This window comes from Psammomys obesus, unplaced genomic scaffold, assembly GCF_907164565.1.
Source record: "Psammomys obesus unplaced genomic scaffold, mPsaObe1.curated_primary_1811, whole genome shotgun sequence".
NCBI classification, from domain to species: domain Eukaryota; kingdom Metazoa; phylum Chordata; class Mammalia; order Rodentia; family Muridae; genus Psammomys; species Psammomys obesus.
The window spans coordinates 657,037-728,358 of NW_026585690.1; the positions used below are offsets into that span (position 1 = coordinate 657,037).

General features: G+C 45.3%; 3 protein-coding genes across 3 annotated transcripts in view; 1 reads left to right on the forward strand and 2 right to left on the reverse strand.

Annotated features, from left to right (window-relative positions):
* The window catches only part of Ccdc158 (coiled-coil domain containing 158), a 54,504-nt gene extending 41,877 nt beyond the window's left edge, over window positions 1–12,627 (forward strand). Inside the window, exons 21-25 of the mRNA XM_055595911.1 lie at window positions 853–912; window positions 2,516–2,583; window positions 6,745–6,903; window positions 8,529–8,636; window positions 10,135–12,627. Coding sequence (XP_055451886.1) covers window positions 853–912; window positions 2,516–2,583; window positions 6,745–6,903; window positions 8,529–8,636; window positions 10,135–10,211 — 472 coding nt within the window. The 3' untranslated portion in view covers window positions 10,212–12,627. The remainder of the gene's footprint in view (window positions 1–852; window positions 913–2,515; window positions 2,584–6,744; window positions 6,904–8,528; window positions 8,637–10,134) is intronic.
* Window positions 12,237–15,777, reverse strand: Stbd1 (starch binding domain 1). The gene is made up of 2 exons (XM_055595920.1): window positions 15,496–15,777; window positions 12,237–13,936 (listed from the first exon to the last, which is right to left on the reverse strand). The coding sequence occupies exons 1-2, from the start codon at window positions 15,713–15,715 to the stop codon at window positions 13,164–13,166; spliced, it is 993 nt and encodes a 330-aa protein (XP_055451895.1). The 5' UTR covers window positions 15,716–15,777; the 3' UTR covers window positions 12,237–13,163.
* Window positions 15,778–27,128: 11,351 nt separating this feature from the next.
* Window positions 27,129–60,672, reverse strand: Fam47e (family with sequence similarity 47 member E). The gene is made up of 8 exons (XM_055595565.1): window positions 60,650–60,672; window positions 49,213–49,346; window positions 47,526–47,670; window positions 38,695–38,796; window positions 37,170–37,250; window positions 31,226–31,381; window positions 29,181–29,258; window positions 27,129–27,814 (listed from the first exon to the last, which is right to left on the reverse strand). Exons 1-8 carry the CDS (start codon window positions 60,650–60,652, stop codon window positions 27,716–27,718), a joined length of 798 nt encoding a protein of 265 aa, XP_055451540.1. The 5' UTR covers window positions 60,653–60,672; the 3' UTR covers window positions 27,129–27,715.
* Between the last annotated feature and the right edge of the window lie 10,650 nt (window positions 60,673–71,322).

Genomic DNA, 71,322 nt, shown 5'->3' on the forward strand with positions numbered 1-71,322 from the left:
CAGGATTTCATGTATAGCCAGGAATGGGTGCTCTTGAATGGACTGCAGATGCTTCTGCCTCCAGTGCTAGGATTACAGGCCCCGGCCATGCCCCCAGCTTATGTGGTGATGGGATCAAACCCAGAGCTTTGTATGTAACAGGCAAGCACTGTACTAAGCTGTATGTCGTCCCCAACTGATTACTCTGGTTCCCAGGGGTTCACTTTTCCTTTTAAGGTATTTGTTCTTGTATATATTATTTATGGTGTGTGTGCACGCTCTCTCTCCTGTGTGCGCGCGCACTGCAGGACAATTTGCAGCATCTGTCCTCTCCATGTGGGCTCCAGGGACCAAATTCAGGTTGTCAGGGTTGGCAGCAGCGCCTTTTCTTGATGAGCTTCTCACAGCTGTCTTCCTTTTGACTTCATATTTTCTCCCAGAAGAGGAAGAGCTTCAGCTTCCCGCTTTTGAGTCTGTATCTCCCTAAAATTAGTGCTCACATGAAAACGTGTTTTATCATAAAGCTAACATTTGGTGATCGTTCTATCAGTATAAAAATAAACTGACCTTAGGTGGTAGCTTGTTCTGGCACACAGCCCTGGGTTCAATTCCCGGCACCCTCCTCCTCTAAACTATTTCCCTCATAGATTTTTATTATATTAATAAGAAAATAACTATCTTTTTTATGTTGTTTGGTTTTTGTTTTTCAAGACAGGACCTCACTATGTAACCTGGAACTCACTATGTAGGCCGAGCTGGCCTGAACACATAGAGGTCTGCTTGCCTCTGCCTTCTAAAGGATTAAAGGCTTGGGCCACTGTGCCCAGCTTTATAACACATCTCTTTAATTTCTCCTGTCCTTCCTACCAACAGAAGCTCCAACTCCTTAAGGGATTCCACTGAAGGCAGCAAATCCAGTGAGACTCTTAGCAGGTGAGAAATGATTTCACTGTCCCTAAGTTATAAAATAGCCCTTTGGTTCTGTTTGCTGATTTAAAAGACTATGAACTCTATAATGTACAATCTGCTTTCCTAGATCTTGGAATATATAACACTGAGCAGACAGATTTCAGTCCTGACCCTCCAGTTATATAAAGTTATAATAATGTATGTTTATAGAATACTTAATCCTTTAATATTTTTGTTTTCGTGACCCATAAAAATATAAACCACCTCTAAATCTTTCTTAAGAGTACGAAAACATTTTTGTGAGACTCCTGACAGTGGGAGTGGGGGAGTGTCTCTGACTCTTTCACCTGCTCTTGAGACCCTTTTTCTCCTACTGGGCTGCCTCCCCCAGTCCTGATACAAGGCTTTGTGTCTCGTCTTATTATAACTTGTTATGCCATGCTCAGTTGATATCCCTGGGAGACCTGCTCTTTTCTGAAAGGAAATGGAGGAGGAGTGTATCTAGGGGAGAGGGGAGGTGGAGACCGAGAGGAGTGGAAGAAGGGGAAACTGTGGTCAGGATGTATTGTATGAGAAGAATTTAAAAAATAATATGAAAATGATTATGTACTTGCAACTATTTGAGTTTTAGTTATCGTACTGGCTATTTTTATGTAACTTGACCCAAGCTAGAGTCATCAGAGAAGATGGAGCCTCAACTGAGAAAATGCCTCTACAATATCTTGCTGTAGGCAAGCCTGTGGGGCATTTCTTAATTAGCGATTATTGGAGGAGGGCCCAGCCCCTTGTGGGTGGTACCATCCCTGGACAGGTGGTCCTGGGTTCTAATGAGAAAGCAGGCTGAGCAAGCCATGAGAAGCAAGCCAGTAAGCAGAACCCCTCCATGGCCTCTGTATCAGCTCCTAATTCCAGGTCCCTGCCTTGTTTGAATTCCTGTCCTGACTTCCTTTGTTGATGAACTGTAATACAGAAGCATAAACTGAATAACTTTCCTCCCCAAGTTGATTTGGTCATAGCATTTTATCACAGCAATAGTACCCTAACTGAGACAGTTAAGAATGGGTTTATTTGCCAGGCACAGTGGCACATGCCTTTAATTCCAGCATGCAGGGAGGCAGAGGCAGGCAGATCTCTGTGAGTTTGAGGCCAGCCAGGTATACGTAGTAAGTCTAGGACAGCCAAAAATAGATAGATAGATAGATAGATAGATAGATAGATAGATAGATAGATAGATAGGTAAATAAATAAATAGGTAGATGGGTAGATAAATAAATAAGTCGGTAGATGGGTAGATGGATAAATAAATGAAAAGAATGGGCTTACTCATTGCTGTTTTCTCAGCACTTGTGCACAATGCCTACCAAGACACATTCAGTAAATACTTTTCAGTGAATGAATCAAGGCAGTATCATAAATACTTTCTGTCTCTGCTTCTTGATCACAATACAGTAAACTGAATCTTTCTGAATCTTTTAATCTAAACAGAAGTGATGTGTTGATTTTCACCTCTCTTGGCTATATAGCACTACACTGTACCTATGAATAATAATTGTATTATAATTCTCCCAGGTGTTTCCCAGTCCAGTCAGATAGTAAAGATTAACCTGCACCCTCCTTCCGTTCCCAGGGAGCCAGTCACACTGCACTCAGGAGACCTGGAAGATCCGTCTAGCTGCTTCACCTTCACATCTACAGGTGAGCTTTCAGGGCGGTCTGCAAAGGTGCCTCCCTTCCAGGAGGATAACGCCCCCTCACACCACAGCAGGGTGCAAGCCCCCACTAACTCTGCTTTCACATCCTACAACCCCTGTGCAGTCATTCCATTGTACCCACCTTGATCTGTTAGTGAACCTGCAAGGCTGTCACCCTTGTCGGGGCTTTGGTACCCACAGTGCCACCAACACTGCCACCTCTTTGCAGTTGTGCTCAAATGGCACTTTCCCAGCAACCCTTAATTCTCACCACTGATTAAGCAATCACAGCCTTCGCACATGCCCAGTCTCCATTACCTTTTCCACTTTATATTACCCTTATCCTCTAGCACATGTTAACTTGCTGATCCGCGTTGTTACTGTATGCCACAGACTGGGAAATAAAGCTCTGCAGTCTTTGGTTCCTGGTATACCCCGGGTATTTAGAGCCTTCCTGACACAAAGCAGGTGCTAAATGGATGCTTGTTGAGTGGAATAAAAAGGTAGAATTGTGGCCTTCTGTTTCATTTCTAGTGAATTACAAAGTGATTTCTAGTGAATTACAAAGTGATTTCCATAAAAACAGCCTCTGAAAGGAAGAGACAAATAGACTGAAAGCACAGACTGCATTTAAAAGTCACATAACTCAGACTCAGAATGGTAAAGAAAAATAAAATGTTACAGAGAATGACTTAAATTATAGTCAAAGAACAAATTACAGAAGGCAAATTTAACTAGGAAGAAAAATTATAGAGAGTATGTTAAATTTAGAAGCAAAGGGAAGACATAAGTTAACATACTTTAACTTACAGAAGAGAAAATAATTGGGAAAGAATAAAAGTAACAGTTATTCAATAAAAACATGGCCAGTACTAATGTAAATAGGGAAAATTAAAGTATAATGTAAGAAGAGCTTAATTTATAGAAGGGTTAATATCAAAACGGTATATGCTCTTATGTGTGTGAATGCAGGTGCATCTGTGTGTGAATGTGTATGGACCTGAGGTCAGCCTTGAGTATTTCCCAGTATGCCATCCATCTTGCTTTATGAGACAGAGCTTTTTACTGCCTGGAACTCACAACTCCCAGGCAGGCTAGCCAGGGATCCCTAGGCATCTCCTTTCTCTGTATCACCAGTGCTGAAATCTCAAGCATATGCTACCATTTTTTTATGGGTCCCAGCCATCAAACTCAGCTATTCTTCTTTGCATAACAAAGATTTTATCAACTGAGCTATTTTTCCAGCCTGTTGCCACTATTATATTCATGATTAGTCAGTACGTGAGAGTAATACTCTTGCTTTACTGAATTATTCTAAGTGAGAACATTTGCCTGTTCTCACATATTCTGAATGTCATAGAACACTTTAACCTCATTCAGTATTCTTCCAAGTTCATGCAATTGCTGTTATGCAGATTAATTATAAATATAAGCACAGTTGTTATGTCTTATTTAGCTTTCTATTTCTGTGATAAACTGTGGTTACTGACAGCAACTTGGAGAAGAAAGGATTTATTTGGCTCACAGTTCTGCAGTACAGTCCATCATCAAAGGAAGGGCAGAAACCTGAGGCAGGAACGTGGAGGCAGGAACTGCAGACCATGGAGGAGTACTGCTTACTGGCTTTATCCTCATGGCTTGCTCAGCATGCCTTCTTATATAACCCAGGACTACCTGCCCAAGGGTGACATCATCCACAGAGAGCTGGACTCTCCCACATCAATCATCAATCAGGAAAACATACCACAAGCTTGCCCACAGCTCAGTCTGATGACGGCATTTTCTCAACTGTGGCTTCTTCCTCTCAGATAAGTCCAGCTTGTGTCAGGCTCACAAAAACCAAACAAGATAGGGCTTTGTTCATTTCTTTATTTTTGTTTTTTGAGACAGGTATTCTCTATATAGCCCTGGCTGTCCAAGAGCTAACCATGTAGACCAGGCTGGCCTTGAACTCACAGAGATCCACTTGCTTCTGCCTCCCAAGTACTCAGATCAAAGGTATGCGCCACCATGCCTGGCTTAGGACAGTTTATTTGTATTTTTCTATTCAATTAATATCCACTTTGATATGCTGATGTCTTGGCACTTCAGTTTCTAACTAGTATAATTTTACTTAATGTTTTTAATATATGTTTGAGGATGATAAATTTTCTCAGTTTCTGAAATTGTATATTTTACTCTTATTTTGAGGGACTATTGAGTATAGAACTCTAGGTCAGAATTTTTTTCACCACACTTTTTTAAATTTATTTTATAATTTATTACAATTTATTCACTTTGCATCCCAGCTGTAGCCCCTCCCTTGTCTCCTCCCAAACCCATCCCCACTCCCTATTCTCCTCCCATTCCCCCCCAGTCCAGTGATAGGGGAAGTCCTCCCCTTCCCTCTGACCCTAGCCTATCAGGTCTCATCAGGACTGGCTGCATTGTCTTCTTTTATGGCCTGGTAAGGCTGCTTCTCCATCAGGGGGAGGTGATCAAGGAGCAGGCCAATCAGTTCATGTCAGAGACAGTCCCTGTTCCCATTCCTAGGGAACCCACTTGGACACGAGCTGCCATGGGCTACATCTGTGCAAGGGTTCTAGGTTATCTCCATGCATGGTCCTTGGTTGGAGTATCAGTCTCATAAAAGACCCCTGGGCCCAGATTTCTTTGTTCTATTGCTCTCCTTGTGGCACTCCTGTCCCCTCAAGGTCTTTCTATCTCCCCCTTCTTTCATTAGATTCCCTGCACTCTCTATTTAGTTCTGTGTCCCATTTTTTAACTGGATTACTTGATTTGTTACTGTTAACTTTTTGAGTTCATTATATATTCTGGATATTAGCCCTCTCTCAGATACAGGGTTGATGAAGATCCTTTCCCATTCTGTAGGCTGTCATGAGGTATCCGAGAAGCAGAAAGACACACATGGTATATACTCACTTATAAGTGAGTATTAGACACATAATATATGATAATCATACTAAAATCTGTGCACCTAAAGAAGCTAAGCAAGAAGGAGGTCCCTGGGTAAGATGCTCAATCCTTATTCAGATAGGCAAATGGGATAGACATAGGAAGAGGGAGAAAACAGGGAACAGGACAGGAGCCTATCACAGAGGGACTCTTGAAGATTTAACCCAGCAGGGTATTAAAGCAGATGCTGAGACTCATAGCCAAACTTTGGGCAGAGTTCAGGGAATTTTATGTCTTTCTCTGGGTAGAACATACCTGCTATTTGAAATCAAGGTGTTTGAATCTATGAAAGTATCTGCCTGACAGCTCAGTTGTCTGGTTTCCCTGTGTACCAATAATCTATTATTTAGACTTTTCTCTTGATTTTTTACCATGTCATCTTTTCTTCTTATATACCCAGTTGGTTTTTATTACATGACACCCCATGAGAAATTTCACAACTGAGTTGAGACTCAGATTGAGATTACCTTCTATACAAAATTTATTTTTTTGTTGTTTTTGATTTTGTAGACAGCTGAGGACATTGACGGTCCCAGATCAGTTTGATCAAATTACCAGTGGATCTGACTTGAAGCAAGACCTCTGGATTCTTATTTCTAAGCCAGGGTTCACCAGAAGAACAAAATCATATGATGTTTCTGTAACTATAGAATAACTTACATGGTCAGAGGCTGGGGGTCCAAGAAGGCCATCTGCAGCTAGTATTAGGGGAGAACAGTTGCTTAGCCTAAGAATCTTGAAGCTTCAGCAAGAGGGGCAACAAGTCTACCCAGTGGGAGGCGGAGGCCCAGGGACTGGCTGGAGTGTCACCTGTTGGGTTCACACTCAAGGGTGATGATGCTGGGCCCTCATGGTCCCAGCTGATGGCAGTACCAAGCCCATCCTGGAGACACGAAGCTAGCACCCATGGGCAAGCTTCTCTACCACTTTTTGTTTTAGGCTGGACTGAGCCCATAGACAGTGCTACCCACATATAAGGTGCGTCTTTCCGCCATCCAGGCAGACGTCTCTCCATCTAGTGAAGTTAACTAAGATTAAGTCATCACATAAGGTAGAATTCTTTTTAGGCCATAACTGTCCAAAGTTCTGCTTTCCTCCCATTTCTCTCATTGCTGGCATTTACCTGTGAGAGGTCTGACATATGTATATATGAGCAGTACATCGTTTTTAACTAATCTGCCTTTTTACGTTTGTCCTTAAACAACTTTAGCAAGTCCATCTGTGAAGATGTCAGCTTCTCGCTCGTTCAACTCTTCTCCTAAGAAGTCTCCAGCTCACTCCCTCCTGACTAGTTCTGCTGAGGAGTCAGTAGGCTCCACATCACAGTATCGGTCTACCAAAGCTCTTCATTCGACCGACCCTGCAAAAGGTAAGAGTGATCTGATATTGCTGCTGGGACTGATTGGTGTTTACACCCAGGGACTGCGGGATTCTGCACACTCCTCGTGGATGCAGCCTGCATTTGCTGCTATAAGTAATGTGCTGCTTAAATTACACACCCGTTGTGTACACACACTCATACCGTAGTATAATAAGAGCATAGATACTATATGTAAACTCATTTCTACTCATGTCTGGCGTGAACAGTGAGCCTTTCCTCTGTTTTGTTTTGCTTTTTTTTTTTTTTTAATACTTTGTGTCTAAGTGCTGAGACTTTCCACTCTTGCTTAGTTAAAACATGGCTTTCCTTCAGCTAACACATTTTAAAGTGTAGGTGTCTGTTATACAAGCTTATTAAAAATCTCATCAAAAATCTTAAGCTTAGTTTTTATTTTTTAAAAATAATTAAAAAACAATTTGATTTATAGCAAGTGCTTTAGAATATGTGTTACATATGTGTTGAATTTGGACTTGAAATGTTTTTCATTTTACACAGCAGTGACCAAAATCAGCCCAGCACTTTGTGGGGTCATCCCCATTGATAAGGCATAAGCCACACCAGGAATGGTGTCACTGTCAAAACATCTTAGTCTTTTGATATTCTATACCATATGTATTTCTAGATCCTAAAAAAGTACAAAAATCAGAACCTAGTCACATTTGAGTACATTTTATTGTTTACTGTTTTGTGCATTGTACCTTCTAGCTTTTGTGTCTAAGCTCTTTGTGACATCTGATCATTCAGGAAACATGGAAAGGATAGTGACAGCCTGTCCCTGGCTGCATAGTGATTCCATGTCCCTGGCTGCATAGTGATACCCATCTCAAAGAAAGCATGAAAACCATAGGCAAGTGTAAAGAATCAGCTAACGGACCTGTCAAGAGTGATGCTAGAGGAGGCAGTGCTGCAACCCAGTGATATGACACCGTGTTATATATTATATCTGTTCAGATATTCCGAAGATAGTGTCTCTCATCCTCTTGAATTGAAAACTTTCAGATAGTTTTAATACTATAATTACGACAAAAAGGGTATTTGGAGATAAAAAAAAATTATGTCAACAAAAGGGTTTTCAAAGTTATTTATCTAGTCGGGGGGGGGGGCTGAGATCAAAATCCAGCTCTTCCATTTGCTAACCAAGTATTTTCAGAAACTGGCAGAACTTAGTGCTCTCGTCCTGCTGGGTCCTGGTCAGGTCCTGCTGCCACATCGTAGGACCACTGTGCTGTGTCAACATCCACACAGCCCTTTCCCGCCATATAGACTGTCCATACCCAGGTGACGGTCCACTGAAAAGTGTGCAGGTGTCCGAGTTAGAGCCTGCTCGCCCAGCCCCCAGTGAGGAGCTGCTCGCTTGCTGTACAGCTGACCCACACAGTGTGTCACTGACTTCTCATGAGTCGGGGTTAATACTTTGCAGTTGAATAGTATTACGTCTTACTGACTTGAAACAAACCCAAAGAAGCTGGTGTTGCTGCATTTCAGTGGGAAGCTTTTTCATTTCAAAGGAGTTTTGAAGTTACTATAAGAAAAGCTTTCTAACGTGATTTGAAAAGTTATAAAAGAAATAGTGAATAGACTTTTAATATCACATCTAAGCAATTTTCTAATAGATTCACAGTCTCCGTCACTAGAAACAACAGGAAAAACATGCCGAAAACTGCAGAACAGACTGGAAAGTTTGCAAACCCTGGTAGAAGATTTGCAGCTGAAGAACCAAGGTACAGCACAGGGGTCGCCTCAGCAAGGGGTTCAGCTCAGTGGCAGGACACTTGCCGAGTTAACAAAAGCCCTGGGTCCAGGCTGTAGCACTGGGAGAAAGCTCACAAAAGATACATACACACATACACACAGGCACCCACACATAAGAAATAGATTTTTTTGTTGTTGTTTTGTTTTTTTGAGACAGGATTTCTATCTGTAGCCTGGCTGTCCTGGACTGGCTTTGTAGACCAGCCTGTCTCTGCCTCCCTGAGTACTGGGATTACATGCGTGCGCCATAGCACCTGGCTAATAAATATGCCTCTAACAACAAACGCTTATACAATAAATGTGAGCGTGTTAGTAAGAGCTTCTGCCAGCATTCATTAAGCCACTTGCACCCTGGGCCTGCTCTCAGTGCTGCCCTGGCCTTCATGCGGCCTTCACAGCAGCATGGGCGTGGGGTGCTGTTACTGGTGTCACAAGAAAATGAGAACACGAGACAACACAGTAAGTCCTGTGTCACGCAGTGAACAGGAGAGCTGGGACCTGACCCTGCAATTTCGACGCTAAAGTGCACAGCCTTCCAACACACCAAAGTTCTATCACGTCACTGCTGGAGAAAGCTCAAGTAAAATTGTATAAACCCAGCTCTCCCTAAGCACTGAGAAATGGTTTCTTTTTAGCTTATCGAGTCATTTTTCAAAAATTAGTTTGAGAATTTCATACAATTTATTTTGGTCACACTCACCCCTTCTCTACCAGCTCCACCCACTTCCCTAAACACCTAACTTTGTGTCTTTTTTTTTTTTAACCTATAAAATATAGTTGGTACTTACTGCCCATGCTGTGAGGGTTTTTGTTTGTTTGTTTGTTTGTTTGAAGAATGTAGGGGTTTTTTTTATGTTTTTGTTTTGCTCCACTTAAAACCACACTTTGATTTTTATTTCTGAGTTCATCCTCCTTATGTCATATGGGTGGAAGACTTGTGGCATCTGTTTAATAAGACAGTGCCTTGGGCTAGATGTGATGTCTAGTAGGGTAGTGCTTGAAGTTCTGAGCAGATATTTTTGGAGGTTTTTGGCAGAACTTATCAAAATGTAAAGCACAGGCTGTAGACGCAGCTTGGTGTTAGGACATAGCGTAGCATGTGTAGGACTGTGCGTCAAGTCCCCAGCAAGAGCAAAATCATTCACGGATTTCCATTCGTGTGCATGCACACAGGAGCACAGGGAAGTTCTCCCTAACTACTTTCAGTAGTGACTTCTGACCCCGGAGATGAAAGGAAAGGAAGCTTTCCTCTATTGCCCTCTCAAATTATGCTCCTTTATCTTGTCCTGCTTATTAGAGGCTGTTATGTTTGTTTGTAGAGGCCTTTACAAAAGTGTGCTGTGTTGAAGGTTTGTGCATCTCTGGGCTCCTTCTGTATGCTAACAGTCCCTCCTGGAAGATGAGTGTGAAGGGATTTAAAACCTGAGTTGACTTTACAATCTAACTTTGCTTAATTGATTTTTTCAGCAATGTCTTCAATGATCAGAAATCAAGAAAAGAGGATCCAGAAAGTGAAAGACCAAGAAAAAATGCTACTAAAATGATGCATTGCTTGCCTGCTCTCTATAGAGGGCTGACGCCTGATTAATGGTGGTGTTACATATAATTAGTGCCCTGTGGACTTTTTTCCTTTTATGTGAAATTTAATAAAAGATACCCTGTAAACTCTATTTTGAAATAAAGTTCTTGAATGCTGTCACGGTAAAACACTCTCAAACACTCTCAGCAGCTAGATTTGAGAGTATTCATAAATTATAACGTATTAACTTATGCTAACTTTATCATGTTGGTATAATTGTTTTAAATTACTTTACTAGTTCTAAGATAGTAGAGTCATTTTTTTTTTCCATTTAAAGAAATTCTGAGTTCTGAGGGGAAAAAAACGTGTTCGGATGGTGTTAAGGGATACAGCGCCAAGAACAGAAGGACAAACTCCAGCATGCTGGACAAACAGCAGCCTTTTTTTTGGTGACCTTGAACTCATTGTTCTGTCAATATCAGTAATCAATAAGACTTTGGTGCCCCCAATCAGAACTTTTAGAAATCTCTCCTCTTGCATAAAACTAAAGAAAGAAAATACTTTGTTACTCTTTAACAAATGAGTAGATAACTTCTACATTGAATTAACAGAGTTTACCTTAATGTTAATAAACCAGGAGTATTTGTATACAAGCCAAATATAATGAAACAAGGGCGACAGACCTGTGTTTCACTTGTACCCAAACAAAGTGGCACACAGTTGTCATGGAGACAGCTGCCAAGCCAGAGGCCCCGTGTCCCCAACTGTAGGGTGATCACCTGGCCAGTTATCACAAGTGGAATGGAATGTGAGCAGGGATCTGTGTTCCTTCAGGTCAAAGTGTTAATGCTGCACTTGGTTTCTCAAGTCATTTCCCTCCCACAAGTTGGGTGCAGAAAACGGGGAGGATCCTTAGGGTGGTGGCACCACAGGGCAGAAGGGGCTCGTCTTGGGAGACTCTCAAGGGAGGGCAGCTGCTAGCTGGAAGAGCTGCTGACTGGGACAAGGTGTTGGTACCTTGTTAGGTGGGTGATCTGCTACAGCAGCCAGTCCCTAGGAGGGTGTGCATGCCCTCAGGGGAACATTGTAATGCTCTCAAGTGACAAAGGTATCATTCCTAGCACACCCAGCGTCAAATGATTAAAATAGATGTATCTGTAACTATAAATAATAGATGTATATATATGTATATATACAGTTTCTTAAATCAGTTGGCTTTAATGAAAGATTAACTTTTATTTCATCAGGTAACTAGAAATAGAATTCTAGAGGCTTATTTGAATTGCTTTACTTCATAGGGATGCTTGAGCATTGTGAAGTAATGGCCAGGACCTTCTGCAGACCGCATTATGAGATACATAAGCAGAATGTATGAATTCATCTCAAAAGTGCTGTGAGCCCAAAGCTTCCAAACAGCATGCTAAGCAGTTTCCAATGCTGCCTCCCACTGAATCTAGGATTTTGTCAGCAGAGGCCATCTTATTAGCCAGGATTAAATACTGTTTTGCCAATAGTTACTGTAGTGTTGTACTAAGACTGCTTTCACACAAAAACTCATTTGATCCAAATGCTTGGAAGGTGGAAGTAGAAAAATCAGGGGCTGAAGATCATCCTTAGCTACATAGCAAGTTCCAGGCCAGTCTGGGCTATCCATCTCAAAACAGCAAAGCTGGGGTGTAACTCAGTTGTGGAGTGCTTGCCTGGCACTGCACAAAACTGGGTATGGTGGCACACACCTATAATCCTAGCACTTGAGAAGTGGATGCAGTTTCAAGGCATACTTGGCTACATAATGAATATTGGGGTAAGCCTGGGGTACAAAAAAACTCTGCCTCAAAAATTCCTTTCTAAGCAAAGTTTTTAAAAACATTTAAGACTTTCAAAAAAAAAAAAAAATTTTTTTAAACTTTCCCCAAGAGAGGGAAAACAGATTCTCCATGTCTGCTGTAACTTTTGATGTTTGCTTTTCTCTCTATATGTAAAATATTATACAGTTATTTACTATCTAGGTTATAGTGCTAAAATTGAAACAAATAATTTAGGCATTTAATAAAGATACTAAAATTCAGGATTTATTATTCAATTATAACTTAATGCTTAATAATTATTTCTCAGAGCAAAGATTCTTCTGTATCATGGTCCTATATAGATTTTCACTCACTGGTATGAAAGGAGAGTGAAGAGGTAACAGATGGAAAAAAACTTCCTTAGGGCAGCCCATTTGTTGAGATCTGGTGGGAGTGGGGTGGGACAGCGGAGATGGTCCGGCCAGGCCACTGTGGGTAGAGGACAGATGCACCCTTTGCTGGAGCCAGACATGGCCCTGTAACCCCCAGCCCTCATAGAAGCATACCCTTCAAGCCACCTCAGCATCTCACAGCCTCTCATGCTCTCCTTCCTGGATGACCAACTCTGATTAGGCTTTCAACCACTAAGACAAAGACATACCAGCCAGCTTCCCACCTATCCTCAGCATTAAAATGGGACAAAAACTAACAGGGAGTCTTGAGTTTCACTCAGATCCTTACTGGTCACAGTCCTTACAGTGTTAATTTTAAATGTAAACAGTGCTGCTTTAGCTGGATTTAACGAGGCTTATTGGAATCTTCCTATTCTAAGAGCTCCTAAGGGCTCTCCCTCATACTTGTGCAGTTGATTAGTTTCTCCTTGCCCATAGGCCAGACCTCAGGCTTTTAGCCAAATCAACTACCCAGGCCCTGAGCAGTCCCGCTCAAGTAATGGTGTGTCTGCACAAACCAGTCAATGCAACAAGGGAAAAGTTCCAGCTCACAGGAAGCATTGCTTGCATGCATATATCTTCCTACCTTTTGGACAGAAGCCACACTAGCAAATCTGAAAGAACTCTGATGGCTACATTTGGAATCACACCGCCCTTACTTTAAACCATGCGGTGTGCTCTACAGCCTCAGCCTCTTCCTCACCCTGCTGCAGCCTCGGGGATGCTTTGCAAACTGAGTCAGGGAATCCCCCACCACCCATGAACCACTTTATCCTCATGGCCAGTCTGTAGGCGTCTATTGCTGCATTCTTCCCATCGTGTAATTTCCTTGTTCTCTACCAACACAAACTTCCACTCCACCACTGTGCCTGCAGGCAGGAAGACAGAATGAGACCAAAGCCCGTCCTTGTGGCAGTGAAGGGGGACGTATGCATTCCATCCCCCAAGGCTCTCGTGGTTGCCAGTTACTGCAACAAACTGCACATCAGTGCTTGTGGTGTAGTGCACCTGGAACCGGATGCTGACCTGCTGCGGTTCCAGAGACGGCGCCTTCCCATCTGCTTCCCAGCCTCTGCCTCCCACAAGACTGCTTCTGCCATCGTCCATTCCCTGACGTGGGCTTAAGCCAGAAGCCTGGAGACTGCCACCCAAACCAACATCCCCCCAAGAAGAGTGCCTAGACACCACTTCCCAGTCCTCGTGGCCTGCTGGGTCCTGACTGACCGACTGTGCAAGGCTGGCAGATTCAGCTCCATCCCTGAGCAGGCTGCTGGAAGGCAGCTTCTCTGCCACACTCCCAGCTGCTTTAGCAACTGTTTCTTGTCCTTTGAGGAGTCTCCATTCCGTGCTTTGATTTCTTGGCACTTCGAAGTCAGCCTTGGAGTGTGTGTCTGGAATCTTTCCATCGGGAACACACTCTCTGCCAACACTGTGTGCTCTCTGTGCTTTCTGCAAGGTACCAAGATCTGTGGTCTCAGAAATCAAATGTCCGTTGCTTCCTTGAAGATGCTCTAAGAAAGGAAAGTGTGCTAACGTTAGATGGTTCACAGTGGAAAACTGAGAAAGTTGATCGCTGCTGTCTTCATATCTATCTGCAGTTCAAGTCCCTGTAAAACTCAAGTACCTATTTGCACATTCCGAGTACTGCTCTAAGAGCATATATGTAGGGCCAACAACCAAAAGCATGCTCAGAGTCTCAGTGGACAACATGAGAGAGTAAAGAGACAAGCTGCAGTCTCTCACAGTCCAGACCATGCTGGCAGGTATCCAAAGTGAAATCACTTGGCTCCTGTCAAAAAAAAAAAAAAAAAAAAATGCTGTCCGAGGGTTGGGGCAGGAGCTGAGCACAAGGCTCAGCCACAGAGGCATTTGTGAAACAAAGGCCTGCATGGCTACCCTGTACCTCAGAGTACTGCTGAACTCCCTGGAAGCAGTGCAGGTCAGGGGCCCGCTCCAGCTAACAGGCAGAGCAGTCAGCCTGGGGAATCCCAAGCGCATGAGGGGGGGAGGGGAAAGTGGGGGGGGCTTGAGGGAAAAGGAATCTCTTCAAACACACATGTTTTCCCCTCACCCAACTCCCCGTACGTATACACTTTAAAAACTGTTCTTAAAACTCCACAATCAACACAATCAAGTTCTCTAAAGACTTGGTTCCTTTCCTGGCTGCCTAAACAGCTCCCCTACAAGCCTGAGCTCCCTAAAACCTTAACTCAGCACGGGTGGGGGAGGGGGTTCTCCCTTCATTTTGTCTCTTTTTTAATGATGAGCTTCGAAGTGAGATGTCAACGAAGAGTACTGTGAATTACTAATTTTCAGAAGAAAATTTACCGTTTACCAAAACTGTTTACCAAAACCCAGCCGTGGGAAAGATTTTTCTCGTAGCTACAAATGACCACCACTAAAAATAAGTTCTGTCAGGCAGCGGCAGCTGGCAAAGAAGGGCACGGGAATTTGGGGCTTGTGCCAGTGAGCGCTGGTTGCCTGCTTCAGAGTCTCTAAAGTGTAGATTTAAACTTCGTGACAGTTCTCACCAGACTTGGGTTCTCTAGCAGGCCGCCACCCTGGGCTGTTTGTGGACAGCCTCAACTGCGGTGGTCTTCACGACCCAAGTCTAAGCAGAATTTTACTTTCCTGAAAGAACTATCCAGACCGTAGGGAGTGAGCGCTCAAAGCTCTCTAACCCCAAATTTAGATCCGAGGCGTGGTGTGAGATGTCAGGGACTGCGTCTCAGAAGGAGGTCCCTCCCAGCTCCATCAGGGACTGAAGAGGGTTGTGAGATGCCCCCAAGCCAGCCTCCAGCACTGCGCCGAGCGCGGCCAGGCGGAGGAGCCGCTGGAGGTGACCGCTCGAGCCAGCAGGAGCGGGGCGCGGCCTCTGGGGGACCCGCGTGGCTTCTCCGGGACACCACAGCCCCGGAACGCGATGGGGCCTGGGGAGGGCTCAGTCGGGGGTGCGGGAAGCCGGTCCGCCAGGACCCACCTGGACGGCTCCAAGTGGCTTTCATTTCCCCTTCCCTGATGAACTTCCAAACACCTGGCACGCCTGCCCGGAGCCCCGGAGAAGCAATACCTGGTTTAGAGCCCAGCTCCCGCTCGGAAGGTTCAGGGCTCAGGCCGCCACCGCCACCCGGACCGCCTCCCGGAGACGCAGCCTCTGCTGGAGGGGCGTCCTTCTGCGGCACCGCACTCCCGTCTTTCCCCGGGGCCCCGGGGTCGCCCCGCAGCAGCCACAGGACGAGCGCTCCCGCCAGACCCCCGCCGACCAGCAGGGCTGACCACACGGCGCCCATGGCTGAGAGGCTGCGGTGGACGACGCGCCCCGGACCAGCGCTCCGCTCACCCCGCACGGCCACACCCACCCCGCCCGCCCCAGCCTTTTACGGTTCCCGGAGGCCCGCCCAGCCCTCCGCGGCCGCCGCGAACTTTCCAGGCCCCGCCTCCCGCCCCGCCTCCGGCCCCGCCCCGCCCGCAGCCCGGCGCTCGCCCACGCCCCTCGCCGCCCCTCGCCCTTCCACGTCCGGGTCCGGTTCCACCCGATCTCACACCACAAGAGTCCGCTTGCCCACAGCACCGAGAAAGGCCCGGGGACGCCGGGAGCTCCGAGGCGGGAGAGGGTTAAGAACCCAGGGCTCCCACTGGACCGTTAGCTCAAACTGGGGTAGAGAGGGGAAAGGGAGGGGAGGGATGCGGAAGGAGGAGGGGAGGTCGCAGAGGCCTGGAGAAAGCTCCACTCCCGCCCCAAACCTCTCTAACCTAGAGGCCCACCACCTCCACCAATCCCACCCATCTTTCCTCGAAGCTTCTACACCCTCCTTTTCAAAAAGGAGGATCATGACTCGCCTAGAATTCTTTATGTACCTCCGGCTGGCCTCAAACTTGATATCCTTCTGCCTCAGCCACTCAGGTTGGAGGTTACAGGCGTGCATCGACGTAGCCCTCGCCTCCTCTCTCTTTTTGCCGCGTGTAATGCTGCACAATTCACATTCACCCAGCTGAACGGACTATTGCCCAGGGACAGAGCCCCTACAAGTAAATATTAACAAAGCAGCGAGCCATTATCAAAGCACTATATGTTTTAAGTGTTTTGTGTGTGAACCTAAAGTGATCCTCACACGACAGAAGTCCTGTGTAGGAAGAGTTTGACCCTTCCGCTGTGCGGGCGTGCTCACCTAACTGCAGGTTAATGAGCCTGGGCTTTTTATCTCTGATCTGGAGTCCGCCCCTTAAACACACTGTCCTACATCCCGCTTCGAGGCCACAGCTGGAAAGTGTGTGTGCCTGTGGTCACTGCTAACACGGCTCTCTCTGGTTGGCCCCGTCACAGCAGGGTGCTCCTTGCTGGGATCACAGCACCGCCTAACAACCTGGTGGGTTGCTGCTGTCTTAGCGCAGGGGTGGTAGATGACTTCGAGGGGACAGGCATTTACGCACTCAGGGACTGTGACAAAAATCCCAGCGCTGAGAGGAGGAAGTGGACACAAAGACAAACCCCTGACCAAGAAGCTGTTTACAACTGATACCTGCCGGAAAGGAAAAATTAGTTCTCTCCAGTGGAGTGACGCTGGGTAAGCCGCACTCCGGAAGTAGTTGGTCAACACAGACTCCATGTTTTGTTTAGTTTTGTGTGTGTGTGTGTATGTTTTGATTTTTATTTTTGTTATTTCCTTTTTTTTTTTTTTTTTTTTGAGAGAGAAGGGGGAACATGAAGTCGGGTGGGTAGGAAGATAGGATCTAGGATGAGTGAGAGAGGAGAAAGATTAATCAAAATATATTAAAATTAATTTTAAAAAGTTTTTAAGAATTTAAGGTAAAAAAGAGAAGATCAGGTAGGTAGGTAGATACTTAGAGAGAGATGAAGGATAGGTAGAATAGAACACAGATAATGCACAGCAGCATAATTAGGAGGAAAGGAGCGGCTGCCTGGTGAACATGCCCCATGCCACTCAGCTAGGTGCAGACATTACAAGCTAACGTAGATCTCAAGCCCCTATTGGCTGCCCCTAGGGGAACCTCCGCAACCATGCCAAGCCTTCGTGGAAGATTCTCCAATGGCTCTGTGTGAAAACCTGTCCCTGCGACCTCCCAGGCCTCACCCTCTCTGGCCCTCTCCAGCCACAGTAGCTTTCTCAACTCACATAGATTCCCACGTGCACCACAAGCACAACTTACATAGAACTTGGTGTGTTCTTTGTCAACTACATTTCATGTTTTTAATTAGAGGTCTAATGGTGATCTGAGGAGACTAAGTATATCGAAACTATAGCACAAACCTTTGAATTAGAAACCCATGAGCATGCGCCCAGTGTTTCCTTAGGCTCTGTGAGCCATTCTAGCAAATCCTGAAACCCAAGGGAAAAGTCCCCCACTGCACAATGGTCAATCAGAAGCAGGAAACGCATGGATGGACTTGGAATTGACCTCTGAAATAGGGAGAGTCTTAAACTGAGCCCTTTAACTTATGAGATCAAAACTGACTTCAGGTAGAGAACGCCAGAAGTGTGTTAAGCTGGAGGACACCAAGTTGATGCCCATGAGTTGGAGAATTACTTGGTATGCAAAACCTTTCCCTGCTTACCAATTCTCACCATCTGGAGAAAGGCTTTTAAGAGTAGGAGATAATAAACGGTATTTTCCCACTGACTTCTGCACTGTCAGCCTCACTGTCGGCACCCTATCTGGACCTCATTGGGTACCTCCCTCTGCACTCTGCAACTGTTATCAACTCAGTCTTTTCTAAAGTTTGGTGTTGCTTTCCTCGGCTCAGAATTCTACTCAGGGCCTCGCATTCCTTACACTGATTTGCCATTCTTTTATTTGAATCCTGAGCATATGAACTTTCTTAGAGCAAAGTCTAAAGATTTCTTTCATGATATACTTATGTTTTGTAACTTGTCTCCCTCCTTAGCTCAGAAATCTCTTGAGGGTCAGGAGAATTCCATTCTTTGTGTTCCATGGAATGCCAAGTCAAGCATCTAATAAGGCCTTTTAGTGTTGCTCTTTATTGAGTGCCTAATTGATGTAATTGATGCTGGTCCCTGGCTAGGTACATCAGAATTATCTCATGCACCGCCTTCAGAGGTGTGATCTGCTCAAGGTCATCCAGGGGCTGGCTGGCCAGAATTTGACCCCAGGACCCAGGCTCTGAACCTCCGGCTATTCCATATCCTTACGGCGGTTAAACCACGTTCACCTTTTAAGACATACATTTTAGAAATGTGTGAATTTGGATCCATGACATCAGAGTTGCCTTCCGGGAATATTCCATCATGGATTACAGGCGTGCTGTTGGCTTCTGAGTCCTCTTGCTTCAAGCCCTGGATCTCTGGGGATGTACCGCAGCACCTGTACATTTCTGTCAAACTCTGCGCCCGGGTCTCCACATGACATTCGCCACAGGCAAACCCTCTGCAGCTCAGTCACGTCGGAGCCTCCCCGCCTCAGGTTTCATGGAGACATTTTCTAACTGCAACCGTTTGCAAACCTCTGACTCATCTAGGCTCCTGGATAGCCTCCAGGCTGAGCTGCTTGGTAATGATGAAACCTTTAGAAACGGAGAACCCATACTGGGAAAACTAGCTGGCTCACGGTATAGAGAAAAGCACAAAGCTAGGTTAGTCATGCTGTGTTAAACTGTGGGTTTCATGAACCCTACATGAAAAAAAGTGCAAGGCTAAGGGAACAAAATCCAAGACACTATCACTGTGAGAGTGCCTAACATAGGAGACTACTTTGATATAATTAGATACAATGGAATACGCTTAGACAAATGATTAACCAATAAACTCTCACACGTTGACAGGAAAGGGACATGAGGGACACTCTTTTCCTTCGGGTCTTGGCTGAGCAGACAGCAGGCACCCACAGGCCAAAGGAACAAACACAAATATACTCAGTCAGAAAAAGGAAAATTCAAAGACGGTGCTATTGGTTTCTATCCCCAAAGCAAATGTTGGCGAGAAGATAAAGCAGGGTTCCTGGGAAGGTTAGCAGGCACAGTTAGAAGCCTCGAGTGAAGTGGACAGTGCTCGTACCCCGCCCTCCGTCCCTCCTCGGCATATGTCGCCTACAGGCCACCTGGATACACATGGAGAAGAAAGTGACTCCGTGCAATGTGGAGGAGACCTCAAAAACGCTGTGGGTGTCCTACCAGGTCTCCGGAGTCCCGTACGGCGCGGGTGTGTGTGTGTGTGTGTGTGTGTGTGTGTGTGTGTGTGTGTGTGCTCACAATGCTGAATCAAGTGAATACCAGGAGTGGTAAACAGAAGAGGCTCTCAAAATCGGTGCAGGCGAATGTCCAGGGGGTTTGAGGCTTTCTGTTGCCGTTCTGGGTTTGTCGTTTTGCAGTGTTGGACACTGGTCCCAAGGCCTTGTGTATGCACTGAACTACATACCCGGCCTCCTACTTGCTGTATACACTTCGAGAAGAGAACACCTCTTTTTTTTCTTCTGTTCTTACACCATAAACAACACAGACAAGGTGTGTGATCAGCTGTGTGGAGCTTGTCCCATATCCAGCAAGCAAGCTATTCATCAGCGAAACCAGCTTTCTCTAATTGAGCTCAACTCTGCTAGCATCCACCTGGGGACATTATCCATTCCATGGCTGAGGGGCTTTGTCCCCGAGACTGTACCCATTCACCATGCTGGACACCACCCATGAGCCTGGGCCTGTAACTGAGCAGTTATAAATCGGGGTTCCAGGACTAAGGCCAAGGCTCAGTGAACAACATGTTCTCAGCATTGTGAAGCCTGGGTTCTGTCCTAAGTACCCACAATGCAACTTGAATTCACAGCTTCTCCAGAGCTCCTACATGAAGACAGAGCTTTGTCTGAGAAAGGCTGAGGCCCCAGTGGGACTGTAGGAGCATGTAGGAAGACACAGATGGCTTGAAGTGCCCTAAACTCCTATCCCACGGAACCGTGCCACTCAGATGTCATAGCAAAAGTAACCAGTTCCTGGAGCCAGATGTTTCACTGAAGCTTGTCCACCATCACATTGAGACCGTGCTGCCTGCCTGTGGGCTCCTCCTAGCCAAGGACCAATCATGGCAGAAGAAGTGAGGAAGAATGGTGTGAGGGCCCTCTTGACGGTCTCTGGATGGAGCTGCTGGAACTCCTATCTGCTTTAAGTTGGGGCCGAAGGTTTCCTTACTTCAGTCTTCAGTCCCTCCCAGAATCAGATTCACATCTTAGTCTAATGGCTTTCCACCACCTTTTCATGATCCCTCCCCCAATCCCGGAATTAGGCTCGAGGACACCTAATCCCAGCTTGCTGTCTGCTTCCCGGGCAGCTTGAAGTGCTGTCCTTTACCACAGAGATTTCTCTACCCCTCTGCAGCGAGGCCTCCCCGGCTTCCACAAAGACTCTAGGATAGCCTTTGTGGGGACTGCTTTGGGACACAGGAGGAAACCTATTGTCTTTATTCTTCACCCCTAACATGCAACTTAGCTTTGACTCTTATGATGGAGACCATGCCAGAGACAGGGTACTAATCCCCAAAGCCATTTAGGAATTCAGTGAGCTGGTTGGTGCACACTGCCATTCCCAACACATACTTCAGCTAAGGAAATGACACAAGCAATGAGCAAAAAGCCTCTCCACCTAGTCAAACAACTTCATATTGTTCTCTATGTTCTCAGGTTAGTTATATCTACTTCATCTGCATGTTGGATGATCCTGTGCTGCTTTCACTTCCACTTGAATTTTGGAAGCCAGATTTATACTTTGCTCTTATCCCAAAGGCTGTGAAGTGGTAAGAAGGCCAGGTTTAGATATGCTGTCTCAGCTCATTCATTCAGAAGTCTGACAAGGTGCCAACTTTCAGCCCAGCATGTCACTCAAGAAGGCATCGTAGCCCTCTGAGCCCTTGAAGTCAGTGTGCTTGAAGCATTTGCAACAGGCAGGGCTCTGAATAGAATTTAAACAAATCCGGAGAGTCCTAGCTTGGGCACTCAGTGTTCTGCAGCTGAGCCACAAATCCGGTGGCATAAAACCATTCTCTTGGCTTCTTGCTGGGCAGCAGTTAAACACAGCTGAGACAGTTGGTGGCCATGTGACAGGTGCCTCCCATTAACCAGGGGTGATCTGATCCACCAAGCCTGGGCATCAGCTAACCTTCAGTACGTGCCAGGGTCTGTTCTAAGCACTCTTATGTCTCCTTAACCCTTATCACATTGCTGGAGATACAGCCGTTATTATTATGATCATGCCTATTAGAAATGAGACAGCTAGAGGAGACGGGCTAACGGATTTGCCTATGACCATTCAGCTGGCAAGTGGCAGAATTTCCTTAGGTCATTCAGTTTTGCAAGTGCCGGGCCCTGTGCTGCAAAGTTCCACACTTATTTACCTCATCACTTTGCTTTGGATGTTGCTTCATGAGCAATGATGTTTGCAGTACTGTCATCTGCGCCACCTGGGGTCGGTTGGAAATGGGGATTAATCTCTTGTAGAAGAGTCTGTTAAAGCGGGGCTTTGCTGCTCACACTTTGATCCCAGCACTCAAGGAGGCAGAGACAGGCTGGCCTCTGTGGGTTTGAAGCCATGCTGGTCTACAAATCAAGTCCAGAACAGCCAAGGCTACACAGAGAACCCCTGCCTCAAATAAATAAATAAATAAACAATTAAAAAAAGAAAAAAAAAGAGTTCTGTAAAGTGTCCCTCATTCCCTCCCCATGGGATGTTTTTCAATGTTGCTCAATAAACACAGAGCAAAGCCCTCTGTTATAGACAGATACATAAAATCACACACAGCATGACAGATTTAGAAGAGAGATTCAGACTCACACAAGAGACAGAGAAGATGGGAGACACACACACATAAAGTAGAGAACTCCAATCTGGGCTCGATCGTGATTAAATGACACCAAGGAGAAGTGGTTTAGGTTAACTTCCTTAATGCAACACCGATGAGTTATTGGTGACTCTGAGCTTACTATGAACGCATTTAAACTGACAACGTTTTGGTGCTTTGTGTGAGGAATCTGTGATGTACTCAATCTACTCATGAACTCAATAAACTTGTAGTTCTAAAAAAAAACATCCCCACCCGTGGTCCTCAGGTGTGGCATGGCAGAAAACAAACACATGGTTTAGTTCAGTAGCCTGAGACTCTCAGAAGAACGAAGAAGGTAAGTATTCCTCAGGGATGCTTGAGGAAAAGGGAAGAGGGGTGCAGAGACTCTTTCATTCTTTGTGACACCATCAAAAGGCTCCACTCTGCAGAAGGGATTCAATAGTCAGTGAAAAGCTGATCCCACGGTCTGTTAGTCAGGCGCATGCACTTCTCTGTCAGAGGACCTGTGTTTGGTTCCCATAACCCACAGGTGTAGCTCACAACCACCTGTGAGTTCAGCTCCAAGGGATCTGTAAAATGAACTTTTATTCTCCTGAGGTAATTGTTGTCTCAGAAGCTTATTGCCTCCATCTGCTAACCTAGGCCTAGCCTTGGAAGCTTCTAGCCTGCATACAATCTAACCTAGGCCTAGAATGTATTCAGCTGGACTCCCTGCCTAGTAATCTCACCCTTACTTGTTCTTACTGAGCTCTGGGCTGGCTGGTGCAATTCAGCTGTTCTGACTCAAACTCCTCTCCCAGCTGAGTAACTCAATCTGGCTTTTCTCTCGGCTCCTGAATTGCTCTGCTTGGCCTCTCTTCTCTCTAATTCATCACCTTTTCTGCCACTCAATTAGACATGATTTTCAAACATGGAGCTTCCTTCTACAAACTAACCTTACCTTCATTGTTTGGGATCCAAGACGTATGCTGCCACACCTGGATCTGAGCTTTTCTTTACTGAAACTTGCTCTACACCAGGCTGGCCTTGAACTCAGATCTTCTTGCCTCTGTCTCCTAGATAAAAGGTGTGTTTGTACTCCAGCTGGATCACACAGACCTAAAAGGTCTTTGGATGTGACCTCTGGCCAGAACAGCCATGTTCTGAATTAAAATTCCTCTACAAGAATCCAATACCCTCCCTCTCCTGATCCCTGAAGGCACCTGTACACACACACACACACACACACACACACAAATAATTTTTTAAAAATTGACTTTTCCTTTGTATTTCAGTCACATCTCTCCACAGACACTCCAGTATTGCCTGCTAACACCTGAACAAGGACTATCTGTGAGCTCAGCAACTTGGATTTCTCCTTGTAGCAGCTGAGTTGGCTGCTGCTTCTGTTGAATGGTTAGCTCTGTGCTAGAGATTTTTATGTCAGCTTGCCACAAGCTAGAGTCTTTTAGGAAAAGAGAACCACAGTTGAGAAAATACCCCCAACACACTGGCCTGTGGACCAGCCTGAGGTGCATTTCCTTGATTGACGATTGATGTGGGAGGTGCCAGCCCTCAGCTGTGGTCCTGGGCACTAAAGGGAAGAGCAAGCCATGGGGAGTAAATCAGTGTGTAGCCCTCCTCCGGGTCCTCTGCTTCAGTTCCTGCCTCAAGGTTCCTGCCCTGCTTGAGTTCCTGCCGAATCTTCCTTCAGTGATGGAGTAAAAATTATAGACTAAGCCCTCTCCTCCCCAAGTAGCTTCGATCATGTTTTATCACAGCCTAGAAACCCTAAGACAGTTGTCCACCAATTGAAACTAGCCATGGGAACCTAAAAAGTCCTGGGCCTGACTGCAGCAAAGCCAGGCACACGGAAGACACACACTCTCTCCAGCCAGCACCACCTGCGGCTCATCACCTACATGCCCACATCTAAGGACTGGATGCCAAAACCGCACCCATGAATGCTGAAAGCCCGCCTATGACAGGGCTGGATGCCCTTTCTACTGGCTTGCAGCAGACCAGCTCTCCTTTTGACTCCCCCTGTGGGCTTCCACGCATGTGAGGCTATTTGATGGGTGCAACTGTGAATGGGTTTGGGAAATGTGGCCTTCAGATTTCTACCCTGTGCGGTGGGAAGAACACTAGAAGGGGTCTTGATGGCTGCATACTGAAGAAGCAATGTTATCTCCCCCCTCCCTAAAGTTATTCTGGGTTTAGACTTGCTGATCTTGCTCAACAGACATCCACCCACACCAACATTTATAGACTTACTGAACGCTTATTCACCGCTATGGTTTTCCACTTAACACTGGCTCTCATTGAGAAACCTATTTGATCTATCATCATCATCATAATCATAATCATCACTTTCATCATCATTATCATTTGGTAATTTGGAACAGAATAAGAACCACATGGACCTAAACCTGGCATTCCTTCTGCCTCAGTTTTTGGGGTGCTGGCATTATAGGCATGAGCTACCATGCAAAGTGCAGAAACTATTTTTAGAGCAAAAGCAGGAAGGCAATTGGCTGACGCTGTGGTGCATGCACATAAACTCTATTTCGGGCCCAAAGTTTCTGAGGTGCAGTGGCACTGCCCACTGTGGCCCTGTGTGCTCTGACCCTCACGGTTCCAGATGAAAATATTAAAACAATTTTTGTCCTTCGTGTGTTTTTTTTCTTCTTGTCACTCCCTAAACAGCACAATGTTTCTTAATTTAAAATAATTTCTTAATTTGCATTTTGCAAATTAAGTAGTGAACGTAAAGTAGCTAGGACTTGAAGTGGAGTGTGCGACACATGCCGGTCACCTGCTGGCTCTTTATCATTTTGTGTAAGGGGCTTGAGCACCAGCAGATCTCACAGAGCCCTGGAACCAGTGCCACACAGACACTGAGCCACGGCTATCTACACTGAGCAAACACCCGATTTTTCTACTCTGGATATGCAGGTCTGAGTGTAAGTAACGACCACTGGAAAAATCGTTCCTTAGCCTCCAGACTGCGCTGTGGATATATAAGCTTGAGAAAAGCCACCCTCCAGCGAAAACAGCAATATTTCAATTGACTGAGCAGCAGCCGCCACCAGCTGGCAAGGGTGAGCTCTTCATGCTCCGTGAAGAACTGGAAAGAGACAGGTCGCAGTAGTGGCGGTACCTGCCTTTAATCCCAGCATTTGGAGGACAGTGGCAGGTGGATCTCTGTGCTCGAGGCCAGCCCAGTCTACAGAGCAAGTTCCAGGATAGCCAGGACTACACAGAGAAATCCTCTCTCGAGAAACCAAAACTAACCCAAACAAAAGGAAGCGAGAAGACACTCTGGTGTCAGAGTGAGGAGACTTCTTCCTTAACCAGGAGAATGATTGACAAGTTGCAGAAAGCAGAGGGTTCCTTGGAGTTCCACTGAGTCTTGTAATAAAAACGCCAGGGTAGGATCACTGAGGCTCAGACCCTTTGTGGATGAAGGTTTCAGTCATTCTGTTCACCAAGAGATCCCATCAGCCAAATGGTGGGCTACAAAGAGCAAGCATGTGGAACAGGAAATGGATGAGAAAAATTGCTTAGAAATTACAGCTCTCAACCAGTTGTAGAAGTGAGTACCATTGAATTGATCTGCATTTTCTTTTCTGCCACGTCATGTATACACATTTTTCAAATACTTTTTTCTTATCTCTCCACTAATTTTCAAAAATTTTTTCTCTTGTCTTTCTCAACTGAAGGTGTGTTACCAACAACCAAATTTAAAGTGTAATTCTGTGTAAGACTGTTGAGATGTGACAGGGAGTACCTGGGGAGTTGGCAAAATGCTCGCCGTGTAGGAATAAGGGTCCACATTTGATTCCCAGCATCTATGTAGAAATTCGTAATGGCATGGCCTGTGATCCCAATTGTTGGAAGAGGAAGCAGGCAGAGCTCTGAGCTTACCAGCTGGCCAGCCTGGCTGAATTAAAGAGGCCAGGTCCCAGCCAGAGACCCTGCTCAAAGGAAAAAAAGAGTGATGGATGGCCTATGAGGAACAACACCCAAGGTTGACCTCTGACCTCCAGATGCACTCCCACACACATGCAGCCATGATCATAAGCACATACCCAAAAATCGTTTCTAAAGTTACTTTTAATTTAAAATTTTATTTTATGCTTGTAGAGGTGTTTGTGCACCACGTACATGTGTGGTGCCCATAGACACTAGAAGAGAGTGTCAGATTCACTGAAACTGGAGTTACAGATGGTTATGGGCTGCCCTGTGGGTGCTGGGAATTGAACCCTAGGTCTCTGGAAGAGCCAGAGTTCTTAACCACTGATCTAGCTGTCCAACCCCCCCCCCCATTCTCCCCAGATAATTATATTTATATTTATGGATGCTTCGGGATTGAAGTTTCCACAGTGGGCACTTACCATATTCTACTTAATAATCAAAACACACAACTTCCTGTAACTCTCACCTCTGTGGCTACCCACATGCATGTACACATACAACACACACCCAGACACATGCACACAGACACACACCCAGACACATGCACACAGACACACACCCAGACACATGCACACAGACACACACCCAGACACATGCACACAGACACACACCCAGACACATGCACACAGACACACACAAATAATTTTTTTAATCGTTAAAAAGTAATAAAATATGTCAGCTTGATTTTCCTTTAAACTTTTTGACCTATGGCCTTTTACTGTAAGTACACATTTGTTAGCAAGACTAGCATGCCTAAGAGAGGAGAAAAACACCTCAGTTAGCTTAACTCAGTGAAAGGAAGGAATAATGTAAAAAAGAAATGAGGTACTCATTCAGAGTCAGCTACTCAATCAAAGTAATAACAATGATTTTGCCTTTACTTACAATTTTATTTTTACAAAGAATCAATACACTAATGTAATTTTCATAACATAACATAACCTCGAGAAGACTATGCGTGAATATTGATCCTGTAGTTTGTAAATACACAAAAATGTCTTTTTTTTTTTTTTTTAATGCACCAGGAATGTTGGTACACAGTTGCAACTCAACCCCTGAGAGGCTGACATGGGGATGACTACTTGGAGGTCAGCCTGGGCTACATAGCAAGGCTCTGCCTGAAGAAGGTCAAACCCCAAAACCAACCAAACAAACAAACAAAACATTGATCAATGGGGGCTGGAGAGACAGGCCAGCCATTAAGAGTACTCACTGCTCTTCCAGAGGACCAAGGTTCAATTCCCAGCACCCACACGGTGGCTCAAAACCCTCTGTCATTCCAACTCCAAGGGATTCCTCTGTCCTCTGAGGGCCCCTGCACTCACGTGCACACACCCAATGCAGACATACACAACTAGACATAACTAAACCCAATACAAGAAATGATCAACTAAAGCATTTAGAAAAGCATTTGTGCTGGGTTTTATATTTACGGCTGCTGCCAGGCTGACCTTCCCGCAGTGGGCATTTGCCATATTCTACTAAATAAATAAAATAATGGCGCAATACCCAAGCATGACGTCAATAAATGCCGCCTCATCTTCTCCCAGGATTCCTCTCTGTTTGGGCGAGTCTTTTAGGAGCCTTCACATTTTCAGATTTAACTTTCTCCTCGGTGTATATCTTCTCAAGGAACTACAGGAAGAAAAAAAAAATCAGAGTCTCTTCATTAGAATGCCAGACAAAAATGGTGTAGTCCTCCTGCTATAATGCGTCAGCTCAAAAGCTTCACTCTGACAGATTTCCTGATGCTAGACAAAATTTTGAGTTGACAATGTGAGCGAGAAGTAGTTGCTTAGCGTCAGAAATACTCAGAATGAATTCACCCTCATCCCATACCCCACCCTGGCCCAGCCCAGCTCAGCAAAGGCTGAGGTTGTTAAAGGCCTGGGACCTACCGGGGTCACTGTAGACAATGTATAAACATTGGTCTATTACATAAGAAGATGCTCCCCTGTGACATATGTGAATACATACATACACACAATACACATACATTATAGGTTGGAGAGAATGAATGTTCACATACACATTTTGTGACAGCATATAAATGCATACACAGATATGTTTTGTGTATATGTATACCTGTGTATGTAATTTACATTTAGTTATTAGTTATTTTTTTCATTTCCTTGAGACACGGGCTCACTCTGTAGCCCAGGCTGGCCTTGAACTCACAGCAATCATCTTTCTGCTTCAGCCTCTTGAGTGCTCACTTCATTTACTACAATGGATTGCTTCTTTCAGATGAAACTTTATCAGTAAGACAGTAGCTATAGGCTATAAGAAAGAGGGATAAAATAGTGCCAGAGTCCATGTGACAGGTGTTCCCAAATGTCTCTGTTGATCCATGGGCACCACCTCTCCAGAGTTCGTGCAGTAGAGAGGGCATGTCAGGCATGTTCCCTTCTGCCCCCAGCTGACCTACGTGTGCATCACAGAATGAATTAAAGTGACAGAGGATGAAAAGGGATGTTTTCACGATATAAATAGTAAGAAAGCCATATATGACACAGGGCTGGGAAGATGGCTCAGTGGGTAAGAATGCTTGCTGCACGAAAATCTGAATTTGAGTCCCTGACACCTATGGAAAGTATCAGGCATGGCAAGATGTGGCCTGGCATGGGTCCAGTCAATTTCATGCTAACCCAAGCCACGTAAATTTGTCCTTAGACCTAGACTGCAGGGGACTTAAGGAGGTCCTAGAGAGCTCAGCATGTGTTAGTAAGAGTCTGTGCAAGGCATGCTAGCTGCACCTCAACTCCCTTCACTTGGTCCTAAGGAAAGGAGACTTCCAAGCAGCAGGAAGAAGCCTCTACAGTAGCGGACAGCAAAGGACTCCTCTGGACAGCAACACTGCATTTTTATTTGACAGCATCCTTCTGGCCCCAGAGTGGATGCCTGGGAGGGGTCTATTCTGATCACGTAGGGGTACTTCCCATCCACAGAGGTCCTCTTCAAAGCCCCTCAGCAGGGTTCTGCGAAAGGACTCTTCACTCACCCTGGGCAGCCTGTAGCCCCTGCTTAGAACGAAGTCCTTAAAGGCAGCTGTTCCGTGCAGGCCCGCAAGCAGCTTCTCCTAAAAGCGCAGTTTGAAAGAACGGGTGAAGGCACTGTCGAGAAACTGCCATGAAGCCCCTCACCGCACGTGCTTCCTCCTGGGCTTCATCAGGTAAGGAATATGAGGGCTTTCAGAGATTCCTGATTTTGTCTTCTTGCCCATTTCTTTTTTCTTACCCTCGTATGAAGGATAAGCAACAATTTTTAGTAAATAGAAAAGTTTTGACTTGGAATGTCAAAACTTATCTACATCTTACAGATTATTATTATTATTTTACATTTACTTGGTAAAGGAAGCAGGTGAGCCATCTCACCAGCCCCTATATATATATCTTAGTTACAAAGGGCTCAGCAATCACAATAAACTAGCTTCAGTGCCAAACCCTCTGAGCATTCAAGCACCCTTTTGTTTTTTCTTTATATTTATTTGAACTCGAAAAGTGGATGTAGAAATTTCTGTACTGCAGTCCAACTCTTCAAGGTCATTTCACCTTCCCAAACCAGCCAATCAAGGAGGGTGAGAACTCTTGAGTTCCTGGTAAGACTGTCAAGAGTGGCTCTCCTACAAACACACACTGCCTCAGCACCTTCAATGCACAGGTTATAACTGGCCCCCGGGCTTTAGGGATGTGTGATTTACCAACAACACTGTAGGCTGGGCATGGAGGAGCATGACTATAAGCCCGGCACTTGGGAGGCTGAGGCAGAGGATCATGACTCCTAGGCCAGCGTGAACCACATATATGAGATTACACCTCAAAAAAATTGTTATAGGAGCAATCTTAGTGTTTGACTCCTTCCTGGGTCTAGATCTCCTGATGGATAATGCTTACTGCAATAGTTATATCAGACGTATTGCCCAAATGGAAAAGAGACCACTTCATTAGCTGACTGTAAGCACTCTGACAGACACCATAAATAGCTTTCGCCATCAAAATAAAATATTATGTTATGAATTAAATTCCTATACATTTGGGCACTCCTAAGCCATGCATTCAGAAGTCCTATTAAGCATTATTTGTATTATTTTGCAGTTTATACAGGAATGTTATGCTTATGGAGTTGTGGCATACAGCATTCCCAAAAGCAGCCTCTCCTACCCAGCATTGGGAAGAGGATAATGACCGCCATTCGTCCTGCCTTTTCAATCCGCAGAGCAGACTGATGGGCAATCTCTAACGAAGCATCAGCCATATCCGCACATGGTTTCACCTTTCCATATGTTTCCCATCTGGCATCTGGAGACACTCTGGTCTGTTGTAAAAGAGAAGAGGCCCACAAATGTGCTCGCCAGAGTCCTGCGAAGCACATGTCAGCTGTTTCCAGAGCCACAGCGACGACCTTTGCTTCCACAGATGTGTGTACACAAGAGGCCAGCGGGCATGCTGCTTATCTACAGTAGAGCAGGGTCACGTCTTGGTGATGTGGCTTTGCTGCTGCTGTGTCGTTTAACCTTTGACCCCTCTCTTAGAGAGACTCAGTTGCAACGGAATTCTATTAATGAAACTCCCCAGGTGTGGTTTTGAGTTCTTTGACAGTCGCCTCGGTGAGGAAACAACTTCATGACGTCATGCCAGTTCTGAGCACTGTGCTGGTCCCACCCCCTCTCCTGCCTTCAAACATTTGTTCACAGAACACACAGTTCAAAATGGTAGCGGTGGGCCGTGTGGAGGCACACACCTTCAATCTCACCACTCTGGAGGCAGGAGGATGTCTGTGAGTTTGAGGCCAGCCTGGTCTATGGATGGAGTGCTAAAACAGCCAAGGCTACGTAGTGAGACCCTGTCTCAAACAGAAAATGGTAGGAGTACTGCCCTGTCTGGCCGAAATCCAATACTTCCTTCTTACACGCTACGCATAACTCATCTTGCCTTTGTCATTGCTGAATCTGATATACACGCCCTGAAACTTTAGCGGAACTTCTGTGCCTAATGGTACAGTCATCGTCTGTGGCCCAGACAACCAAATCTCAGCTCGTGTACATACCTGGTCCTGAAGCTGCTTTTTTAAATTTGTATCTTGAGCTTTGTATGAGATCTTGGGGTCGACCAAAGGTTCATCCGCTCTTTGCTTCTTCCACAAGTTGGTGTTCAGATACCAGGCTCCATACCTCATCTTCACCCTCTTTGGCTCAGAAGGAGTCTAGAGAAAGTAACATAATTCCAGAGTTGTTAGAGTCACTTATTTATTGGTTATTTGGTTGTTTCAATAATCTAAGGTTCACCTTACAGAAGGTGTGCTACTATTTAGCATTTACAGCTGGTTCTTGCCAAAGTATTTTTACGAAGTTTCAGCGTGCCTTAATTTTTACAAAAGAAGTGGGGAACATTCATAATTAGGAAAACAGGAATGCCTAGGAACGAGGCCTTTGGACGCAGACAGGCCTAGGCTTGAATCCACCCTTCCTTCTCTCGGGAGCTGTGAGTCTGTGGGCATACCACTTAAGTTATTTGTCAACAGGTTTTTAACCCTGTATGAGGGTCCCAAGGCTTATAAGAGAGAACATACGCAAAGCAGGTAGAAATCAGGTAAAAAAAAAAAAAAAAAAAATCACGTATTTCACCTGAGTGATGATCTTGAACAAGATCCAGTGAACCAAACTATTTAGTTAAACTCACTAAGTACAGCAATGTGCTCCGTCTTGGGGGCACTTGTCTCAGCCTTGAGAGCACTATACTTAGCCTTGGGAGGACTGTGCTTAGCCTTAGGAGAACTGTGCTCAGCATTGGGAGCACTGTTCTGTCTTTGATCAAACTGTTTCTTAGCCCTAACCTTCTGCCCTTTTCATGGAAAGGGAAAATATGAAGGAAGAGTAGACCTCACTCTCTTTCTGATGCTTCCACAGTTTGCTCCAAGGATGTAAAGAGGACTTCAAGCTGGTTTGCAGCCAGATGATGTGGCTACAATGTAGCATTGTACTGACTTAACTCTTGATTGTAGCATAGAAACATGAAGTCACAATTCTGTCTCTGTCCTCACATTATTTGTTATCTATCTATCTATCTATCTATCTATCTATCTATCTATCTATCTAGGGTTTTTTGAGACAAGGTTTCTCTGTGTTTCTCCCTGGCCATCCTGAAACTCACTCTGTAGACCAGGCTACCCTTGAACTCAGAGATCTGCCTGCCTCTGCCTCCCATGTGCTATGATTAGAGTGTGCACCACCACTGCCTGGCACATTTATTTTTTAAGTTTTGTTTTGTTTTGTTTTTACATGTATGAGTGTTTGCCTGAGTGTATGTAGGGGTATCATTTGTAGACCTAATGAATATTTAGGTTGAAGAGGGTGTTGGATCCCTGGAGCTAGAGTTACAGATAGCTGTGAGCCACCATGTGGGTGTTGGGAACTGAACCCAGGTCCTCTGCAAGAGCCACAAGTGCTCTTAACCACTGACCCATCTCTCTACTCCCATATATGTTTTAAATTATATGCGTGTGCGTGTGTGTGTGTGTGTAGGTATGTACACAGGAGTACTGGTGCTGAGGAGCCAGAAGAGGGCGTCAGCTTCCCTGGAAACGGAGTTACGTGCAGTTGTGAGCTATCTAACATGGGTCCTGGGAACCAAACTTGGGTCCTCTGGAAGAGCAGTGAGTGCTCTTATCCTCTGGGGCACCTCTGGGGCACCTCTGGGGCTACTTCTCTTGTCCACATTTAAACTACGTCCTGGAAAGTGTGGGACATTCTGGAGTTAAACAGCCTATCTAAAACATCAAATATGGCAGCTTTTGGGGGCGGGGCTCCTGGGGTTGGGCTCGGCACTCTCTTCTAGAACATGCCCATCTCACTCCTTCATTATGGACCCCTGTACTCTCTTCCTATACCTAGCTTACGCTGTTTCTGGTGACATCTTCCCTGCCCGGCCAACTTAAAGTCTGCAGACTTCTCACAATACACCTTCCCTCTTTTCTTTACGTCATTTTTCTCAGCAGCGCTGGTCACTGTCTGGTGTGCTGTGTATATTTCATTATCTGTCTGCATCTCTTTGTGCCCTCTGGAACACAAGCTTTGGGGGCTGTATTCCCCTGGTACAGATTCCCCTGTATCTTCCTAGCATCTAGGACATTTAGACCGAGGCAGGTGCTCTATAAATATTTGCTGACTCACAGGGCTGTTTCTTAACCCTGCCGCTGTTGACGTTGAGGATTTGATCATTCTTGGCTGAGGAGGGGTGGCTGACCTCTTCACAGTGGGATGTTCATCAGTGTTCCTGGTCCCTGTCTATGAGATGCTAGTGGCATCCCGCTGAGGTAGGACAACCCAAAATGCCATCTGCGAACACTGACAAGTATCCTTGGGAGGAGGGGAAGGTGCCACACCTCTCTTAGCTTAAGAAACACTGAACTAAAAGGAGGGAAACAGAGAACGGGGTAAACCAGTGGGGGAGGAAATGGAACCCAAGCGAAGAACAGAAGTTGTTAGTCTACTGGTGATCTTCCATGATGCAGCGCAAGCATGGTTTGTTCTCTGACGCCTCTATTGAAACTGCCCACACCCTATATTTGTTGGATCGATGGGTTTTTTTTTTCTTACATGTGTACACACAAGACATCATTCTGTTGCAGTTAATCATTTGCCTGTTGACTTTGCTAGACTGTAAGTCCTGAATGTAGGAAGTAGGAGACGCAGGCGAGACCTGGTGGCACGCTGCGCTTCCAAATAAGAAGCAGGTCGCACCGTGTCCCAGAAGTCAGAACACTGGACTCTGAAGTAGCATGAGCAGCCCATAGCTGGCCTACAGAGAGTCTGCGCTCTCCATTTCTCCTTTAATGTGCTTCTTTCGCATAGAGACCCTGATGGTGTGGGCACTCACCATCCAGTCCGAGGTAATGTGCTAACCAGTCACAGTCGATAGCTTCCACTCTGTAAGTGGTTGCTCACGTGCAATAAAGCAGACACTGTCTCCAGAGAGGTTCATCTGTGCGCCCCCTACCAACCCACAGGCGTTGCTGTGTTGTGGGGGAGCCGCCCTGGTAAAGATGGCAGCCCTCCAGTTTTGTGTCATTTGCTCCCAACACCTCTGAACGCACAGACGCTCAGAAATGTTTGTTGAATGAATAAACAAGCAGATGGGTGAATTGGCATAGAGAGTGAAGAGAAAAATGGAAAGATAGCACAGTGCTATGAGGGTTGGGAAGTAAGAATACAATCACCTCAACCAAGGGACCTAGAAGGAAAAAGACTTCCATAGCAAAAGAATCACATCTAAAAGGAGATAGAGATGCACACAGGGAAAGGGAGGCTTCAGACAGGCAGGCGTGAGCAGAGCCAGGGTGGGAGGGGCTGTAAAGAGCATCAGGGGGCAGAGTAGCGCAGTGCTGAGGAACTAAACTAAACCTAAGGATGGGGCCTTGCACCTCCGGAACACAGACCGGCTGTCCCTCCCCCTTTCCACATTTGGAACACAGAGAAAAACAATAACCTGCAAGGTACCGACAGGGCCTCTGTAACCAGGACAGTAGTCCCTGGGAGAAAGGGACAAACAAAATAAGTGCCATAATTGTTCACTGCAGAGAAAGGTTCTCCAGGACACAGGGGGAGGAGGAGCCGAGAAGCAGCCCAAGGGACTCGCCAGTGGAGGAAACAGAAGAATCAAGAGCCCACGGAGAGCCAGGCTGCGGAAGTTCACAGCACAGAGCACCAGAAGAGAAAGGGCTGCCCAGTGTGTGTGTGTGTGTGGGGGGGGGGTGTCTCTGCTCACACACAGGAAACCACCCAAGATCAAGAAAAGAACCAGCTAAATGCACTGGAGGGAAAGCGCCTGATAGTCGCACAAGGATGAGATCAGTAGCTCCTGGAAGATTTAAGGGTTCATAAAACCCCAAGAAGAACATGCTTAAGGTTTTGCTCAGTACTGTGAAATAATTAGTCCAAGAAGAAACATCACTTTGTTCTTTCTTGAGAAACCTTAAAAGCAAGACCAGATTTCTCCAAATAACTTGATTGTAGCTCAGAACAAATTTCAAGCCTGTTTATTAAAGATGCCAAAGTACCCAAAACACCCATTAAGGTGAGATCTACAATGCCTAGCATCTACTCACGAAACCATCAGACATGAAGAGATACAGGAAAACAGAGTGTACCTTGAAGACCTAAAGGAGCTCATGAAAACCGACTCAGAGCACCTACAGGGGTTATGATGCAAAGATATCGAAGCAGTTTCTGAAACTGTATCTCCTGTGTTCCAAAGATTAAATAGACATGGAAGACAGAAGAACGTCAAATGTCTAGACGTGACGTTTGTAATTATGAGACAAAGTCATAAACATTTCGGAAAAAGAAATCACAGAGTTTAAAGACCGCTCAACTGAAAGCATAAACAAAGGACAAAACAATTGAATAGAAGTGGTGAGTTGGGACACAGCCTCAAGCCTGCTTGCGTGCAATTCAAATGTAGGGCAAGGGTGGAGAAACCGAAAACAAACTTGAACTAACTGTCAGAAAGTTTTCCCAAAGCCTATGAAAGAACTACATTGTACATATGTATGAAAATGTCAAAACGAAATCCTTGTTTTGTACAAGTAATATATACTAATAATTTTTAAAAAGCAAAAAAAAAAAATTCTATAAAAATATAAGCCCATAGGTTGAAGAAGCTCAATGAATGCCTAGTATATCTAAAAGGAAAGGTGTGTGTATGTATGTGGTGTGTGTGTGTGTGTGTATTTAAAACATCAACAAGAAGAAAAAATATAAAAGCAACCAAATAAAAAAAGCACATTCAGAAAAGCAGGTCAAGCATCTCATAAGATTCGTCAGAAATAATCCAATCAAGACGATGGAGCAATAGCTTCGTACTGCTGAAATAATAGCTCCCCACTCTCCATCCCCCCACCCCTCCTTCCTGACACAGTCTCGGGAAAGGATCCTGAAGGGGAGTAAACAGGAGGCAGGAACTGCCTAGGGGTGAGCTCAGGGTAAGATCTCCAATGGGCACAACCAGAACAGACTTTTTGGGAGGCAGGTTTTGTTGAGCAGCTCTTTTAATTGGGGGTGGGGGGTAGAGGGCGGGGACAAAGGCTTTTTAAATCTTTGGCGAGTGGGTAGAGGCTTTGGGGTGAGTGCATGTCACTGGCCTGACCTTATAGGAAGAGAGGAAGTTTAACCTGGCTGTGCGACTACATGGCCTTCTCTAGCGTGAGCAAAGGTGGGGTGCAGGAGTGGGGCAGGGGAGGGAGTGCTCCCCACTCCCATGACTCTCAAGATTTCTGGGGTTGGACATGACTAGACCCCTGACCCCACTCCTGCTCTGGACCAGCTCCTCCTGGCTCCATGGTATCCCTGTCCCACGTGTGTGTGTGTGTGTGTGTGTGTGTGTGTGTGTGTGTGTACACAACAGTCCTCACTTTTACTGTTTGAGTAAGGGCTTCTCTGTTGTTTCCTGCTGAGATGCCAGGCTAGCCGGCTGTGGACTTCTGGGGACGGCCCCCACTCACCTCGCTGTCACCATCTCACCTGGGAGCTGAGCTCTCAGACACGCACTACTGTGTCTGGCTTCAGGTGATCTAGAGATCTAAACTCGGCTCATAATCGATTTACCTGCTGAGCCATGTCCCCGCCCTGAGAGAAGCCTCTAGGGTCGCACACCTTTGATTCTGTTTTTCTCTTCAGAGAAGCAAAACTACAGGGTTAGACAAGAGAAGAACAATTACAGGCAATTGAGAGCTAATTAGAGTTAACGCTCTGTTTTTGACTTTGAGGGAAGACACTCCCCCCTCCGCACAGGCGCTTGAGTCTGTTGTTCACTCCTGAAATGAGTCCTGTGCGCTTGTCTGCACCGGCAATTAAACGGAAAGTTAAAAGACTGTGTCCGAGGCACTTCCCTTCAAAACGCTGACATAACTTTCTTTCTCCCGACATGCTTCAGGGTTTCGTCAACTTTGTTTATGTTCTGCGGGGAGGAGAGATGCTGAGGTTAAAAGCACTTACCGCTCTTCCAGAGGACTGAGGGTCACTCCAGCGCCCACAGGGTGCTCGCTCGGAGGGTTGACCATGGATGAAGAGTTTGTTCTGCACAAGATTGACATGGACTCATAACTACCTGTGAAAACAGCTCCAGGGAATCCAGGGCCTCTGGCCTCTTCAGGCATCCGCACCCTTTACACACACACACACACACACACACACACACACACACACACACACACAACTAAAAATATTTGTTAAAAATTTTTTAACAAAATATGATGTGTGATCAATTCAATTCAAATAAAAATTCAAGAATTCTTTGGGCGTAAGATTAACAGTGCTCACAGCCATTATTGAATATAATACAACTCTTGCTTATAAATAATAAACACTCATTAATAATCCTACTAGATGTTACAGTTTCAACATAGGGAATGCTCAAAAAGTGTCCCTGAAAATGGGCAGTCGGTAACGATTCTGAATGATATGTCCTTTTTTTTTTAAAAGATTTATTTATTTATTATGTATGTCTGCATGCCAGAAGAGGGTACCAGATCTCATTCTAGATGGTTGTGAGCCACCAGGTGGTTGCTGAGAATTGAACTCAGGACTTCTGGAAGAGCAGCCAGTGTTCTCAACCTCTGAGCCATCTCTCCAGCCCCTGATAGGTCTTTTTTACATAACCCACTACCATAGATACTAAATATTTATTCTCTTATCAAATATTTATTAAATGAGATAACATTCCAAGAGGTCTGCTTTAAAAGGACGGAGCCCCGCCACAGAGGGCCTCTGAAAGGCTCTACCCTGCAGGGTATGAAAGCAGATGCTGAGGCTCATAGCCGACCTTTGGGCAGAGCGCAGGGAACCTTATGAAAGAAGTGGGAAATAGAAAGACCTGGAGAGGACAGGAGCTCCACAAGGAGAGCAACAGAACCAAAAAATCTGGGCACAGGGGTCTTTTCTGAGACTGATACTCCAACCAAGGACCATTCATGGAGACAACCTAGAACCCCTGCACAGATGTAACCCAAGGCAGTTCAGTATCCAAATGGGTTCCATAGTAATGGTAACAGGGACTGTCTCTGACATGAAGTGATTGGCCTGCTCTTTGATCACCTCCCCCTGAGGGAGGAGCAGCCTTACCAGGACACAGAGGAAGGCAATGCAGCCGGTCCTGATAGACTAGGATCAGAAGGAAGGGGGGTAAGACCTCCCTTATCAGCGAACTTGGGGAGGGGCATATGTGGAGAAGGGGGGTAGGAAGGGGAGGTTGGAAGGGGAGGAGGGAGAGAGCTACGGGGGGGTATACAAAGTGAATAAATTGTAATTAATAAAAATTAAAATAAAAAAAAAAGCTGGAGCCCCCAGAAAACCAGAATTTAAGAACATTTAAGGCTTTAGCTCAACCCAGTTTCCTTAGGTTTTCTGGTTTGCTCTCTTGTGTTTTCTGGAGTCTCCTCCCATGCTCTGCTTTCTGGTGCAGCTCTGCCTCCTGCAGTATAGCCAGGCTCATATCTTCACTCCTCTCCAGCTCTCCACATACCTGGCTCAGCCTCCTCTGGTGAAGCGCGTCACAGCTGCGTTGGGTCTGACGGCCAAGGTCAAACTGCTCCAGGAGGAACTCTTCATCGATGGTGGAACTTCCCTGCAAGAACGCTGCAATGCATGACTGGAAGCCAGATGGGGAGGAGCTCCCTGCTTCCCTCCCTCACCTCAGGGAATGGCTGACCACTCCTGGGGAGCGGGTAGTTTGGAGGAAAAGGAGACAAAGCTCAGGGAGCATTCACTGGAGACAGAAGCACCTGGGGGCTGGATGGCTTTGGCAGACACCTGCAGGAAGCTGAGCATCCCTGAGGAAGTACAGTCTGACCCAAAGCAAGTTTTTCTAGCACTTTGTAACAGGGCCATTCCTAGAGTGCTTTCCAGGTACTCCATCTCTAAAAAAAGAAAAAAAAAAAGTATATGTGCATGGTTGTGCATCTATACCACATGCGTGCCCGTGTCCTCAGAGGCCAGAAGAGGGAGCCGTGTGCCCTGCTACCCGTGTAGCAGGAGCTGTGGGTAGTTGTGAGCTGCCATGTGGGTGCTGGGAAAGGAACCCAGGTCCTCTTAGCCACTGAGCCATCATCTGTCCAGACCTTCCTCAAGGGAGTTGCCCTCTCCATGCCCTGCTCAAAGAGGCCATTTCAACCATATTTTGTTCTCCGAATAACTTCGTCTTTTCCTGCCCCCGGACACAGTTGGTAGGGGTGGAAATGGATGCAATGAGTGGCTCAAAAGGATGACTATTGTCCTGGGATGTGGCCCAACACTGGAAGATAAACAGATAAAGAGACAGCAGAGTTCCACTGTGGGAGATAAAAGCTGAGAAACAGAGAGGGTGAGTTGGAGTTGGAGGTGAACAGTTTATGGAGAGTAGCTGTGAAGCAGGGTCAGAGCCTCAAAGGGATGGAGCAACCTCAGAACAAGGCTGAGGCAACTGTAACATTAGTTCAGAAGCCGATTCCAATAGCCTGTTTCTAGGTTGCCTAGCAACCTGATGTCATCACCTGTCACCACCATGGAAGCACAGGCCAGATAAAGGCAGCCAGGCCACCTAGCACATTCCCTCTCTTTGACTCTCTCTCTGGGTCACCTCCTTCTCTCCTCTGCTCTCTCTCTCCTCTTACCCTCTCCCACTGTCTCTCTGCCCCTAGCTCCCCTCTCCCTTTCCACAATAAACTGCCTTAGCTATACCAAATATGTTGCGGTGGATTCTTAATCTTTATTATAACATTGGTGCCGAGAACCAGTGGGGGCTCTTCAGGCAATGTCTGGGCATACCAGAACCCCTTTGCACGCCACGCCTGCCTGCAGCAGGTTTGCCTTCTGTTCCAGCGATCGTTAGGCAGGACTACCCCTGAGGTATGTCTGAGCCATTTGTCTGTGAATTTGATCTTATATCCTACTGAAGAGTCCACTTCTGCCACGTGGATCTAATCAACCCTGCCCAACTCCTCCCGAAGTTGTTGTGCAAGACTCCAAGCAAGCACTCTCCCCCACCCTCCTCTCCTTCAATGGACTCTATTACAAAAATCTGGCTACATTCAAAGCCCCCCCCCAAATGACATACCCAATTCCCAACTATTTACTGCCACAGACAAAAGGTTTCCAAATACTTTCTAATCTTGCTTTGCTCTAAGCTCTCAAAGTTTTATCCCTAAGAATCTACTTCCCAACTCTTAAAAAAATCTTCTCTCACTCCTTTCTTTGCACTGTGCACTCAAAATAAAAATGTACATCTTGAGATTATACTGTGAACGCTTATCTAAGGATTTATAATTTGCCCATTGGTCACGGTGTTTATAATTTAAGTTCAAACTCTTGTTAAAAATATGTATATATATACATATATGTTTGTAACATCTATAGAAACACAGATGTTTTTAAACAGCATCCATGTCCACCAACACAGCTAACAACCTGCCCTGTGACTCCACAAGCTTAAGATGACTACGTGATGTAAGGCAACACTCTCTATTTATTATTTCCTCTCCTTTTTGGACTAAGCAAGCAATAAGTCTCACCTCAAATTGGTATAGATTTCTATAAAAATTCAAAGTTATGTTTTTGACAATATACTATGTATTCCTGGTTCAAAAATGTGTCTTATACGATGATAAACTTTCAAGGTTATAAAGGTCTATTCAGATTAACAAGCTAATTTTAAATGTCTAACTACTTACGCCTTTGCTAGTTCTTGGACTGATGAATGAATGCTGTTTCTCCTGCCACCAGCTGCCTGTATTTAGGGTTCGCCTCTAAGATCTCTGGCCAATGGAGTTGGCATAATGAATTCAAGTGTAATTTTAAAGCTGTTTTATACTGTTCTACTGTATTGCTGACTCTAGAAACAAGTTATTGGTTACTTTCTCAGGCACAATCACGTGTTAGTGTCCAGGCTCAATAAGTAAAACCTTGTGCTTAAATAATCTTAAAACATGTAACTGTTAGGATCAAATAAAACGATGATGATGTGCACAGCAGATTTTATATGAAAGAGGTTTACTAGATGGAGATGAAGAGAGAGAGAAAGAGAGAGCGAGACACGATAGGGGGAAGAGGCTACCTAAATATTAACAGTAACGTAATTTCCAAAGATACTTTTAATTTGGAATATATTAATTCTAGAAACATTGAATTTACAATGTTAGAGCTTGGTTACTATACTCTATCTTTGCACTCAGAAGGTTAAAAATCACTGCCTTAAATATGCTTAGCTTTGCTTTTGCTAGCCTATAATATAACTTTTAAACTTTTATAAGCTATGGACTTTTTATAAACTAAATCATACGGAAAAATTTTAAAACCCTATAATGCTATACCAAAAAAAAAAAAAAGAAAGTTCCCAATCTCTTTATGGACTATGTTTATGATTTTTAGGGCTCCAACTTCACAGGGATGAAACCTAAAATCCTAATCTTTAATTGATGATTGAGAAATGCAAGTTAAATAGTCAGTCATCTTATAAATGATCAAATTCTTTAACATGCCCAGGTTTTGGCAAATTAAACTCATAGCTATGTTTTTAAATTGCCTGCCACAGATTCTAACAACACATACATGGCTGGCCGCCATGTTGATTTTGGGTGGATAAAGAAGGTGGAGCCATGGCTTCACCACCATCTTGACTAAGGGCAGTCCCATGACTGGCAGCCAAAAAGTAACTAGAAATGAATAAAATTGTCTATTTAGATCTACTTGAGATAGACAAGGTCTCACTGCCATCTTAACTAAGGGGATAAGGATAGTCCCTGACTCCCCATATAGGAGTTGTTTAAGTGGATTTTAAAGTCTTAAAAGCCCAAAAGGAGCCTTCCAGACAGGCTCAGCTACAGCAGAAGACCAAGCTCCAGGCCCAGACCTTGGCTGCTGCCCTGAGGCCATCAGCATTTCCACAGAGGAAACATGAGGTCTGAGACGCCAAATCCCCGTAAGGCCCAGCCTGAGTCCACTCCACCATGGACCTGTTTCAAATGCAGCCAGGAAGGACACCAGTCCCACAACTACTTCAACAAGCCATGCCCTGCCTGCCGGCAGCCTGGCCTCTGGAAGTCGAAATGCTCCCACACACGCTAGCCCTCTGTGCAGAGACGTGGAGGCCTTATCAGCACAAGCACCACAGACACTTCAGCCTTTGAGTTCCTTAGCCTGGCAGAGGACTGAAGGCTCCCAGATTCACACTCAGGTCCCAGGGTCACATTGCCAACTTCTGTCATGGGAGGCTCGGATACCTTCCGAGTCCTCTTTTCATGTGCAGGGGACCAGGCCTTAAGCCTCACTCTTAGAGCTGCTGCTGTTGTAAGACCTGGGGTCTCACAGCTCAGGAGTTTAAGATCGCACCCTTCCCAGAAATTCCCCCAGACCAAGACTCGTTGCAAAAGCAAGAGGTTTATTAACCATTGCGCAATGGGGTCACCCCTGCCGGTCAGCAAAGAGTGGCACCGGGAGACAAAGGCCTTTAGGTTTTTAAAAGAAAAATTGCGGGAGATTTGAAGTTGCAGTCTTGGCAATCTAGGATTGGACGAGGAAGCTATAAAGTAAGATAATTGGTTAGTCTTAGGTGCTCAAGCTTGGCCAGTCCTGGATGCAAGTGTGGATGCAGCTGCAATTGAAGGTGGGGGTGGTTAGCTCATCCTTGAAGATTAGGGGCTACAGACTTTTGGCTGGAGGTCAAAAGCTACTCAGAAGAAGTCTAGGTTCGTTGCTAAGAAACGCTATCTCAAAGACAGGAGTTTTTCTTTTTGCTGAGTGAAAGTCATTGCTTGCTTGCCTTTTTTTTCTATCTGTCCTCATAGATAGGGTCACATTTTTCCATTTTCTGGAAAGGTACTAAGAGGCTTTAGCTTAACCTGAACCTAAAACTCAAAACTATAGGCTTTAGAAGACATATAGGTTACAAAGTTAGTCTAACCCTTTCACTGTCAGGTCTAGACACGGTCTACCTTGTTACCAGACTCAAAAAGCAGGTCTCAGATGTAACCTTTTACCATTCCTTTAACTAAACAATGGTGGCTGCTCGCAACAATCACTGTGTTTCATGGTAAATAGGAAAAAAGGCCTAAGGATACAGAAGCTTAAGGTATGAGGACCTAAAAAGGTATTTTAGGGTCTACAAAGGTGATTTAAGGTATCCAAAATAAATAGATAGATAAAAGTGCTTCAGATTTTGTCCTGCTGCTATCCAACGATAGTAGTAAAACTGTTCAGAGCTTTGACATTAATCGCTGGAACTCTGTGATTTATTAATCTAACTCTGATAAAACATTCTACTATATGATCCACTATCATAGTTTCAGGCTCAGGATTTTAAATTTTCTTTTTAAAATTTTGTCTTTTAAGAACAGACTTTAAAATGTTTCTCATTGTGCTAGCTTTATATACATCCAGTCTTCTGAATAGAGGGAATCAGCTTCTCCCTCATGGTTTGTAATCATACTAAAAATCAAGATCAAGTGAGTTTTTGTTGTTGTTGTTGTTTTGTTTGGGTTTTTGTTTTGTTTGTTTGTTTGGTTTTGCCCCTTCTACTTCATGGAAGGCTTCTGTCTTCCCTGAGCTCACCTCAAAGAGAGTTCATGATGTTAATTCAAAAATAATTTTCCAAGCTTCTGCTATGCTGTGACACAGAGATGTGTGTCTACCGCCTTTTTCTATGATGGATATTTCGTTGCAGGTTATAATGGTGATGCTAACATGTCTGCAAACCTAAAGGTATTCTTGTAAGCTACAGGAAATCTACCCGAATCCACCTCTCAGGCTGAATGGACTCTAGGTACCTCCTGCCAATCAACAGCTTAAGTTTCCCACCTGTTGCCTCAGAGGGTAGGATTCTCCCCCACCCCTTTCCCTAGTGTTGAGACTCCCCTCCCCCAACTACCAAAACCATGGGTCCAAAAAGTTTCAAATATGCACCTAAAATGTTTTTCACCCAAGCTTACTTAACTTTGTCTTCTGTTCATATAGATGTCCCAGTATCCTGCCAGGTCCAGGAGTTTTCTACATCCAAGGCAGCACCAAAGCAGCTACCCACTCTAACCTCGAAGACTGCGTCAAGCCAGACCTGCATTTTCCTTCCTGGTTGAAGATGTTCTCACAGATCCTGGACCCAGCAATGAGCCAGACAGCTGGCTCTCCGAGGACTTTGCTAGTATACTCCAATTCCTTTAGTGTCCCCAGAGATCTTGCTATCCCCAAGTCAGCAGGAAGCAGTCTTTTCTGAACACAACACCTTCATTCCCACCCCGCCACCCCTTCCTAAGTTTTCCATTTTTAATTAAAGAAAAAGGGAGGAATGTTAATCCACAAGCCCATCCCTAGATCCTGCTTCTAGGTTGCCTAGCAACCTGACATCATCACCTGCAACCGCCATGGAGGCATGGGCCAGATAAAGACAGTGGCACCACTCTCTCTCTGTCTTTCTCTCTCTGGGGGACCCCCTTCTCTCCTATGCTCTCCCACTGTCTCTCTGTCCCTAACTCCCCTCCCCCTTTCCACACAAACTTCCTTCCTTATACCAAACATATTACAGTGGACTCTTAATCATTATTATAACAACAATAATGAGAAGAGAATAGAACAAGCACAATCAATGAAGCGAAAGAATCAGTTGTGTAGAAGAAAAGTGCAAGTTAGTCCTAGAGGCTCACACCACAGACTGGTGTGATAAAAGGAGACATTAGGGACATACGGAATGGTGGTCAGAGAGACTGGAAACACGGCCAGTTGGCAGAGCTGCTGAGCTGCAGTCTTAGGGTTGGAACTGTGGGTGTTGTTTTGTTTTGTTTTCCTATTATAAAGAAAGTTTTATTGACCTTTGTTTCTTCAAACCTTCTCAGGCTTTTCCAGATTAGTTAGCTTTGAAGACACACTGTGTGTAAGCAAACACTGAAGGAGCTGCCATCAAAGGATGGCTCAGTTGGCAGAGGGCAGCTACAGCTCAAGCTCGCAGAATTGAGTTAAGTCCCCGGAACCTGGGGAGAAGAGCTCTTGTAATCCCAGCATGGGCGGAGATTCGGGGATCCCTGGGACTTGCTGGCCAGCTAGCAAGCCTGATCTGCAAACTGCAGGCAAGTGAGAGACCCTGTCGCAAATAAGTAGTGTTGGGTATCTGAGGAGCACTATTTGAGACCGTCCTCTGACATTCATGAGTAGATATATAAACACACCACATACATACACACCACATACACACACACAAAGAACTATGGAGTTTGCATTTTAAGTATCAGAGCTCTAAATCAGATTTCCAAAAAGACATTTCACAGTCCCATGAAATGGCTCCCAGGAACAGTGTTTATCTTCTCCAGAAATCGACTCCATTCAATGCGTTTCATTCTTTCTCTCTTTTTTTAATTTGAAATTTAATTGTACGTGCACCGCCATATTGCATGCCTTGGCATGCGTGTGGAGGTCAGAGGGCATCTTGCAGGAAGAAGCTGCTTCTCTTCTTTCACCATGTGGGTCCCAGGCCTCCAGGGTTGGTAGCAAGTGCCACCTTTACTCTCTGAGCATCCATTAGACCTGCCTTCACCTGCTTCCTCTCTAGCAGAACGTGGTGTTTCTCCATCCATGGACTGTTCTTTAAAGAGAACTAAAGTTTGGGGGTTTGTTTTTATCATCGATCTGCCGTAGCTGTTCTGTGACCCATCTTTTTGCATGTAGAGTTTGATGAGTTTCTTTCATCTTGTTAAGGAGGACCTGGGGCTACAGATGAGGACTAGCGTTTGGTGCCCAGGGATCTTGGGGCAGATCAACTGAGATTCAGCTCTTACTAGCAAGTGGAATGAGGAGCAGGAGTGACAGCTATGGAAGGCTGGAAGGGATGCTGGGCCACCTCTTCCAAAGTCAGAAAACAGGACCAGCAAGAAGGCTCAGTGGAAAAAAACAGCTATGACCTGAGTGGTTCTGTAAATCCTCATAAAGGTTGAAGACGGGAAGCTGCTCCACGAACTTGCCTTCCAACCTCCACATTCTCATACGGCACACACACATCCATATGTACAGGACACACAATAATTGTTATTATTACCATTTTATAATAATTATTATAATAATTACAATTATTAATTGTTAACAATTATATTAATATATTGTTAAATGATTAATTTATATTTATATTATTATTTTAAAGTCTCTGCTATATAAGAAAGGAAAGCTCTATGTAGCCACCTTTAAGATGTTCCCGAAGGATTCTTAAATTTCCCACCCAGGCAGAGCAATCTCCAGCAATAGGAATGAGAGAAGGGGTGAGAATCGGACAGTCCCATGCAGCTGGATTAAAGACAGTCAAGCAGTGCTGTGGGTGGCTGGTGGAGAACATTGTCTCCTTAATCATGGTGGTTATTCTGGCACAGGCACGTGGCCCATGCAGAGACAGGAAGTCCTGGTTTCTGCCCTGTTGGAAAAGGCTGCTTACTGGTACAATGCAAGCTGAATGAACTTTGGTGATGACTTTTGGCGTCCATTGCTTGAGGAAAATTCGAGAATGAAGTCAGACAGAGGGGTAAGCAAGACACGAGGACAGCAGCTAAAAGCAGGTCAGCACCTTGATCTGGCTGTGCCTCAACCTCCTAGTGCTTCTGGGTAATTCTCCTTTAAGCTCACCAAATTACATTTGGGTTTGGAGCATAGTCTCTTGCTAATGAAGTAGTACTAAATAAGCACATTGACTAGGGCTGGCAAGATGGCTCAGCTGGTAAAGGTACTTGCCAACAGGCTTGAGAGGTGGAGTTCAACCCTCAGGACCCACGATAGATGGAGAGACCCAACTCTCAGAAGTTGTGCTCTGTCACTGTGACACACACATGAATAGATAAATGTAGTGAATATACGTGTCAAACACCTGACTGAAAACTAGCCATGCATCAGAACTCTCGAGAGGGAATAACACTGGATGTTCTTAAATCCAGGAAAAACGATAGGAAATCGTCTTGGAGGAAAGGCAGGGAAAGAGCTGACAACCAAGGCAGAGGTCTCCGCCCTTCAGAAGAGCAGCTGTGTCAAGTGCTGCTCACCAGCCTCCCAGTTAAGCATGTCTGAGAGTGGGGAGTGAAGAATGGAGGAAAGAGTTGATACTAAAGCGAGGACAGAAACTAGGAAGCCATGGCCAAGGTGCAAATAGAAACATGAATGCTCACATCGGCTCCGAGCCTACAAACTTAGAGAAGTTTCCTCTGCCCAGAACTCTCTACTGTCCATGACTGTATAGAGTGCTTCCCTCATGACTGGTGATTTGAGAATTTGACTCTAGTGTTTAATAGAAGCGGCTTTGTGCCCAGGGCTTCACACACTGAGCACAACTCTCCATGGTAACTTTAGGTGTCACTGCTTACTTACAAGAGCCATGGCCCAGGCGCAGAAGTCACTGACTCCTCTGCGTATGTCTTCATGGACAAGCCTGTCTTCACAGAGCAAATCCACTTTGCTTGGCTTTTCTTCACACAGCCATTGGCCTGGGTGTGACCCCATCATCTTCTTGGGCCTAAAGACCATGAGATCATCAAAGAATAAAACATGAGGCCCAGTGAAGCCAATTAGATCTCAACCAGTACCATTAAGAAATGATCAGACCTCTCACGGTCTCTAGAAGGTCAAGTGAATTATAGCTTCACAGATCACAGTCCCCTCTTCTTCACTAGAAATCCAAGTGTGTCATGGCTCGTCATACTGATTAAAACTTGAAGACATTAAATCAAGTGTCTTGCTTTTAAAGTTACAAGTACCACTTGTTAATTAATACATGTATCAGGTAGAAGCCACTCTAATTGAAGTTGACCTGTAATCTTAAGAAAATAGAGCATTTTGATAGTGATCCATCTGCCTGCCTATCTATCTATCTATCTATCTATCTATCTATCTATCTATCTATCTATCTATCTATCATCTATATATCTATATATCTATATCTATCTATACATCTATCTCCCCATGTCTCTCTCTACTCTCTTTCCTCTCCTATCTCTCTCTGTGTGTCTCTCTGCCTCTCTCTCATCTCTATCTCCAGCTCATCGGTGTCTGGTAGATTTTAACTTTATGCTTCTTTGGACTGTTGTGATAGGCTCCCACTGGTGTTTCCGGATCTTGCTCTCTATCTTCCCAATCCCTACTTCTTTATTTAAATTTCAGGCCAAGTTCTTATTGCTAAATAGAAGTCAAATGCAGTCACCCACCATCCAACTCAGATAGCACCTATTAAATTCAAATGTATTGAGCTGGGGACTATAGGTCAGTGGGAAAACACTGGTCCAGCACACACAAAGCACTAAATTCTACCACTGGCATTGCATAAAAAGTTGTAATGGTGCACACCTGTAATCCCAGCACCTGAGAGGTGAAGGCAGTAGGATCAGAAGGAGTTCAAGGTTATCCTCAACTACATATGAGTTCAAGGCTAGCCTGCACTAACTAAAACTATATCTCAAAAAAAATCTTTTAGCATTAAAGATTATATAATCCAGTAATATATATTCCCAAAGTCACACAACCAACACAACTATCTTGTTCCAGAGCACAGCCCAAACTGTGAACAGTTCTTCTCTGTTTACACCCTTCTCCCCTTCCCGGTAAGCACAATCTACTCTCACTTGCTACAGATTTGTCTACTCTGTATGTCTCATTTGAACGGAACTATACAGTCAAGTTTCCTAAGGGTCTCTCACTTAGCATAAAGCTTGCCGAGATAATCTATGAGGACTTGTGTGCCAGTGGCTTATCCCTTTTTATAGATGAGTGATATTTCATTGAGGAGCTACATCTCCTTTTGTTCTCCACTCACCAGTTGATGTGTGTTCGACTTCTTGCCACTTTTTGGCTATTAGGAATAACACTGTCGCCTACATTTATGCACAAGATTCTGTGTTCAGTAGTTCTTCTTCCAAAAAAGAGTTTTCACCTTTAGCACAGCCTCCAAGGATCTTCATGGACTGACCCCTTCCTGTGTCCCCAGGAATCCCTTGCTTTCTGAGCTCTAAACACAGCAGCCTTCCTAGGATGTTCATCAGGGAAAGACATCAGCAGTACTCACAGGCACACTTGGGGAGAGCATTTCTCTACAAGCTTCGTGCCTTCCTTCATTAGTTGCCCAGGACCTCGGCAATAAGCCTGTGTGTCCTTCAGCTTCCTCTCGGGGTCAAGCACCTCCAGCACCTGTAATAAGAGCTACAAAGAGAAAGCAGACTTGGGGGTGAAGGCAAGATTGCAAGGAAAGGGGCTCTAATTCCATAACAAAATGGACCAAGTTCCTCCTCAAATGCATTCATCAAGTTCTGCACTGAGTGCCGTGCGGTGGGCTGTCTACAAACCTCCCTTGGGTGCTCAGGCTCTGTGTTATGGTTCCCTTTCCTCTAGTAGAATACACCTGTGAGCCTCCCCCAGGTCCCCAAAGCCCGAGACGGAGTGTCTCTGTTGGACTTCTGTGGTTCTTGACTGCTGCTGGCATCTCTGGGTACCTCTCACACCTCCTAAGAATTTTTCCTTGGAAATTCTGCATTTTTCCTTGGAAAACCACCTCACGTGCCAAGGAGATAATGCAGCCAGCCAAGTACTTGCCTTGCTAACATGAGAACCGGAGTTTGATCCCTGGAACTCAGATAGAAAAAAAAAAAAATCTGGGTGTGGTGCAAGTTTGTAATCTTAGAGCAAAAGTGATGGAGACTTGCCTGCCCTAGACCTGCTCAGTGAGTCACAGATTAGTAAGAGACATTGTCTCAATAAAATGATGGTGAGCACCCAAGGAACAAGAGATGAGGTTGTCTTCTCTCCCTACCACACAGGCATACATTTGCACACATATCTCAACACACACATGCCCCCCCCAACACACACACAAGTAATCATCTCTCCCTCCATTGGTCCTAGCTGGCCTAACCTTCTCTGCACTCTCCAGGCAGACCACCTCAGAGCCACAATGACTGGTTTAGGGATGCAACAGGCTCATGAATCAAGTGGACACACAGAAAGTAGGCTACAGGATTGGATTTTTCTGGGCTTACACACAAAGAGTGTCATTTCTTTGCTGTAAAGTTGTGAAGTCTGCAGGCAGCCAGATTAGCAGCATAAAGAGACCCTGGCTCAAAAGGAAGTTAACCCTGCAGAGGAGGGGGGAAGGAAGGATCAGAGGAGCTGAGGGATCAAGGACACGGCACTCAGAATCAACTGACCGGACTCACAGAGATTGGGGAGCCTGTAGGGGTCTGACCTAGGTCCTCTGCATATATGTTATGGTTGTATAGCTCAGTGTTCCTGTGGAATTCCTAATATTGGGGGCTGTCGGTGACTCTTTTGTCTGCCTTTGGGACCACTGTCCTACTGGGTTGCCTCATCCAGCCTCGACAGAAGAATATGTATCTTGTCTTATTGTAGCTTGTTTGGCTGTCTTTGGTTGATGTCCCTGAAAGTCTTGCTCTTTTCTGAGGGGAGGTGAAGGTGGGCATGGACCTTGGGGAAAAGGGAAGTGGGTAGGGAGATGTTGGAGGAAGGGAGGGAGGAAAGGGAGGGGAAACTGCAGTTGGAATGTAATATATGAGAGAATAAATAAAAAGAAAAAAATAAAAACAAAACAAACAAACAAACAAAAAAACAACCAAACCAAACAACAACCATAACAAAGCTAATGAAACCTGGTTGGGGAAATCAGACAGGGAAAGGAGAGCCACACTTCTGTGCCATGTGCCATATGAGATATATTATAACCACAAATTTATCTGAGTTTCTGATGCTCTGGCTTACAGGACCCAGTGAGGAAAAGCTGTGTAGATAATCACTGATCAGAAATATCATCTCTTCTTCTCGTTGACTTTTCTAGCATGAACCATTCCTTCCTTTCTTCTCTCCTTCCTTCCTTCCGACAGTGATTGGAGTGGAGCGAGAGAGGAAGAGAAGCCGGTTGTGAGGCTGGGACTGGGACGGCAGCAGACATAGGTTCCCTGGCCCCTGAGGTCAGGCAGGGGCTTTGAGCAAGGAAATGTGTTGGACCTGAGAACAAAAACCACTTCACAACTGTGTGATTAAAGGCAGCTGAATGTCTAAGTGCAGGAGAGACTGATCAAACAACCGTCTCCTCCTAAGAAGGGGTTTCAGAGAGCAGAGGTCCCCTTTACGGGGAGGGGTTAAGGTTGATAGAGAGTGGCTGTTGAGATAATTGGCTGTTAGCACCTGAGAGAAGAGTGGGAGCCTCAGAGCTGCCTGTGGGATGGGTGTGAGGATATATCACGGGGAAGGGGAGCCATCACAGGTTGGGGGAGGGGTCAGCAAAGCCAAGGGGTGGGCACACATCACGGGCTAACAAGTTCAGCTTAGCCTGAAATACATGATTTGCAGGCTACATTGGGTTTAGGAAACAGAAACGTACTCTTGTAAGGTACGGGCAGTTAATAGCAATGAGCGACAGTGTGGCTCCTGTTTTGGCTTCACAAATGGTGCACTTGTACCTACATGTCTAGCCAGGGAGAAGGTTGCAGGGGTGGGGTGGAGAGCCATTCCTGCTCACCCCCTGCCTCATCCAGCCAACCTTCTTCCTCAGGTCTCACACAGCCTGGGATTTGTTTAAGGCTATGGTGCTCAACTAAGAAACCGTTGCCAGGCCTGGAGAGATGGCTTTAGTGGTTAAGAGCACCGTCTGCCCTTCCAGAGGACCCGGAAGCAACTCCAAGCACCCACATGGCCGCTCAGAATTGTCTGTAAGTCCAGTTCCAGGCGGTTCAACCCCCTATACCAATGCACATAAAATAAAGTAAATTATTTAAAAAGAAAGAAACCATGTCTAGGCTCTCCAGCAGCTGGGGGAGGTCAAAGGAGGGCCGGTTCCTAGGAACGTCACCATTGGCTCCATGAAAAGACTGGCCATTTCTTCCTTCTTGTTGGAAAGACCAACTTGGATCCATTTTGAAATATAAAATCAGGATAAATGTGCTGAGGGTCATGAAGATGAATTAGGAGCAGACCCGGACATGGGTGACACAACAGAGTCCTGGCCTGGGCATTGTGGTGGATTCTCCATGACCCTCAGGATCTCCTCTCTATCCATCTGTTAGTGAGTTCTTAAGGAGACATCTTTAGCCCAGGCTAAATGGAACTAAGAGTGACTGAGCAACCCCCTATACCCAGAAAGTCTGAAGTACTGAGAGAGCTTAAGGGAAGAGAGCCTGGCCGTGCCTGTGTTAAACACTCTGGCGAGCTGAATGGCTGCACAGGAAGCCAAGGAAACAACTGCCTGCCTCACCATTTGTGTTTTCCTCAGTAGAAAAAGGAAGGCTGCCTTGAACTGATTAAGAACCTTTAGTTGGCGATAAGACCTCCTCTCTTCTACCATGCACCCCCAGGGCCTGCTGGGCCTCTGGAGAGAATTGTTTTAGGGCCCCCAGGAGGCTTTTCCTCAAGGCCAGATAGATCACCTCAGCAGGGAGAGCTTCTTCCAGAGTCGGGTAGAGAACCAAGGGGTGCAGGGTGGTGTTAGCGTCCACGTCTTCTAGGAATGCCTTCCCTGGTTTGGAGAGCCTGGACAACAGGGGTGCTTCCCTGGGCAGTCCAGTCTGCCTCTTCTTGGGGGTAGCACTGGGGGCTCTGTGGTGAATATGAGGCAGGAAGGCATCCTTGGGGCTCTGGCGTGGGGGGCAGCCTTTCCGGAAGTCATCCAGCCCCTCTCTCACAAACACCCAGCGCCGACTGTCCAGGGATCCCGGGAACTTCATCCTGTTGCGCTTTGTGGAGCACTTGGAAGGCAAGTTCTTGAGGGAGCTAGAAGGCAACACATCAGATGATGCTGCATCCCAGGACCTGGGCCAAGGAGGGTGTGAGAAGGCTGGCCTCCACCTATTGTGGAGGTGGGCGGAGCTGGAAAAGAGGCTAAGTTACAAGCTCCTGCCTGCTCCTGCTCTCTGTGGGCTACCGTGTCCCCATAGCTGTCTCCACTGCCTGCTGAGGTAAAACCACTGCTCTGGATGGGAACTGTACCATTTACCTGCTAGGCATCCTTGAAGTATCCCTGTGTGCATGTATTCTAAATGCCTGTGAACAGCAGGCGCTTTAATTTTATTTTTTTTAACTGAGCACCCTATTTCAAAGTCTCACCTGTGTAATCGATGACACTATATTTTAAAGGCCCATCCATATGTGAATCTAAGCATTTGTTATTCTTACTACTTCTGCCACATTAAAACAAACAAAAACACCGTATTTGTGAAGGATAGCCAGCTTGCTTCCCCTCTCAGAGACTGAGAGTCAGTTCAGTAGGAAGAATTTGGGTCCCAGTGACAGTGTAGCTCCTGTTATGATAAACTTCGCTGTCAACTTGACTGGACTTGGAGTTGCCTAGGAGACACTTCTTGAGCATGCCTACGGGGACATTTCCACTGAGGGTTAGCCTAAGAGGGGAGAGCCACCCTGAATGCAGGTAGCACCGTGCTGTGGGCTGGAGTTCGGGACCGAAGAGGGGAAGCATTCTGTGTGAGCAGTCCCAGCAGCAGGACCTGCGGCTGGCATTTGCTACTTCGTGGGTTCCTTACTTTCTTCCACCCTTCCCCACCCTCGTTCCACCCTTCCAACCACCCAACACTAGGTAGGAGAGAAAGGACAAAGGAGAAAGGGGGCATCGTTATCATTAGGCTACTTCCTGCTGATTTTTGGCATCGAGTTCCTTGGGGTGAGGCGAGCTTGATCTTCGCTGTCAGGATGTTCAATTTTTTCCTCTCGTCTTTGAGCATGACCATGTGACAAACTACAACCACAAGCAGCAGCAGCAGCAGCAGCAGTAACAGCAGTGCAGGAAGCGGAGGAGAACGAGGAAAATGAGAAGAGGAGGAGGAGGAGGAGCCCATCTCAGGGCTTTAGCATTTACACACCCCCTCAAGGGTTCCAAAATTCCATAATCCCAAAAGTCAGACATTTGCAGAAACTATCTGCAGCTGGAAAACTCATGTTCTGCCAGAGCACGAGGTAAAGCACCCGCTGTGGAGTCTGAAGCAGCCCCATAGCCCACACCTGGGATTAAAACAAAACCCTTCCGTGACATCTCTGTGCTTCTAAAGAAACCAAACATTCTCACTGAAAGGAGCCACCACCATGAACGCAGCCCTGCCTTCCCACCACAATGGACTACCTCTTAAAGCCTGAGCCCAAATAAATCCTTCCTCCATACGTTGCTTTGTGTTGGGTATCTTGTCACAGAGATGAGAAGGGCAGCTAATACAGTCCCTACACAGTTGATTGAATCAGTGTGTTGGACAATCTCAGTCGACCCTGGTGGACTCTTCTCAGCTCAGGAGGAAGGCTGGGAAATTATAGTCCACGGGCTATATTAAGCCTGCAACACATCATTTAGAGAGGGAGGAAGTGAGAGGAGAGAGAAGGTCTCAGTATGTGATCTAGGGTGGCCTAGAATTCTGTCCTGGGGCCTCAGCCTTCAAAGGGCTGGGACCATAAACCTGCACCAGCGAAGCCAGCCTTGTTCCTGTCTTCAGAAGAGTAAGTACAAGGCCTGACAGATGGTTCAGTGGGCAAAGACAGATGGCTCGATGGGCAAAAATGCCTACCGTCAAGCCCAATCCCGGCCCCACATGGTGGGAGAGAGAACTGACTCCCAAAACTCATTCTCTGGCCTCCATGTGCGCATGATGGCACAGGCACACACGTGCACACATACTCGAATACATGCGTGTGCGCATGCAAACACAGCCTGCTTAAAGCTCACAGCAACGCCACACAGTAACAGCGTCATTCGTATTTACAGCTAAAGTGAGGCACAAAGAAGCGAAAAGCAAAACACTTGTCACAAGCTGCACAAATGTAACTCGCGCCAGGGACTCCAACACTTCTGGCCTCCATGGGCACATACACGCAAGCTCGAGTGTGCACACACACACTCACACAAACACAGAGGATGGGTTAAAAAACAAACAATAAAAACAAATTCTAGAAATATCTCCATAGCTAAGATGTGGTGGAGCTGGGATTTTTAATGCAGTTGAAAGCACCAGTGAGCTGTGCTTAGTTGGAGCCACTGATACTTTTTTTTTTAAATTTACCCCTGAGTTATATGGAATCTCAGATCCTCTTGAATCAGAAGATTTCCTAAGTTCTAGATCACTCAACACCTATTTTCATGGAGCCACAGTTAGTCTGACACTGTTTGCCTTAGGTGAGCTGTAGATGCTCTCCTTCATCTCCCCTCTCCTTTCTAACTTCCACACAGCCTGTGTCTCTTGGCTTCCTCCGCTCTCCCCTGGCCCCCTGGCAAGGATCAGTCAGGGCATAGAGGTAAGATAGAAGGGACAGTCGGCACACGGGAAGGAAAGTGATACCAGATCTAGAATAATCAGACACAACGAATGCCAAAGCCAAGCCTCAGAACACAGGCATCTGATGACCCTAATTAATGCCAGGTGTTCGAGAGCTCTGCCTTTAGAGCTTGTCATCCATAATGGCCCTTTATAATAAACACAACCTTTGCTGCAAACCATCATCACGCAACATTTTTAAAGAGATTCTAGCTTGGTCCCCAGAGAACCCCAGAAACCTCTTTGCCATGTGTAAATGTATGTGTGTGCTTGGGCAGCTTATGAAAATCTATGCATTATGAAAATCTAGACGAAAGAATGGCAAAAAAAAAAAAGTTTACAGAAAGTTTTTACCTGCCCTTAATAAATCACTCTCCAAACAGCTAGAGGTACAGACATATTGAATCATATCTCATCTTGGGACTGATGGCCAATCAGCTCTAGCTCTTAGCAAACAATTCTTCTCATTATTAACTACCTTCATAAAGTCCATATTATTTATATGTACAAGCACTTCCTAAAATCAGAGAGGATAACAAATGTTTTTCTGTTTAAATACATACATCTCAAAACAGGACCTGTATAGTAATTTGATTTGAGACTCAAGATTCTGGAACTGGCAGAAAACCTGAGAGAAATTTAGTCTGACTGGCTCACTTTCAGTTCTGAGGGGTGTATGAATGTAAGGGAGGGATTTCCTCCAGCCTACTCTGCTTCTCCTAGTTAAAATGCTTAACTCTGAATCCTATTATTTATTTACAGGTACAGCCTCATTTAGCTCAGGCTACTCTCAAGCCAGCCTTGTAGAGGACAACCTTGAACTACCTCTGACTTCAGAGCCTCTTGCCTCCACCTCCTGATGCTGCGATTATAGGAATGTACCATCACATCTAGCTTTTACGGTGCTGTGGATTGGGCTCAAAGCTTTATCCTAGGTAAGCGCTCTGCAAACTGAGCTACACCCCATTCTCAAGTCTCCACATTTCCTCAAGCCCATGAGTAATTTCACCTGACCAATAACAGAACTAAAAACATTTCCCCTAAAGGTTTACAGACAATAGTATATGATATATTGACATTTATCCTAAAGAAATGAAAAGGCCAGGCAGTGGTGGAACACACCTTTGATCCAAGCACTTGGGAGGCAGAGTTGGGCAGATTTTTCTGAGTTCAAGGTCAGGCTGGGGTCTACAGAGTGAGTTCCAGAGTGAGTTCCAGGACAGCCAAAACAAACAAAAAAGAAATGAAAATATATGTTCTTACAAAAAGATGTACATAAAGATTTGTGGCAATGAAAGGGTTAGACTAACTTTGTAACCTGTATGTCTTCTAAAACCTATAGTTTTGAGTTTTAGGTTCAGGTTAAGCTAAAGCTTCTTAGTACGTTTCCAGAGAACGAGAAATGTGACCCTATCAGTGAGGACAGATAGAAAAAAAGCGAGCAAGCAATGACTTTCACTCAGCAAAAAGAACGACCAGAACCTCGTCTTTGAGATAATGTTTCTTAGCAACCAACCCAGACGGCCCCAATTCTTCTTCTGAGTAGCTCCTGACCTCCAGCCAAGAGCCTGAAGCCCTAAACTTCAAAGATGAGCTAACCACCCCCACCTTTAATTGCAGCTGCATCCACACTTGGCAGGACTGGCCAAGCTTGAGCACCTAAGACTAACCAATTATCTTACTTTATAGTTTCCTTATCCAATCTTAAATTGCCAAAACTGCAACTTCAAATTTCCCACATTTTTTTCTTTTAAAAACCTAAGGCCTTTGTCTCTCAGTGCCGCTCTTTGCTGACCGGCAGGGGTGACCCCATTGTGCAATGGTTAAATTAAACCTCTTGCTTTTGCATCGAGTCGTGGTCTGTGTGAGTTTCTGGGAAGGGCGCGATCTTGAACTCCTGAGCTGTGAGACCCCAGGTCTTACAGCAACTTTGTATGTGATAGTCAAAAACTGAAAATAGCCTGATTCTCCAAGTGAATAAAGAAACAAACTGTAGTATACACATACTCCAGAACACACTCCTCGACAAACAAGAACAAATAATTGAAACACGAAGTTTGGATGGATCTCACAAGCTTTATGGGTGAAAAAGAGCTGATATCAAAAGAGCAGGACCTATGTTAATCTAGTTTGCTGGCATTTTTATCTGTTTGTTTATTTATTTGTCATATTCCCCAGACCTGGAGTTACAGGCGCGTGTGTGCTGCCTGGCGTAGGTTCTGGCAACCCAACTTCAGTCCTCCAGGAAAGCATCAAGCACTCTTAATTGCTGAGCCATCTCTCTAGCCCCTAGCTAACACTCATAAGATGCTTAAAATTACAGAACAGGAGGACACATTTGTGGTTGGTTGGTGGCAGAAAGGCTGACAATGAAGGTCCACAAAGTGGTTCCTATGTAGCTGTTTGATGTTAAACATCCCCCATAGGTTCTGTGTTTAAACACTTGGTTTCTGGGGGGATGTGAAACCTTGCTAGTTAACAGTCGAGCTCTGCTTCCCGTTCATTCGTGCTCCGGATCTCCCAAGATGTGAGCAAGCCAGAAGTTCTCATCTCTGTGCATAGAGCTGCCTGGGATGACAACCTTCCCCACCAGCATGGACCAATACCTCCCGAAATGATGAGCCAGAACCAGTCTTTCTTCTCTTGAATATTCTCAGTATTCTTCCACAGCAATGAGAAAGGTAACTAATACTGTGATCATTAAGCAGTTTGGTATCTTGACGTACACATGCAGAGAAATTTAAATTCAGGACATGGCTGCTCTGGCAAGAGATCACATCCAAAGACCTTCTAGGTCTGTGTGATCCGGCCGGAATACAAACACGCCTGTAATCCAGGAGACAGAGGCATGCAAATCTCTGAGTTCAAGGCCAGCCTGGAATACAGGAAGTTTTAGTTCCAGGCATGATGTACACACCTTTAATCCCAAACAATGAAGGTAAAATTAGTTTGTAGACAGAAGCACCCATGTTTGAAAGTGATGTCTAATTGAGTGGAAAAAAAAAAAAAAAGACTAATCAGAGAAAGATTTGACAGAATAGAATATGCCCAACTCTCACAAGAAGAGAGAGGAAAGGGATGCTACTTAAGGGGCAGAGAGAGAGAGAGAGGAGGCAGTTTTACCAGGACAGTAGTAGAGAGACTGGTTGCAGAGAGAAAACTCAGGTGAAGACAGAACAAGCCAGAGAATGAGAAGGAGCCAGAAGATTAGAAAATATTGCTGGAGTTAGTTTGAGGCCAAACAGAGCAATTCCAGGGCTAAGAGAAACCAAATTGGAGAGGAGTCAGTTTGGAGAGGAGTTTGAGCCAGAACAGCTGAATTGAACCAGAGAGAACAACTGAAGTTGGAAGGGACAAGAAGTGTGAGCTTATTAAGCAGTAAGTCTCTGAGGCCTAGGTTAGATTGTACAGAGGCTAGAAGCTTCCAGGACTAGGTCTAGGTTAGCAGACAGAGGCAGTAAGCCTCCAAGACAACAACTACCTCAGGCGAATAAAAGTTCTTGTTCTGAAAGACCCCAGCCTCACACTAAGTTAAACATAGCTAATGCCATTTTGTGAGACATCACTGTTTTGTAAAACTCTGAAGGCCAGATGAGAAACTGGAAAATTACTGAGAAATCCTAGCTGTGTCACCCACTTGGGATATCTGTGGTCAGGCTGCCCCAGTCATACTAAAAACAGTTTGTGTTAATCACTCTCATAAATATCTGTGAGACTGTTTCAGCTAAGATAGGGAAAAACAAAATAACAGGTGGCGGGCCACGTCAAGGGGTCATCCTACCCCCCTTGACCACCCAGTTCCTGGAATCTTGGTGCCCCTGCCAAACTTTGACGCAAATTGTGGTCTCGTGTAAACGTACCAATCAGCCCCCTGTAACCATGCCCTCTCGCTTCTGTACCAGTGCTTCTGCCTCTAAAACCCTATAAAAACCCCAGCTTCCCATCTAGGGGGCGCGCAGGGTTCTCTCGAGTGACCTTGCTGCCCCGAGTACTCGTGAATCAAAATAAAAGCCTCTTGCTGTTTGCATCCGAAGGGACTCGTTGTTCTTTGGGAGGGGGTCTCTCTGACGGAAGATACCCTCCGGGGATCTTTCAGTTCCACACACAAATGAAAACTTTACAGAAGGAAGAGCTGGTGAAGTGAAAAATGTCTTGTTTAACCACTATATTCTGCCAAAGTCGCTTTTCTGGTTTAGTGGTGGGCTACAGCTGTGTAAGACAGTGCCATTGTCTTACCAGCTGCAGAAGGCTATCTGGGAGTTTGGACAACATTTGCACTCTCTCCTGAGTCTACAATTATTTCAAAGCAGATAAGTCTCAGATGGGGAAGGGGGGTGCAAATGTTTATTTCCAAAGCATTCATAATTGTTCACATGCAAAGCAGAGTACACTGAGCTCTGTGTATGACTAGCCCCGATGGTCCTCATGAGCCTGAAAAGCTGATTCATTGAATCCACCCCATTTCATAGTAAGAAAAACAAGAGCCCACAGAGGTGGGTGTGGTGGCACACTTCTAATCCTTGTTCTCTGGAAGCTGAGGCAGGAGGACAGCCAGATTAAGGCTGGCTTAGCCTATGTACATACCGAGCTCCTAGACTTTCTGATTCTAGGCTTGCTGCTTTATCCATCAGCACATTGAAATACCTCTTCACCAGCTGATGCTCTCAAGGATTCAGCAACGGGAAAATAAAAGCCTTTTTTTTTCCCCCTGCCCCACTAAGCCTTCAAAGTAGCAGGCTGCCTTCCCAGGACTTCAAGCAATCTCCTGCCAAGGGTTCTGCTTGGCCAGAGGCTCCAAAGGAAGGCTAAAGACTTCAGGTGTCGTAGGTGCCATAAACTGAACACAGGGAACCCAGGGTCCCAGGGCATCTGATGAAAGAGTTGGCTACTCCCAGAAGGGTGTGTCTGTGTTGAAGGCAGGCCCTCAGAGGCCTAGGCTATGACAGCCTCTCTAGTGGCCACTATCTGGCGTGGGGACTTGAAACTACCTCCCATGGCAAAAACCAAACCACAAGGGCTGTGTCCTTTGTGGGGGGGCAGGAGATCCAGCACTGGTCCCTTTACTCTATTGCCATAGTGAGGGTACGGGATACCCTGAGAAAGGCAACCCCTAACAGCAAGGCCTACTTCTGCTTCAGCCCAAGAGATCCAGGGTTCCCTGATGAGCAACTGCAGGAGCTCAGCTCTTACCATCGGCAGTTCCCACGCTCCCTCAGCAGCCTCGGAGCCAGAGTGGGCAGCAGCCAGTGCCCACGCTCAGCCATGGCATCACTGGCTACATGGCCCCCTCTAGGTCTTGGGCTGAGTGTTTCCTCACAACTTCCGGAGTTGCTAGGAGACCAGCACAACCCGACACAGCACAGCCCTGCCTGGACCTGTCCAATTTGTCCCGCAGCGGTTGAGGAGTCCAGCATGACAGGGCTGAGCTAACATTCTGTGTCCGGGGGTGTGCCACTGGCCTAGGGGAGAAGGCTCCAAGCCTGGATTTAGTCAGATCTTATCCTGGCGGAAAGGCGCATTCATTTCCTACCAAGAAAGTTACTGGAATCTGAATGAGGATTGTGTTGTTATGTTGGTTTCGTTGATTTTTAAACAAATGTTTACTGTAGGGAAGCAACCAAGGGGGAAGGGGGGGAGGAGAAGAGGAAAGGAGAAAGGGACACACACAGAGACACAGACACAAAGAGACAGAAAGAGAGCAGCCGGCAGCTAGCAGGAAGAGGCTTTGGCACTTGTATTTAGTCACCCTTTGATGTCCAGCCAGTGTTCCTTTCAGTGCTTGTGGTTTTAGATTTGTCAACTTCAAGGCACTTTGGTGCACCCAGTACTGCCATCCCGATAACCTGGTAAGCAGGATTTCAAGTAAACATCAGTTACAGGAGAACGTATTTCTGTTTGATGTTTGCTTGCTACTTCAGAGTCCTGATTTTCAGGAAAAGTATTCCTTCCAGAAACTGCCCACTGAAGTGTCTTTTATGGGTTAGCTGCACACTAAAATTAGTGAGGAATACACAAACTCTCACAGACCACAACAAAAAGCCAGACACAAGCCCTTTAAACCACACAGAAGTAGTCATCATTTATGCCTTCTTTAGAGTAGAGCCACTGAGTTGCTATTCTTAATTATTTTAATGTTATTTATGCGTCAGCATTTGTCTGTGTCTGTATGTATATTTCCACAGAGGCCAGAAGAGGGCACCTGATCCTCTAGAACCTGAATTATGTGTGGTTGTGAGTAGCCTGACATGGGTGCTTGGCACTGAACTGTTCTCTACAATAGCAAGTGCGCATTAACTGCTAGGATGTTAGCTATTCTTTTGGTCTTTCCACCATGAATTAAAGCAACACATGGACCTTATCACTCAGCTACCTGCTCTTAAACTCTGCAGCCTCTAGAACCATGTACCAAAGTAAACCACTATTCTTTACAAATTACCCAGTCTCAGGTATTCTGTTATAGTAACAGAAAAGAACTGAGATCAAACGGTGTTCTTAATGCCATCATCTTGGGGGCAGGGCACAAATATTCAGAACAAAGCACATAGAAACTTTCAAGGAATCTCTAGAAACGTTGTTTAACTTTGGGTTGGGCCGTCTAAGGGCTTAGGGAATGGGACCAGGACAGACAGACATAAGTTAAAGTAAGGCACTATACTTGCTCTATTCTTCATGCCATCTCAGGCTTCATTGGATGGCTGCAGAGCCTAGCCTGTGCTCTTCAGAGCCCATTGCATGACATAACCATGGTGAAAAGAAGTCCCAGACACAAAGTAAAACAAAACAAAACAATCAACAACAGTAACAAAGCAAACAAACAAACAAAAAACCTTTTCAATGGCTACAGGCCCTTTCTTAAAATAAAACCAAATAAATAGACAGATTTCCTATAACAAGTACAATATAATTTAAACCTGAAAAGCCCATTTGACAGGTTTCTGTTGTTGCAATTAAGCAATTTAATCTAAACTACTTCAGGTCTTGATTTCAGCCACGGTCACCCTAGTCTGTTGTTTTGGGACCGTGTTGAGAGAGAAAGGCATGTTAAGCAAGCTGCCCGCCTCCCTGGCAGAACAGAGCCAGGGAGACACACTCACAGTGACCTATGTCCTCCGTCAGGCCTCACCTTCTCACAGTGGATTCTACAAAGAACTCATTGAGGGACTAATGCCTTGATTAGATCAGAGCTCCTCTCTGGGGATTAAGCTTTCTGCACAAGAGTCTTTAGAGGGCGGGAGAGGCCAGTCATACTGGTCGTAGCATGTTGTTCTGCCTTTAACACTGAAGGTCTGCTGCCACTGAGTGCCACATCGGAAGTATGCGCTTCTCTCACTGGATGGCTGGACTGTTGGTGGCTTCCGGGAGGGAATGGATGGAACCTTGGAGTCTCAGGTTCTGCTTCCCTCAGGAATGGGCTAGAGCATGAAGAGCCAGGTTCATGCACAAGACTTCCGGCCTCTCCAGGGGTGTGGAGAAGAGTTTTCCCACTCTGCTGCAATTCGCTCTTTTTGATGAGATCGCCAGTACCAGATGACAGTGTTAAAGCTGGCGGTGATACTGCAGTGTTATGACCCTTCAGTTATGCTGCCATGCTAATAGCAGAGGGTATATGGGCAGACGCCCGAATGCAGGTCCAACGGCTGTTCCATGGTGGTCAGTGGCTTGCAGCGGTTGAGCAGGCTTCAGTGACAAATTCTTTGGGAAGAAGGGGAGTCCTTCTTCCCCCAGAATAAATAACTAGTCTCAAGGAGGTTGTGATGGAGGAACGGAGTGAGACAGAGAGTTTGTTTTGTGAGTCAGGGACATTATAAACCTTGGGCAGTGGGTGGGGTTTCGGGGATGCGTGTGTTTGCTTTGATGGAGCTAGGAGTGCCAGAAATACTTCAGCACAGTCCTGTCATAAGAAGGGGGGGACACAGAACTTAATTATCCTATGGGCAGCAGGGGGTGGGGGGAGGAGACTCCAGGTACAGTAAAAGGTCATTGGTAGAAAGCTAAGGTACCAAGACATCTCATCAGCGTGGAGGCATTTCCAGGAATCCCCAGGTGCACAGTAAACGGGTTTCTTGTCAGGAAAGGGTTGTCCCTGTAGTCTCCCTGAAGGCTGTGTGACACTCTTTAGAGGATCTGGGGCTTCCCCTGATCAGGTGGCGAGGAGGGAGGCCTAGATGAGGAAGGGAGCCAGCACCAAGCTCGGGAGCCTACGGGCAATGCCAGACTTCAACCTTATCAGCAGAGTCCAACAGTAGCGCTGTTAGAAAGGATGCAAATGGAATCTGTATTTCCCTCTAGCCTAGAGCCCACATGGTTTCTGACCGTATTTCTCGAGCCGGTTTGGAATTGGTATCCACCCTTAAGCCTCCTGAATTGAGCCAGATTTGCTCCGTTAACTTTAAAACCATTACTCCATGGTAGGGCACTTGCCCAGCATCTGAGGGTTAGGTTTAATCCCCAGCAAAAGAAGGGAAGAAGAAAAGGAAGGAGGGAGGTAGACAGGGATGGGCTTGGGCAGCTCCAGCTGTCTGATAAATAAATAATCCCTCAGCCTCACTGAAGAAAGTTCTAGAATCTTCAGGACTGGAGAGTGCCTTAACTGCTTTGAAACCTACCCTGAGCTGGCTCATGCCTAGCACTGGGTGTTCCACTGAGCATCAGGTGGGACCCCAAGAGGAAAGGACAGTGACACTACCTCTACCCAAAATAAACATCTTTCTCTGTTTGCATTCACACTAGAGATCGATTCAAAACACTATGAAACATAGTGTTTCAAAAAAAAGTTGAATATAGTTACAGCATGCCCTGGCAATTCGACTCCTTCATATAAAAGCAATAAATATAGTGCTAAAACTTAAAAAGAACTCAAATCCCCTATGTATGAATCCATAACCAACGGACTATTACTCACCAACAGAAGGAAGTGGGTACTGGTGGATGCTATGATGTGGGTGTGTCATGCATACAGCAGCCAATTCAAAGAGGCCAGACAAAAATAGGGCACATGTCAAATGAAGCAAATAAAATAAGGAAACCTTTTTTTTTTTTTTTTTTTGTGGACAGAAAGCAGATTGTTGGCCTCCAGAAAGGAGTAACTTAATGGTACACAGTTTCCTCCTTGCTGATAAGAATGTATTTTGGAACCACATAGGAATGCTGATTGCACAACACTGAGAATGTAGGAAAGGCTACAAAAGTGTTCACTTTAAAACGCTTTATTTTACATCGATACAAATGTAAATCAATGCAAATCCCGGGGTAAATTTAAAGATGGGAGGTGGATGAGAAGGAAATGTACAGATATAAATGCTCTGAAGATCTTTTTTTCCCTTTCTCAAATATGATTTCTGTTTTTAGCCATATACCATGTTAAGTGAAAATTCAATTATGTGAAGAATTTCTGTGGAGAGAGAGAGAGAGAAAAAAAAAAGAATTAGCCATCACAGGTGCTTCTTGTGTCAGTTAGATAACAGGATAATCGAGCATGGTCGGCTCTCAGGTGGTGTCAGCTGTGGCCCCAAGCCTGAGGATTGTCTATGCCTGTCACTCAGCCACGCAGCAGACGGGTGGCTTCAGCCTCTGTCCTTACTACTCTCCTATAGGGCCGGGGCTGGACAATCCATAGGTGCTGGATGCTTGGCATTTCTAATCAGATCTTGTATTTAAAAAAGTGTGTGTTATTCTCTAGAAATGCCATGTGTACACACACACAGTGCTCCTTTATGAACGAGCCATTCTGACACCTGTTTTAACGAGGGAAGGCCCATCATGTCATGCTTCCAGAGCCTCAGAGGTGCCCATGTGATAGAAAATGTCTCAAATGAGAAATGCTTAATAATTGAAGGGGAGAGATCAGAAGAACCTGGATGGGGGGAATCCCAAGGGATGGTTAGAGCCGGGGAGAAGAGCTTGGCTGTTGTTGGCTGATAGCGATGAAACAGGCTTCTGTTCTCACTGGCCTCTCTGTTTGAGGCAGAGGATTAATTGTTTAAGTAACAATATTCTTGGGAATGGCTCTAGGGTGCTTTAGAGTTCCAAGAGATATTTACCGTGCCAACCCCTTTTTGCAGACACCCAGTACAAGGTTTATAAAACAAAACACAATCACCCAAAGTCAGCCTCATCCTTCCCATGCCCTCATCCCTGCAGCATCTCTCTTGTCTTCTCCATTCTCTTTTTCTGCCTCCCCATTTTTGTCCTGAAAAGAAAAAAAATTGTAGTGAGTGTTTGGATGCTCTGTTCCTACCCCTGGCTTCCTCTGCCCAGCAAAACATATTACACTATAGATTTTGCTTCTCCTCCTCCTCATCTTCTTCTGTTTGTTTGTTTGCAGTGACCTCTAACCATAAAATTATTTCATTGCTGCTTCATAACTGTAACTTTCTATGGTTACGACCGGGGTGTGGTGGTGTATGTGCTCAGGGAAGGAGAGGCAGGTAGAGTTCTGTGAGTTTGAGGCCAGCCTGGTCTACAAAGCGAGTCCGTGATAGCCAAGGCTACAAAACAAACAAACAAACAAACAAACAAACAAACAAAGTCTGTCTCCAAAAATCAAAACAACAAAAAATATGAATCGTAATGTATCTGTTTCTTGACGGTCTTAGGCCACCCCTGTGAAAGGCTTGTTCGACCCCAAAGGGGTCAAGATCCCCAGGTAGAGAAACACTGCTTTAAAGTTTGATGGCCACTGCAGCAGACAGAAATACTCTGAGCAAAATAAAAGCCCAACCTAGGGAACGACGTATGCCTTGACATAAACCGTAAGTTTTACAAAATAAAGGAAGAGTGTAAGAAATATTAAATATGGCTATCTAAAAATTTAACTTGTGTTTGGGACAAGGGATTCAAATATTTATAACCCCTTTATTTTAAAAGACTTTTCATGAGAATATTCTAACCTGCCCCACTGTTACATAAAGGCCCTCTGTTGTATTCCAGGGATTTGCCATCTTGGAGCAGTGACCCCTTTTCCTTCCTCCTCATTTGCTGTGTGCACATTATTTCCAGACTGGCCAACTGAATTGACACTGTGAGGCTGGATCCCAGCCAATGGGGAAAACACACAGTCACCACCTGGGTTGGCATAAAAACCAAATGTGCTTACTGCCCCTGCTGGACCTGGTAGTACATGCCGTTAGTCCCAGCACTTTGGAGGCGGAAGGCAGGTGCCCCTCTATGAGTTCAAGGCCAGCCAGGTCTACACAGAAAATTCCTGGACAGTCAGGGTTACATGGAGAAACCCTGTCCTAAAACAACAGCAACAATGAAAAGGAGCAGCGGTGTCTTTCTTTGCAGCCCAGATGTATCTCTGACAAGAGGAGCATCAGGAAACAGACGCGGTCAGACCGAGGAGTCCAGTGATGGCCTGTTGGCAACTGTTCACGTTTGCCCAATATTTTCCTGAGTTTAACCAACATTTATTAAACCCCCTCTCCAGGACACTATCCAAATACTTTGCTCTAGGGGCTGGGGTTGCAACTCAGTGGTACAAGATTTTCATTGCATGGATGGGACCCTGGACTCCATCCCAAAACAAAACAAACCGACAACAAAATAGTAGAACACACCATCAATGAACCAGAAACAGGGCCATCACCACATAAAAACGTTGCTGCCATCTTGACCTTAGAACTCTTGCCTTCAGTGCTGTAAGAATTTTTCTGCTGTTTGTAAGATACATGGTTTAAGGGGTTTTGTTACAGTAGCTGAGATAAATGCAGTGAGGCTCACAGGATGGAAGACTCATTGTCATTCTCCTATCAAACTTTACAAAGGTAAGGTTTACTCAGATTTTTTTTTTAAATTGACTTTTATGCCTCCTGGAAAAAGGAAGAGAAAATACAATGTACAAAATTAAATTGTTTTTCAACATGAGAAACTATGCTGCCTGACTGGACTCTTACTCAGCCTCTATCTCTGCTTATCTTGAAGACCAGATGGCCAGGTGACACATGGGAGGTGGAGACAGAAGGATTGAACTAAGGCCATACTCAGTTACGTTGTGAGTTTGAAGTCAGCTTGGGATACAAAAACTTTGTCTCAACAAACAAACAACAACAACAAGAAAGCTGTTCTGTGTAGAACGAAATCTACACCTACCAACATTTGTTAGATAAATAATAATCGCAGCTTTGTTCTCTCATGTGTTTGTGCCCGGTGTTTCTGCCACACCACATCCCAGAAGTAAGGAGACCAGTGGCTGTGGATCCAGAACTCTGAAACCATGAGCCAAAATAAACCATGAGCCTTTCCTTAGTCTGTTTTTCTTGGTGTATATTTAATTGCTACACACAATTGACTAACATAATTATCCTAACTCCAGCCCGGGTATCTTCTGGTCTCCTACCATATCCCTTGTCTAAATAGCCACACTGGGACTGACAAGGCTCACTTTGACCTATGGCTTCCTTCATATTTTTTTTTCTTGACTCTCCCTCAGGATGAGAGAAGAGGCAAACTAGCTCTCATTTCAACAGCTTCTACTGGCGAAATGACTCATTAAAGAATAACTATGTTCTTGTGTGGCTTGTTCAACCTGATTTCCCAACGCCCAGGAAACCAGACAGCTCAGAGATTTTGCAATATGCTGGCATCGCCTCGCTGAGTTGAAAACCATCTCCAAATAACCCAAACCTCAGTCACTTCTACAAACTACATCTGGGGGAGGGGGTGGGGGAAGGTTTCATGTCAGAACACGAGAAATGTTCCCAGCCTTGAAAACTGTTGTAATGCCACAAGTGTTTTAAGCAAATTTGTCACTTCCTTCTGTTTCTAATAGATAAGAGTCAGCATAGGTACCAGGTTTATTTGGGTTTCAGTACTAGCTTTGCTTATGACAGGCCATAGGAGGCTGAGTTGCTCTGAAAACCTCTGTTTCTGTTTTCTCATTTTGAGGGTAAAGAAAGAATATTATGTACATAGGGCCATGGGGAGGGGCGAATGAAGAACAGAAAGTCCTCTGTCTAGACATGTACAGAGAACATATTATGTAGATATCTGCTTTTATTCCCCAGTCCTCCTGGGGATTAAATCCAGGTAGAACATTAGGCAAATGCTACATTCCCCCAACTCATGTTTTTGTTTGCTTTTATGGGGCCAAAGGGTGAAAGATAGCTTAATGGTTAAGAACACTGGCTACTCTTCCAGAAGATCTGGGTTCATTTCCTAGACAGCAGCTGTAGTTTTAAGGGGTCTGATGCCCTCTTCTGGGCTCCACAGGTACCACACACACACACGGTGCACAGATATACAGTTGTACAGGCAAAACACCCATAAACATAAAATAAAGTTTAGAAAATGAAGGCTCAATATGTAGCTCAGGCTGGCCTTGAATTTGAGGTCCTCCTGTCTCAGGCTTTCAAGTGTTGGAATCACAGGCATGTAAATCCACCACAGCTGGCTTCTTTTCTCTTTTTTCTCCCTTGCCTCTTTATTCACTCACCCCCAAACATTTGTTCCTTAGTTAGATGCTCTAGGCTAGCATGCATAAAGCCCTAGGTTTGAGTCCCAGCCTCGGTGTGGTGAAAACACTGTGTTTGTTGTTTCAGGAGAGGAAAGGAACAAGCCAAATCGTTTTTCCCTTCCTCATTTTTATGTTTTTTTTTTCCTTAAAACCGAATACTTATGCGTGGGAGGGGAAGGGGAAAATGAGAATATCTAGAGAAGGATTCTCTCAATATAGAAGCATTCTAAAGCAGACTAAAGACATAGCCTAGATCACAAAGATGATACTGGAGAAGCCATGAAGTCGCAGTAGAGAGGGCTTCTTCTCTCATAGGTAAGAAGGAAGTGTCAGATCTTCTGGCACTAGATTTAGGGATGGTTGCGAGCCGCCATGTGGGTGTAGGGAATCAAACTTGGGTTCTCTGTAAGAGCAACAAGTACTCTTAAGCAACAAGCCATCTGTCCAGGCCCCACAAAGAAGTTTGTATTATCTCACTGTGAGTTTATTGTCAAGGGAGCAAGGGAGGCGAAAATAAATGCTTCTGTGGATCTTGCATCACTCAGGGCAGTAGACACATAAAAATATTTATAAATAACGTATTTAAATTACTAAGGTATAGTGGCACATTTTGCAGAACATCTTTAAGTTAAACAATAGGAAAAAAAAACAATTGGGAAATAACTTCACCCTGAATTTATCAAAAACTAAGCAAGTCTTAGGGCTACTTGCATTTTTTTTAGGCTCTTGAAATATTAATGTAATTAAAAATCACAAAACACATTAACTCAATTTTTAAAGCATGTGCGTGTGTGAGCGAGCATGCTTGTCTCTGCTTACACTGCAGGATCATAGGACAACTTTCGGGAGTGGTTTTCCTCTTCCACTGTGGGCTTCTCAGGTCCTCAGGCTTGCAGGGCAATCATTTTTACCTGCTGAGCCATGTTTTATGGGGCATCAAGGCACCCCAAATCTAGTAACTTAATACACAGTCACTTATTTCCTGGGCAGAGCTCTTTAGCATGGCCCAAAACCTCTCTTATGAGGCCAAAAGCTGTATTCATCTGGGATGGCTTCTTCTTCACCGGGGGTCACATGATGTCTTACCATTCTTTAACCTAACCGAGTTTCTGTCATGGTGATTGGATTCCAAAGAAGGTAATGGGGGGAGCTGGCTCCCACCTAGTCTAAGAGCATCAGAACTGGGTTGGCTCTGTCCGACTCTGCTGGTGAAGGTAGGCCAAGATGGCAGACCAGCTCTGGGAGTGGGGGTGGTATGGGCGTGGCTGGGGGGCGGGGGAATAAAGTTAAACTCTTTTTGATGAGCTGAGCAGCATGAATCTTCAAAAGGAATCAGACTGATTGGCAGTAGCCCTGGAAGCTACACAGGGTTAGTTAAGAGTGTGCTCTTTTGCTGGGTGTAGCTCAGTGGTTGAATGCTTGTCTAGCCTACATGAGGCCTTGGGTGTATCATAAATGTTTACAGTGAACACATGATAAAGGTACACAATGACTATGTAATAAACCTTGAGTGTGACGTCAGCCTTCTGAATTTAAGTTGGAGCCTGTGAAAAGCAGATCTTGAGCTCCAGGATAGCCTGAGCTATCCAATAATTTCCAGAACAATCTAGGCCACTAGTGATACCATGTCCAAAAAAAAAAAAAAGAATGTTAAAATAGTGATTGGAAGAGTTCTCTTCCTTTCCCACTCCCACTCCTGCCCAACAGTCTTAGAATCTGGGAAGGAAATTCTTCATTTCTGAGTCCTGACGTCAGCAAACATCAGTGATTATTCATCCTCAAGTGCTCTTGTTCTTGTTGGATGAAAACATCTGACTGGATGTACAAAGCGGTTATCAGAAAGCCCCCTGTCTCCTTCCTAGGGCGTGAGCCTCCATCATAGAGATGCTGACCTTGCCAAGCCCCTGCCTTTCCCAGGGCTATTTGCCTGCACGCCTGGCAAGCCCGGGATTCACCCTGGAGATAAGGGTGGCATCTCGCCGGCAGCTGAGATGATTCTATGGCAATTAAAATAATAAATCCATTACAGGTACAGGCAGTTTGTCCCATAGACTAGAAACAAGGAAGTCCTGAGGAGCAGAGAGAAGCTGATCAGAATTGGGCCAAAAGTTCATGGATGTCACTGCCACGTGGAGAAGATGGAACAGAAGGGCAGTAGGCCAGGCTGTGCCAGGCATCCTTATAAGATGGAAATTACTGTGGGATTTCATCGTTTTCTCTTGGGAATGCACATTGTTTTTTTTTTTTTTTTTTTAAACCTGTTGATTTTTTTTGTCATCAGGACATTCTCGTTCTGTCATTGTGTTTAGAACATTTTTTAAAATGCTGGTCTGGTCAGCTGTGCTGCTAAGAGGAACCAAGAATTTTTGTTGTTGTTGTTGTTGTTGTTGTTCAGCTCAGGCCAGAGATT

Excerpts from the sequence above, each read along its gene's own strand:
- Fam47e (XM_055595565.1), bottom strand. Across the intron at positions 37,251-38,694 it reads ACCAGAGGAGGCTGAGCCAG|AACAAACTCTTCATCCATGG; the intron begins GTATGTGGAGAG and ends AATCTTGTGCAG. Across the intron at positions 29,259-31,225 it reads AAAAGCAGCTTCAGGACCAG|GAGAAGCTGCTTGCGGGCCT; the intron begins GTATGTACACGA and ends CTGCGCTTTTAG.
- Stbd1 (XM_055595920.1), bottom strand. The coding sequence starts at position 15,715 with ATGGGCGCCGTGTGGTCAGCCCTGCTGGTCGGCGGGGGTCTGGCGGGA. Across the intron at positions 13,937-15,495 it reads GGAGCTGGGCTCTAAACCAG|AGCATCTTCAAGGAAGCAAC; the intron begins GTATTGCTTCTC and ends TTCCTTTCTTAG.